Source organism: Chroicocephalus ridibundus, chromosome 9 (assembly GCF_963924245.1).
Source record: "Chroicocephalus ridibundus chromosome 9, bChrRid1.1, whole genome shotgun sequence".
In the NCBI taxonomy this organism is placed as follows: domain Eukaryota; kingdom Metazoa; phylum Chordata; class Aves; order Charadriiformes; family Laridae; genus Chroicocephalus; species Chroicocephalus ridibundus.
Window position 1 is genome coordinate 49,238,933 of NC_086292.1, and position 69,116 is coordinate 49,308,048.

At 59.5% G+C, this 69,116-nt stretch overlaps 1 protein-coding gene across 9 annotated transcripts; it reads right to left on the reverse strand.

Annotated features, from left to right (window-relative positions):
• Window positions 1–24,271: 24,271 nt before the first annotated feature.
• On the reverse strand, window positions 24,272–53,523 carry TLE3 (TLE family member 3, transcriptional corepressor). Of its 9 annotated transcripts, none has more exons than XM_063345740.1 (21): window positions 53,211–53,523; window positions 52,529–52,644; window positions 52,342–52,442; window positions 52,183–52,246; window positions 51,168–51,212; window positions 42,585–42,647; window positions 42,045–42,119; window positions 35,313–35,514; window positions 33,937–33,953; window positions 31,493–31,612; window positions 31,195–31,245; window positions 30,857–31,012; window positions 30,582–30,714; window positions 30,124–30,305; window positions 29,383–29,459; window positions 28,896–29,145; window positions 28,487–28,734; window positions 28,056–28,203; window positions 26,719–26,869; window positions 26,169–26,245; window positions 24,272–25,890 (listed from the first exon to the last, which is right to left on the reverse strand). In XM_063345740.1, the coding sequence occupies exons 2-21, from the start codon at window positions 52,550–52,552 to the stop codon at window positions 25,783–25,785; spliced, it is 2,292 nt and encodes a 763-aa protein (XP_063201810.1). In that variant the 5' UTR covers window positions 52,553–52,644; window positions 53,211–53,523; the 3' UTR covers window positions 24,272–25,782. The 9 variants fall into 9 exon arrangements, with proteins under 9 accessions (XP_063201810.1, XP_063201808.1, XP_063201809.1 ...); XM_063345738.1 differs by having other exon boundaries at window positions 24,273–25,890; window positions 30,109–30,305; XM_063345739.1 differs by having other exon boundaries at window positions 24,273–25,890; window positions 35,313–35,517.
• Window positions 53,524–69,116: the final 15,593 nt, after the last annotated feature.

Genomic DNA, 69,116 nt, shown 5'->3' on the forward strand with positions numbered 1-69,116 from the left:
TAGTGAAGTGTGGCGTTCAGCATTCGCCTGGCATTTCTCCTGAAGTTTCCATAACGTCTGCGATCTAATCATCCCAAATGTGCTTCTTGAGCAGTAAAGCCACAGGATATTAATGTTTGGGATGAGAAAACCTTCCCCCCCCCGCCCTCTGCCAAACAGTGTGTAGGTGCAAGCTGGAGCATCGTGTTGCTTTGACTCCTCTCCGCTGTCCCGGAGCAGGGTGTTTGCACCGCAGCCGAGGGTCACGGCGCGGGCTGCGGGATGGGGGGTGGCTCAGCACCCCTTAATCCCATCGGCTCCAGAGGGGGCAGCAGGAGCTGGGGGGTGCTGGGTGATGCGTGTGGCAGTGGCACCGTTGCACCATGCGTGGCGCTGGGAGAGGGGTGAGGTGCTGCCCCAAAGCACTGACCAAGGCGATGGCTTTTTGGGTGCCAGGACGGTGGCATCACCCACCGCGGCTAAGTCAGCGCCCCGGTGCCACGCTGCCCATCTCAACGGGCACGGTTCCTTTGCTTCTACAAAAGCCTGCCCCCGCCTCACCCCAATACCTTTTCTCTCTTCCCTTTTCAAAAATCAGGGCTGTGCCGTCGGGTCTGTGCCCGGGGCAGGCTGGTTTGAAGCTGGCCAGTGCTTCCAGATTTGGGTGGCTTGAAGCGATGTCCTCGGACCCGCCGTGCTCCTTCCCATGGCCAACAACCCGCTTGTCTGGGATGGGCTTTTCCAGAGTGCGGGTTTCCAAACGCACTTTATTCCGGGTGCCGGCGCGGTGCTGAGCTTGGGGTCCCGCGGGAGCTCGGGGTCCTGCCAGGGTCCGGCCCCACCGCACCCCCAGGGTCTGGCTCCCTTCGGCTCCCGCCGGTGCGAGCCCCCCGTGAAGCCCTGAGCTGCCTTGGCCGCTGCCTAATCAGCTCCAGCTTGGGTTCGCTGTTTTGTTGCTCTCTATTTTTTAATGGAAAAGACCTTTTGGTCACGTTATTCAAATATGGGATTAAAATGTAACCGCCTGAATTCAAAGGTTGCCGTAAGCCACGGGTCCCCCCGTGCACCTCTGATCTGCCCTAGCGCTCCAGCGAAGTCTCTCTCCAAACCCACTTTAAATTATTCCAGAAGATGGCTTATTGCTTCTTTTGTGTCTTGCAAATTTACGGCGGGGTGGGGGGCGGGGAGGAGGGGGCTTTTTATTTTCGCGGATTAATCATCGCAAGGGGAACATAAAGGGTAAGTCGTAATAACGTGGGTTTGAATTAAACTTCTAAACTTCAAGCCCCTAAGCCTAATAAGATTAGAGTGCGCATACCTCCGGACCACATTAAAAGGTCGCGTTTGCTGCCCGCGCCCTTCGGCAGCGTCCCGCGCCGGCCTCCCCTCGCACCGTATTAAACGGGACCTTGATGAAAACTTCCAAGGGATGTTTATATTAATTCCAGAGGAAAAACTCACAGCACAAAGGATGCACGGAGACGATGCTCCGGCTTGGGGTGAAGTTCAGCACGAGCAGGGGCTGCGTTCGTGCTCCAGACCGGGGTTTCTCCCGGCCGGCTGGAGACGGAGACGGGACTGTCGTGCCCCAGCATCTTCCTTTCGAGCCCATTCTCTCCGTGTCCTTGGGTATTCAGGTTGGCTGCTTCTACCGCAGAAAGCTGGTAGATGGACCCGGCGAGGAAGGCTTTATGTGCATCATTGAGTCACTTGGCGATGTCTGTCGCGGGGGCTCCCCATCCCGGGGGTCTCGTGCCCATCCGAGGCAGCACGTGCCTTTCGGAAAGCCCTGGAGAAGGGACTTGGCATTTTGTTTCCCTCTGGGAGGTTGGCAATAAAACGCCGTCAGCATCCCACTACCAGGAGAGGTGCAGGTCCCGCCGGTCTGCTTGATCTCCAGAATTTTCCCCTCCAACCCCTGAAAAATGTATTTCTTTTAACCCATATTCAGAGGCAGTAAAGGAGTTTATGCACTGTGGTTTTTCTTCCTGTCAAACAGACTAAGGAGATTACTGCGCTGCAAATCTGATATAAAAGATTTCTTTTAAAGTCACTGATAGAGCTCAATAAATAATGAGCTCAGTGTCTGAGACTGCTTCACAGAGATATTAGACTATAAAAAAATTTTAAATGGCTGTTACTGAAAGTGAAAAAAAAAAGAGAAAAAAACAAACCAAAGGAAAAAAACCCAACAAACCAAAAACCCGAAGTGTGGCGTATTGCATAAAAACAATACCGGTGGGAGAAAATGTGAAGTTCTGTCTACGGGGGAAAAAAGAAACATTTCAGATTGCTGTCTATTCGCATCTGAATGCGTAATGGCTTTGAGCTGCAAGTTTGCATACATTTGCAGGAGGAAGGCTGCGTTTGACAGAGAGCGCCAAGGATTCGTGTCTCATTTCCAGGAGACGCGAGGAAGGCTGCAGAAATGTTCTGATGCGTCGCCTGCGCCTCGCCGGCGGGGCCGATGGAAGGCGAGAGAACCGAGCTCTTCTTGTTCGGGACTCGTGCAAACGCAGCAGATGCCAGGGGGTATCTTAAGGGGTGCAGGGCGAGAGGGGGTTTCTCGCTTCGAAAAAATTAAAAAATGGCTTTTCCCCGCAGCTGGGGCAACGGGGAGCGAAGGCTGGAGGAGCCCTGGGCCGGGGAAACCTCCAGCGCATCCCCCCAGCTGCGGCCGAGCAGCGGGGAGGGAGCAGATGCTGCTGCTGTGCCCGGGACCCCCGAAGCCTGGGGTGTCCCTCGTGTCGCTTGGGGGACCCTTGCTGCAGGGGAGCAGCAGCTCTGGCTGCTTCACACCTCGGCAGCGGGAGGTCCCAAACCTCCTCCTGGGGCGTGCGGTGGCCCCGGGAGCCGCCGAGCAGCTCCCTCCAGCGCCGGGGCAGGCGGACACGGACCAGCTGTTCCGTCCTCTGCCGTGCAGCCTGGCGCCCAGCCCCAGAGCGCAGCCTCCGCGGAGGAAAACGCTTTATTTAGAGTCTAGCTGGAGGTCAGTGAGGAGTGGTGGTCCCCAGGGGTCAGTGCTGGGCCCAGTCCTCTTCAATGCATTCATCAACGACCTGGATGAGGGGACAGAGCGCACCCTCAGCAGGTTCAATGATGACACAAAGCTGGGGGGGGTGGCTGACACCCCAGAAGGCCGTGTCGCCATCCAGAGAGACCTGGACAGGCTGGAGAGCTGGGTGGAGAGGAATCTTATGAAATTCAACAAGGGCAAGCGTCGGGTGCTGCACCTGGGGAGAAATAACCCCCCGCACCAGGACAGGCTGGGGGTGACCTGCTGGAGAGCAGCTCTGTGGAAAGAGACCTGGGAGTCCTGGGGGACAACAGGGTGACCATGAGCCAGCGATGGGCCCTGGTGGCCAAGAAGGCCAAAGGCATCCTGGGGGGCATCAAGAAGAGCGTGGCCAGCAGGTGGAGGGAGGTCATCCTCCCCCTCTGCTCTGCCCTGGGGAGGCCACAGCTGGAGCGCTGGGTCCAGTTCTGGGCTCCCCGGTTCAAGGACAGGGAACTGCTGGAGAGGGGACAGCAAAGGGCCACCAAGATGCTGAGGGGACTGGGACACCTCTCTGATGAAGAAAGGCTGAGGGATTTGGGTCTCTTCAGTCTGGAAAAAAGAGGACTGAGGGGGGATCTTATCAACGCTTATCAACACTGAAAGGGGGGGTGTCAGGAGGATGGGGCCAGGCTCTTCTCAGTGGTGCCCAGCGACAGGACAAGGGGTAACGGGCACAAACTTGCCCATGGGAAGTTCCATCTCAACACGAGGAGGAACTTCTTTGCCGTGAGGGTGGCAGAGCCCTGGCACAGGCTGCCCAGAGAGGTGGGGGAGTCTCCGTCTCTGGAGACATCCCAACCCCGCCTGGAGGCGTTCCTGTGCCACCTGCTGTGGGTGACCCTGCTCTGGCAGGGGGTGGGACCGGGTGATCTCCAGAGGGCCCTTCCCACCCCCACCACTCTGGGATTCTGGGATTCTGTGATTTATGGCTGGGAACTGCCCTTGAAACCCTTTTCTATCCTGATATGCAGCCCCAAACAGGACCCGGGCACAGGAGCTGTGCTGAGGCAGCTGGGCAGGGTTTGTGCCTGAGCTGAAGCTCTTCCCATGCCGTGCACCCCTGCATCCCATGCGTGCCAGAGCTGTGCCAGGCATCCCTCCTTCCCGTGCACAACCGTAGCCGTGCCAGGCATCCCTCCATCCCACACGCAATGGTGACATGCCAGGCGTGCCTTGCCGTCACCCCGCGGCATCCTGAGCCACAGCACCTGGCTTGGTGGGAGCCACGTCCTCCGAAGGATGCTGCAGCAGGAGCAAAGCTTCACACGGGCTGGCTGAGCCTTTGGGTCAGGAACCGGCTGCCGAATGGCCGGGTGAGGGAGGCAAAGTGACCGCGGAATGTCCCCATATGCCAGGGATCTGGGGAATTCGGAGGGTCCACGGTGCGAGGCTGCCCGAGCGCCTCCGGCCAGCTGTGCGGGCCAGGCTGGGCAGCTGCGGGCTGTAACTCCTTATCGCCGCTGTCAATAGGATTTGCTTTGTGTCACCGGGAAGTTGATTAGTCCACCAGCATCCAGCCTTAACAGGGAAATAACTGGAAGTGTAATTAAGTGTTTAGAAGAAATGAAACAACGCAGAAGGATAAGCATCTGCAGGGGTAAAGCCTGGCCATTGCCTCGTCCCGGCGTCTTATTAAATGCCGCTTGGTGCTCGGCCAGATTTAGCCGCAGCGGCAACACGGGCCGGTCTGTCTGCGAGACCGTGGCCTGTGCCGGCGCTGGGCCTTGCTTTTGGGGCTGTTTCTCTGGGTTTTGTGCCATGTCCAGGGCTGGCACAGCCCCCAGGCACCGGCCGCAGATGCAGGGAGGGGTCCTGCCCCTCGGGCCCTGGGAGGGACACGCTGCTCCGAGGGTCCGGGTCCGCAACCCCGGTGCGGTTGGAGCCATGTCTGTTAGCCCAAAAAAGGACTTTTTGTTTTTAAAACAACAGTTCTGTTGTCAGCCACAATGACGCTAATGTTTGCAGCTAACACGAAGTTACAAAACTGCTGCTATAAAAGAGCACTACGAGCAAAAACTTATTTTTTCCTCTCTGTTTCGGGGCAGTTCCTCAGTTGTGGGTTGAGGTTTTCCCCTCCCCTTGTTTGAGGGCAAACAAATGAGCACATTTCAGGGAGCACCTTGTAGCTGATGCCAAGTGTCTGCTTGTGGGGTGCTGGGAGCCCCAGATCGGGGGTCCTGCAGCTCGGGCACCTCTGCCAGGCTGGAGAGGAGGAGGAGAAGGAGGAAGAAGAGGAGGAAGAGCAGGAGGAGGAGGAGGAGAAGGAAGAGCAGGAGGAGGAGGAGGAGGAGGAGGAGGAGAAGGAAGAGCAGGAGGAGGAGGAGGAGGAGGAGAAGGAGGAGGAAGAGGAGGAGGAGGAGGAGGAGGAGAAAGAAGAGCAGGAGGAGGAGGAGGAGTAGCAGAGGTGGGAAGCATCACTGGGCAGAGGAGGACCCGCATCTCCCGTGGGGAGGGTGGAAGGGGCAAAGGGGCCGCGGGGACACGCTGCAGGATCGGGGCCACCCAGTTTGGGGTTTGCAAACCCACGCTCATTGCCCGGATAATCAATACCCTCCTTCCTTCTAATGTACAGGAAATGTGCCTTCTTTTTTTTTTTTTTTTTTTTCCTCTTTGTTTTTGCTTTTTCTTTTAAAGGATGCATGCATTGCATATCCATTTTAACCCAGCCTGCCCCGGGGGATTTATAGCCTCTATCCAGTTTTATTGTTGATACAGATCTTTATCTGCCCTGGGCTTATAACTGACATTTAAATTACACTGCAAACAATGAATCAATATTTATGGATTACTGGTCCAATACATTCGCCAAACGAGTTGTTATGGGATTCTGTCTCCCGGCAAACAGGACAATGAGGTCAAGGTCAAGGCTTTGTCTAATGAGAAATAGGCACAGACAGGAGCTGCCAGCCCAATATTGACGGCCTAATAGGAATGCATTTATGTTAGTCATTTAGCCGAATGTATTGAGCTCTTTGTTAATTTTCTCATTCTTGTCATTTTCCCGCTGATAATTGTTCATAATTTAAAGCCCCGAGCCCGGAGTGTTTCCCCCCTGCCCGTGGCAACGCGGCAGAGCGGGGAGCGGGGCTGGATGCCAGCGCGGGAGCAACGCCCGCGTGCGCTCGCGTGCACGCTCCTGCACGCTCGTGCACGCTCCTCGCACGCACACCCAGCGCAGACTTTGCCTTCCTCTCATTTTTTTTTCCCAGCCCTTCTCGGTGGGACCGACTGCTCCCGGGGCTGGCCACCTGGGCTCCAGGAAACCGGAGGAGCCGCTGCCACAAACCCTTCCTGGGCTTCAGCTGAAATCAGGAGTCAAGCTGGCAAAAAAGAACATTTTTTTTATTATTATTATTATTATTATTATTATTATTATTATTATTATTATTATTATTATTATTATTATTATTATTATTTGGGGGGGGGTGTTTGGTTTTTTTGGCCCTGCTCTTGTGTAATTGTGGTGCATGTTGTGCTTCGGTATCTGCTCTCGTAAAGCAGCAACAGCACCGTGGCTGCTCGCTGGCCGTTTGCACTTCCGTGCCGGCCAGGGTTTTTATAAACACTGATTTATTATGCTTTGTGTGGCCCTTGGAAAACAGGGGGAGGCTGTGTTTTATTGATGAGAAGGCTAAAATTGGTTAAAATTCAGCTTCTGGTTCCCGGCTGTAAAACCAAGGTCAGCCGCCCGCTCGATGTTCCCACGCAGCTTCTCCAGGCACGTGCACGAGTGGGTGAGAGTCCAAGGGCACACGGCAGGAAAAGCCACAGCAGCTCTCCTGGCCAGGTGCTTGGTCCCTTGTCCGTCTCGACACCATGGTGCTCATCCCTCCGGCCACCGTGGTGCTCATCCCTCTGGCCACTGCAGTGCTCATCCCTCTGACCACCACGGTGCTCATCCCTCTGGCCACCATGGTGCTCATCCCTCCGGCCACCGTGATGCTCATCCCTCCGGCTACCACGGTGCTCATCCCTCTGGCCACCATAGTGCTCATCCCTCCGGCCACCATGGTGCTCATCCCTCTGGCCACCATGATGTTCATCCCTCCGGCTACCATGGTGCTCATCCCTCTGGCCACCGTAGTGCCTGCAGCCAGGCCCATGACCACGCTGCAGGGACGAAGCTGCTGCAGGAGAGGAGCTCCCCGGGGAATTAAAGCACGGCAGAGGCATGGGGCAGTGCCCCCCCCTCCCTTTTTATCCCCTCCCAGGTCAGCATTACCCCCTCCGGGGAGCTGCACCCCCAAGTGGGAGGGGGCGGCCGGCAGGGCAAAAGGGAAAGGGGGATTTGGGGTTTTTTTTTTGCAGCGTTCCTTTTGGAAGCTGTGTTTATCCCCCTTGTTAAATGCCAGATGAAAAGTTTCAGGCCTAAATTAGTTTTGTCCTCTTCCCTTCGTTTATTTACATTATAATAATCCCGCGCCTGCGAATTGTGTCAATTATTCTTTCCTCTGGGCGAGCCAAGAATTCTTTGTTCCTCGCTAGTTTACAAAAGTGAAATATAGGTGAGGTTTAGGACCTTTTAATCCTCCTATGTAATTACTGTTCCCTGCAGACACCGCAGCATTTTACAATCGCTGCGTGTAGCTGCTGGGCTCAGATTAGACACACAAAGTCCCTTCACTTCATCAAAGGTTTCCTTATCTGCCCAAGACAGCGAAACAACAAACGATCCACAAATCTCGCCGGACCCGGTGTTTATTTGACCACCGCCGAAATAAATAAAATTGCTGTAGCCAAACAGGCCGGGGCCGGCGGTTTCCCTGAGAACGGGGGCTCGGCAGGCGCCTGGGTGGGAATTTTCAAGAGCGTGAAGGGCCGGGGACTACAGTGGGGCTTTTGAAGTGCTTTTTCCACATTTTATGAGCCCAAATGAGGATGAAACTAAAATGACACGAAGAAATAATCCCCCATTCAGCCCTGAAAGGATTATTCTAATTACTTTGATTATTAAAGATCAGACAGATTTTTTTTTTCTCCTTTTTTTTTTTTTTTTTTTTTCTCTTCCAGCCTACCAGCAGAAGTAAACCAACCCCGAAATACAAATCCTCGCTGGGAATTGAGGAACGTCTTAAGTAAACAGCGGGAACAAACGGGCTGTGTGACGGATACCCAGGGTCCGGCAGCCGGGCCGGGGGGGCCCCTTTGTGCTGGCCTCAATAGGGGCTAAACGCCCCCCGAGACCCCGCTCCGGCTCCCGAGCGAGGGGCCGCGTCTCGCCCCTTTCAGATGCAAATGCGAGTGGGTTTCGCCTTTATCTCGGCGGTAAGATGGTGGTGTCAAGCTGGGCCTGGATGAATAAAACGGAGAATTTATGCTTTATTGAGATCTGGGGTGTTTTTCTCCCCCCCCGGAGCCTGGCTCCCGCCCGCTGCCTGTGCCGGGGAGGGGTGGGCAGATGGTCCCCGCGACCCCCTATTTATCACCCCGCGAAGGCTCGCTGGGCGCGATTCGTTTTAAGGACTCTGTTTGTTTCTGCTGATGAGGACTGTTAATTTGCACAGCGGTCTCATTAGGCCTAAACCACCAATTAATTTCTTTTGTTCTCATCAAACGGCTGATTCCTAAACATTTCTGCAGCCACAATGGATGGCTCAAAGCCGCAGCCCCGGCATCCTCCCTCCCTCCCTCCCCGGCAGCCCCGGCATCCTCCCTCCCTCCCCGGCCGCGGCGGGTACCGCTCCGCAGCCCCCGCCCCACGGATGCACTTGATGCTCTCGGGCCCCATCCCGGCCCGCAAATCCGGGCGATAAACCCATCCATCCCGCCGGCGGCCGCACCGCCCGGCTGGAAAATGAGCACGCAGGAGTCCTGGGAGGTGTGTGTGTGGGGGGGGGATGCATCTGCCGAGGGGGCAAGCCGAAACACGGGGCTTTTCCCGTCATTTCAACGCGTCGAGGTTTTGGGGGTATTTTTCGCTCTGTGCTCCGTTGTGGTTTTATCTGATTACGGGTGCGTTCAGGCCAAGAGGAGCATGTGGCTTGTGTTTTCCAGCTCGGCCACACAATTCGCAGCCGAATTGAAGAGTCCTTGACTGTCTCTTAGCGATTTAATGCCAGAAAGTGTCAGCTTTTGTCTGGTAGTGACGCTAGGGCAAGTACTTAAGCCTCGCTTGACATTCCTGCAGTTCAGCCTTGCTTCGGAGAATTAAATACGCAAGGTGAGGTTACAAAAGGACTCCTCCTCTACCAAAAAAATTGAAAAAGAAAAAAAAAAAAACCCCACAGGGTCGAGATAACCTTTTTGCGATGGCCTTACACCAGAACCTGCTGCAATCAAGGCACTTTCTGGAGTGCTGGGCTCGCTCTCGGAGTATTGCTGGGGTTTCTTTTCCTGCGCCGGAGCTGTGCGTTTCAGGCAGAATTGCTCCTTTAACGCCGCTGCCGGCGGGGTGGGAGCGCGGGGGGCTGCGCGTCCCCTCCCGGCAGAGGCCGCGGTGCCGTGGGTGCCGGAGGACATGGCAGGGGTGCTAAGCCCTGCGCCCGCGTGGATCCTTCCACTTCTTTCCCCTGGTAGCGGTGACTCCGTGCTTCCCTGCGTCAATATTGCCTTTCCTCTGCTGTGCGCACCTTGTTCTTTTCCCAGCAGTTCCAAGAGCTGCTGCGGGGAGATAGAAGAGAAGAGGAGGCAACGCAGCCCGTCTGTGTCAACTCGCGGCCCGACACGTCGCCCCTTGCCTCGCCTTGGGGGCAAACACTCATTTTGTCCGTCGGTCCCGCAGCCGCGGCTGCTTTCTTAGGTGATTTTTTCTGTTAGTTGCTCAGCAGTAGCCGACAAGGTCCCACCAGCAGCTCGGCTGCCATCAGGGTCGCTTGGGGTATTGCCCTCTGGAGACCCCCGTGCTGGGGACAACACGCAGCACCGGAGCCTGCGAGGTCCCTCCCAGAGCATCCTGGGCAGGTGGGCAGAAGCTGGGTATCCCTCAACGCCAACCGGGAGCTGGGGTGGCCCAGGGGTGGTCCAGGGGACCATCTCCCAAAAGGAAGAGGAGCCCGAAGCCATCCCTGCTCCCTGCCAAACCTGCCCGGCTGGCTGGAGCGCTCACCGGCATCGGTGGCGAGCTGTGGGTGACTGCTGCACCTTGGGGACACCGATGCCATCGCTCAGCAGCCAGAGGAACCTCTTTGGCGTGTACTCCGTCAGCCTGATGGAAACAGGCGTGTATTTATTTTAAAAAACAAATGTAGGGGAGGGCAAGTGGAGAAGGAACCTGCAGAATCAGAAGCTGAGCAGGGTCCTGGTGCCTCGGGTGCCGGCAGCGGTTGAGCTGGACCCTGTGCCAAGGTGCCACATTCGCCAGGCCCCCACCGGACCCCGTGCCGAGGTGCCACGCTCGCTGGGCGCTGGGTGCCTCAGAAGGGACCACCCGGCCCAAACCAATTAACCTTTTTAATATAACCGTATCCTCATGTGGCTATCCATTACAGCCAATTAAGAAGAGCTGTGGTTAGGTATAATTACTGCCAGGCCATAAACCGCGCTGCGAGCAGGCGGTCTCCCCGGAAGGGGACGGGGACGGGGACGGGGGGTGGCTGGTGGGGACACAGTGGGGGTTACAGCCCCGGCTTCCCACCGCGGAAGGTTGCATGACGGTTCAAAAGCAGTCGGCGCTGTCAAATAAACAATTGCTTATTGTGTTCGCTGGGTTGGCCTGGATTTACGGTGTCGTTGTGGCCCAACGGCGTAAGCAAACAGCTGCTGGGGACGGCAGCGGCCGCCCGGCAGCATGGGGAGAGGTTGGCAGCGCCCTGGGAGGGAGCAGAAACCCCGTCCTCCTCCCGCCGGGGACCGAGACGGAGCCAGGGGCCGCTGGCAGGGTGATGCCACGCCGGGGACGATGCTCAGCACCCATCCAAGCAAAGCACCCGCCGGCTCCGGGCACCTCCTCTCCTCCTGCTGTTGCTGGTGTCAATAAAACCCTGTTGTGGAAACAGACTCTTCCCTGAGTGGGTCCCCCCGCTGCCCCTCTGCTCCCCGGGCAGACAGCTGGCCCTGTGGCCACCATGACTTACACGCCTTCCGGGCAATTTCCATTTGTCTCTATTACCTGGAAGAAAGGCACGGTGATCCTTGAAAAGGGCCCCTCCGTGGGCCGCACCACCACCACCACCGCTCCTTCCCGCCTTTCCTGCACCTCATGGAGGAGAATGAACATCATCTTAACCTCTTCCAGCAATTCCCGGTTCCAGCCAGCACTGGGAAGATGGGCAGTAACCCTTTGCTTGCCGGTGCATCAGAAGGAAGCTGGGTGTCCCTGCGAGCGTTCCCGGAGCACTCCTGGCTGTTCGCGGCACTCGCCGCGGTTTGCACCGTGAACGGGGCTTTACTTTATTGCTGCTGAGCTGGTAGCTCTTGTTCCCATTCCCGGCTTTGCTGGGAGCCCGGAGCTCCAGCTCAGTTCCAGTCGCGGCCGCAAACGGCGCTTTGCAGCACAGAGCAGCAATTCGGTCCTCGCCAGGAGGACAGGAGCCAACGGCCATTCCACATAACGTCGGGAGAGATGGGAAAGGTACTGAACCCCAAACTGCAAATCGTTTAAAAGCAATATGAGGGAGTGGAGTGATGGGACGAGGGGGAACGGGTTTACACTGGAAGAGGGGAGACTGAGATGAGATCTGAGGAAGAAACTCTTGGCTGGGAGGGCGGTGAGCCCCTGGCCCAGGTTGCCCAGAGGAGCTGTGGCTGCCCCATCCCTGGAGGGGTTCAAGGCCAGGTTGGACGGGGCTTGGAGCCACCTGGGCTGGTGGGAGGTGTCCCTGCCCAGGGCAGGGGGTGCCACTGGGGGGGCTTTAAGGTCCCTTCCAACCTGAACCATTCTGTGATTCTATGAATAGATAAAAGTAAAAATTAACGCCAGCAGCTCTATGGCTGAGAAGAAGACTTTTCAGAGCAGGACAACTTGACAACGTATTCCTGGTCTACAGTAGGAGGATGTGGAAAGGGCAGAGGTGTTCCATAGCTGTTGGCCGGGTGGTTGGGAGGAAGCCAAGGGCTGGGATCGGTGGTTGGTGATGAAAGACTTCCCGGCCCTGCAGTCACTCGCACAAACGTTAAGCAGTTGCTAAACCCGGGCGTGTGGAAATCGGCAGGTCCGGTTAAGCTGCAGCCAAGGAACTTTAACAACAGTTGGCCAAGGGGAACGGTTGGGCCATTAATGTTGATTTTCAATAAGTCTTTGAAGACCGGGGTGGTTCCAGAGGGCTGGGAGAAAGCTAATGTTGTGCCGGTATTTTAAAAGGGCAAACAAGATGACCCAGGTAATTACAGGCCTGTCAGGCTGACATCGATCCCAGGAAAAATAATGGAACAGCTGATACGGGACTCAATTAATAGAGAGTCAGAGGAGGACAGTGCAATTAATGCCAATCAGCGTGGATTTATGGGAAGCAGCCCTTGTCAAGCTCTTATGATACCTCCTTGATGAGATTACAAGTTTGGTGAATAATCATAAACGTCGAAGCCGTGGGTTTCGTGCCGTCCCCGGGTGCTGGGAACCCGAATAACGTGAAGGCACAGAGTGCACGACGGGTGGCCGGGGGGTCCCGGGGACTGCGGGACGTGCCCAGCAGTGACCTGGAGGAAGAACGGACGCTGTTCCTGGGGGGGTGGCACAGGGGATGGAGAGGTGAGAGCTCATGGCGTGCGGCGCAGGCGGAACGTGTCTGTGTTAACCCAGCCAAAAGCGAAGCCCCTCACGGGGGAACGGGGACCGGCGGGCGCAGGAGGGACCAGTGTGGGTCACACCACCCCAGAGCAGGTGGGGCTGCTTCAGAAGCACGTCTAGGGGCACCTGAAACTTGTTGCCTGACCCAGGAGGAAACGTGGTGCTTTCAGGCTATTTAAACCTTCTGTCGACCTTTAAAAGCTCAGGCGATTTTAAATTTAAAAAATTGAAAAAGAAAACAAAACAAAACAAAAAAACAACCCACCGTTTGTAAATGCATAGGCCAAGTTCCATTTTGGAAACATCAGAAACAAAAAGTTTGAGCGTCTTCAAAAGGAAAATCCCTCTTCAGGCTTTTGTTTTTCAGGCAGAAGCTCTCAGCAGGTTTTGTACCCGATCCCTGGGGTTGGTGGTGGCCTCCCCACCCTGCGGGTGTGGGTGTGGGTGTGGATGTGGGTGTGGATGTGGATGTGGATGTGGCCGGGCTGCTCCTGGCACCCACAGCGTGGCGGGGGGGTGTTGGAAATGCAGATTGGGGGGGTCTTTAGGGCAGGGGACGCGCAGGGGGCGGCGCACTCCTGCCTCTGCTGCAGGGCTGTGGCTTGCAGGAAGGGGAGAGCCCCCGGCACGCGTGTCCCTGCCTGTGTCCCCCCGCCCCAAATCGGTCTGCCTGGGGGGGACACGGTGGCATATGGGATCCTGCCCAGCCCTAGATATTCCCCCCCCCCCGCTGCCCAGGCTGATCAGCCATGGAGATGCTGCTGTGCCCAGCTGCCCGCGCGCACTTCTGGGGAACCTTTTATTCAAAGTATTAGGCAGGTTATAAAAATGTCACCGATGATTTGCTCGTGTTTTCTAGACTGTCGTTAAAAATTTATAGTCGGGACAAAATGCAAAAGGGGGAGGGGGGGGAAAAAAAACCCAAAACCACAACCCCAAACCCGCATGTTTTAAGCTGAGCCTCTCCATAAATTAGAGAGATTTGCTTTTGAGGGTGGTCCGCAGAGCTGCGTGCCAAAATTGTGTGTGTTCAAAGAGGGAGGATCATGGGGTTAAGTGTTAGGAAAGGGGAGGGGAAAAGCAACTTATTTAAGAAAGCGGCGCGTAGAGCGGGCAGAGGTCCCTGCATCTGCCGGGGCGTCTGTGCACTTTCTGGGCCAGGGAGCTGCCGGGGGGGGACGGGGACGCCGGCTAATCCCCGCTGCCCTCCCATTAGCATGCAAAGCCGTGGGCTCGCTTTGAGGAATTTTTCGAGCTGCTTTGGGGGATTACAGGGACGTCAGGCGGCGGGGGACACCCGGCCTGGTCCTGCCGAGCAGCACGGCGGCCGTTCCCCCCCGTGTCTGCTGCCCTACGACGGGGTCCTGGGGACGCCGCAGGCAGCGCAGCCCGGGGCGGGGGACGAGGACCTTGCCAGAGAAAATGTCCCAATTCCTGCTGCAAGAAGCAAGGCGGCTGTACGGGAGCACGGATCCCGTGCGTAGGTGGGAGTCGGAGCGCTGCCGGCTCTCCAAGGATGGGTTTTTCGTGGATCGGCGGCAGCCGGGCAGGCTGAGCCCGTGCCCCGCGGAGCAGCAGGGCCGGTGTGGCGGCCCAGGAGAGCTCGCGGGCTAATGATAGCCCAGACGCTCCCTGCGCCCTTCACATGGCTCCTGTGCCTCAGCTGGTATTTACCAGAACAGAGAGAAATCTTATTTATTAAAGCTGGGCAGGGGGTGTAAGCAGCATGTCTCGGCACTGGCGGGTTTTGCAGGAGCACGGGTGCTTTCGGGGGGAGCCGTGACTTCCAGCGTGGCTGAGTTGGAGCTCACCGGGAGCCCTGGGGCCAGCGGCGCGGCCAGAGAGGTCTCCTGTTCGTTCTTGCAGCATTACTAGGAAAGAACCTAAAAATAAAAAAAGAGCCCCAAACCACCCAAGAGCCCCACGTTTGCTCCAGGGGAGAAGCGGGGGCTCCCCTGCTGTGCTGGGGGTGTCTCGGGGGGCCGGGTGGGAACTCCTTGGGGGAAGGGGGGGGGCAGCAGGGGGGAGCCTGCGAGGGAGCAGGCGGCAGGGACTGCCCCAGATGTTGGTGCCGCAGATGTGTGGGGCTCTGGGATGCTGCGCAGAGAGCAGCAGCTGTGGGGGGGGACCGAGTCAGCCCCAACCAGGGCTTTGACACCTGCGAACCCGCAGCTCTGCCGGGCCCCACAGCCCTGTCCCCCCCTCTCCCCGGGCAGGGTCCGCACTGTGTGCGCACAGCCCAGGGCGGCACCACTGCCCTCCCAGCCCCCCCCCAGCCCTCGGTGGCAGCCATGGGATGGCCTCCGTCCATGGCACGGGCCACCCCGGGAGCCAGAGCCACTGGCGGGACCCACGTGGCCATCCGGGCTGCGGTGCTGCGCTTTGACCTTGCTGGCTTTGGGCTTTATCTTTGAAACTCGGAGTTTTCAGAAATATACTGACTTTTACAATTTCGCTTCCTACGGAAGAGCAAGCTGAAGGCAGCCGGTGGCTTTGTGGTTTGTCCAGCAGTGATCAGGAGGGCGCAACCGATGCCAGTGTGCCGTGACGTATCATGCCATGCCATTCCGTGCCATGCTGTCCCATGCCATGCCATGCCCTGCTGTTCCATGTTGTACTATGCCATGCCATACTGTCCCGGGCCATGCCATGCCGTGCCATGCTGTGCCATGCCATACTGTCCCATAAAATCCTGTGCCATGCCATGCCGTGCCATGCCATACTGTCCCATGCCATCCTGTGCCGTGCCGTGCCATGCCATGTTGAGCCATGCCATGCCGTGCCATGCCGTGCCGTGCCGTGCCGTGCCATGCCTGCTCGCATGGAAGGGTGAGGCAGGGACTCCCTGACCTGCTCCCGGTGCGTCTGTTGGAGCGCCATCGCGCTCGCTCCCGTGCCCTGCCGACCTTGTGAAGAAGGTGGACCCACCCCTGCTTTGAAATTTCGCACTTTTGCATTCATTTCAAATAGCCGAACTATCAGGCAAACGTTATGTGTGAAGTGAGCAGCCTCGGTGCCCCAGCCCATCGCCTGCCCCTCCACCCCGCTTGGCAGAAGGGCTTAAAGCCGTTGTTTCACGAGGAAGAGTGGTTAAGCAAAGGGGAGAGACCCAGCGTGTGCCGGCTGCAGGAGCAGCGGCCCCCCAGGGAGGGCAGTGCCACGGGGAGCAGCTCTGGACCGTCCCCCTGTGCCCGTGCCTGGCTCCCTGTGGTACCCGAGACCAAGTGACCCTCCTCCGAGGGTGGCTGGGACACCAAGGATGTGTCCCCGGCGTGCTGGGATCAGAGTAACGAGCGTTCATAAATACCGCATCTCTCAGCGCATAGGCTGTACCAGGGGATAATATATTATCTGCAAGTAAGGTATAAGGCCACAAGTCCAAAGCTACAAATCCTCACAAGTGAGTATTAATGGATTATGCCTCCGCAATCCATTGCATGTTCTAGTTATACAACAAAAATTGGGATAATAAAACAGCTCTTAGTGTCAAAATGTAATTAAACTGCTTCAATACGCCTTGAGAACAGCACAGCTGCTTTGTGCTGCCATAAAGCATTTTAAAACGGCTGGGCCATTTGCTCGGGTGCCTAAATGAGAGCGCGGGGCTTCAGCCGTGACTCCCGCGCCGCGGCGGTGGCGGTGGCGGGGAGGTGACCTTCTCCCCCGATAAACCCCGGGCGGAGGCGGGTCCCGGCGTCCCGCTGGGGGATGCTCTGGGCCCAAAACCCCATCCACCAGCCTGAAAAAAAGAGCAAAAAGCTTTGCTTTGGTTGCTGCGGCGGGGAAGGTGGGGGCGTGCTGGAGGGGGGACCCCCGCACCCCAAAATGTGACCGGGAGGGGCTGCTGCTGTTTGTCCCTCTGCTGCCGGTGCCGGTGGGAAGGTAAATGCCGAGTGAACAAGAGCTGCCAGTAGACTCTTGTTTAGTCCTTCTGGGGGATAAAGGAACCATGAATTAACCTCCCAGCAGAAGCTATCAAACCTGCCCGCGTGAAACACCCGTTATCACTCAGTCACAGCCTTTACGCCCGTCAGCCCCGTTAGTGTCCCAGGTGTGTCCAGGGCCTGTGATGGCGGCTCCGGGGGGGGGGGTACCACGAGGTGCTGCCCGCGCCGCCGTAACATCCCGGGGGTCCCAGGGTGTCCCCGTCCCCCCACCCCATCACGGTCGCTGCCGAGCAGTCCCCCCTCGGATGGTGCCTGCGCACCCTCTCCGCGGGCGAGGGCGGTTACCCCACCACGTGCGGACGGCGTGCTTTATCGCCTGGAGACGCCGCACGGTTCCGCCCGTGGGGGCTGCAGGCCAGGAGGGAGGGCGCGTGCATCCAGCTCCCCAAAATCCCCCTGGTTCCCGGGAGAGACCTGTCCCTGGCAGGCACACGCTGACCTCGTGGCTTCCCGAGGCTGCCCCACACCAGCCGCTGATGCTGCAGGGTCCGGTCCCGCGGCCAAACCTGCTCTGAGGGTCTGCATTTGTTTTAAATCTTGACTTCTATAACACACAACACCCCCCCACCGGCCCCCCCTGCCCAAGCCACGTGCGGGATGCGCGGCCCGAGCCGCCCCGTGCTCCCGCATCCCCCTGAGACCGGGGCATCCCTGACCCGCTGCCTGGGAAAAAGGGCTTTTCCCCATGGCGTGGCCCATCCAGGGGTCAGGAACGACGGGATAAGTACAGCGGGCTGTGGGGGGGGCACCTCAGACAGCCCTGGGGGGCTCTGTGTGTGTTGTGTGTGTGTTGTGTGTGTGTGTGCGCACACATGTGCCCCCCCCCCCCACTCAGTTCCCTTTATCATCTCACCCATCTTCTCCCCAGGGGTGCTGGTGGGGGGGGGAAAGGGGCAAGGGGTGGGGGGGGGGGTTGACTTTTATGTGTAACAATAAAAACTTTCATTGTGGCAAAACATTGGCTGGTCAAAATTAGACTAGTTAATTCCAGCGAATTGTTTCATCTCGGCTCAACAGTAATAATGAATCTTTTTTACAAGATGAGTTGGTGAACAGCCAGCTTCCTCCGGGGCAATTCCTGTGTAGTGTTGATCCCACTGGAATTTACCTTGGGGAAAAAAAAAAAAAAAGAAAAGAAAAGAAAAGAAAAGAAAAGAAAAGAAAAGAAAAGAAAAGAAAAGAAAAGAAAAGAAAAGAAAAGAAAAGAAAAGAAAAGAAAAGAAAAGAAAAGAAAAGAAAAGAAAAGAAAAGAAAAGAAAAGAAAAGAAAAGAAAAGAAAAAGAAAAGGTTTAAAACTATCAAATGCTACTATTCATAACAACGTGTTATTTAGCTCAGCCATTAACTGACGGCGTACAGATGGAGCCAAGTCTTTTACAGAAAAATGCTCACACAACACTTTTCTCCGAAGCCAGGCACGGCCTAAAAAGAAATATTAGGTGCACACACGCACGTTATTATCCTCGCAGAAGCCAAGAAGCGCGATGGGCGCTCGCCGAATGCGGAGCCGCCTTGAAAAATTAATATGATCTTGGCCTCTTCCTCAAGAAGAAAAAGGGTCCCCCCCTCGAAGGCCGTTTTCGGTGGGCTCGGTGCTCCCGCGTCTCCCCGCAGAGCTCTGCCCCTCGGGCACAGCTTCAGACCCCCAGATCTGCAGGATCGGTCCCCGGGGGGTGCGGGGCTGGGCTCGTCCCAGTGGCTGAGCGCTTGGGAGCTATTTATATCAGAAACGAGATAAATCTCATTAAAGCACTGCTGCATCGCCGGCCCCCCACTTTGGGCGGGGAGGTGGTGCTGCAGCAGTGCTTTGATGAGATTTTTGAGACTTTTTGTGCTGGAATAAGACTTTTCACGCATTTTAGGGCCAGGAGAGCACACAGCAGCTGCCTCAAGGTGTTTGCAGCAGAGGTGGCACGTCGAATGGCACCATGTCCCCTTTCCTTTCCGTTCCTCCTGGCTTGCTCCTCAGGGGACAGGCAGGGTATGTGGTGGCACTTGCAGCAACCGGCGGTGACTGAGGCCGGCACTTGCCTCGGCCGGCCTTGTCCCCCACTGCCAATGGGTCAGCGGGTCTGGGGGGGGCAGTAAAAGGAGCATCTGGAGAGCGTCCTCCTCAGGTGCTGGCACCAGCACATCGCCGGCACCCATGAGCCCTCGGCAGGTCTGGGAAGGAGCAGAGCATCTCACCCCAGCCCTCTGTCCGCATCCCACCCATGGGAAACGCTGTCTGGGAAAGGCCAGAGTGCCCCGTGCGAATAATCATAGAATCACAGAGTGGTTCGGGTTGGAAGGGACCTTAAAGCCCCCCCAGTGGCACCCCCTGCCCTGGGCAGGGACACCTCCCACCAGCCCAGGTTGCTCCAAGCCCCGTCCAACCTGGCCTTGAACCCCTCCAGGGATGGGGCAGCCCCAGCTTCTCTGGGCAACCTGGGCCAGGGGCTCACCGCCCTCACAGCCAAGAATTTCTTCCGAATATTCCATCTCAATCTCCCCTCTTCCAGTTTAAACCCGTTCCCCCTCGTCCCACGGCTCCCCTCCCTGCTCCAGAGTCCCTCCCCAGCTTTCCTGGAGCCCCTTGAGGGCCTGGCAGGGGCTGGAAGGTCTCCCCGGAGCCTTCTCTTCTCCAGGCTGAACCCCCCCAGCTCTCTCAGCCTGTCCCCACAGCAGAGGGGCTCCAGCCCTCCCAGCATCTCCGTGGCCTCCCCTGGACCCGCTCCAACAGCTCCATGTCCTCCTTCTCCTGAGGGCTCCAGAGCTGGAGGCAGTGCTCCAGCTGGGCTCAATAAATTCCCTTTCCCGGAGCAGCAGAGACCTTCGGGTGCTGCGTACAGACCCGCACGGAGGAGTCCGGCTGGTTGCAGCGGGGTTCCGCCATCCCAGGGGCTCTGCAAACGTCTCCCAGGTCAGCGCTGGGATGTCACCATCAGGCGCAGCCCCGTGGGCTGGGCTCGGGCTGTCCCCAGGCTGGGGCCCTGGAGCTCTGTCGTGCGGCGTCCCCCGGCCCCGCAGCAAAGGCGAGGGTGGCTGCGGGCACCGTGGGGGGTGGGCACGGGCAGAGCAGGGCCCCAGGGCTCCAGGTGCCCGTGTCACCTGCAGAAGGGACACGCTGGCAGCCAGAGCCCGCAGCTGCCAGGGGCTGGGAGAGGCTCTCCCCGTCCCTCCTGCATGGGCCCTGTGTGGCCACCCGCGCTAATGGTTTTTTTTCAGCAGGCAAAAGAAAGCCCTGCAGGTTTTGGGGTTTTTTTTGCTGTCGTGGTGGTGTTTTGTTTTTTTGTGTTGGGTTTGTTGGTTGTTGGTTGTGTTTTTTGTTTTTTTTTTTTCCAAGAGGGATTAAGCCAAATTAGTTTTTATCTGTTTCTGCAGTTTTCCACTGGGATTCAGTGAAGCACCAGTGCCTGAGAACAGAAAAGCGATAAACATCTAAACGCAGACACTCTGAGTACTGTTTTATCTCTGCCATTTGAAGTGATGACACCCTTCAACCAGATAAACAAAGCAACGAGGAGGGGCATGTTGTTAGATGGAGTGTGTAACGAACAGAATACTCCCTGCCACATTACAGACAATGGTAATGCACAATCATTCATTATAACTCAATTACAGTAATTAAAACTGGTGGGATGCAGAGGCAGAACAGACGAAGGGAGTAGTGCCAACAGAATTTACACTCCGTGTCATCAGCTAGCGATAACAACAGCTGATGGTGTCCCAGAGCCTCCTCCCGCCATCTGTTCCCAGCGCCGGCGACGAGGGATGGCATTAGGAGCCGCAGCCTCCGAGCGGATGGTGGATGGAATGGGGGTAGGAAAGGGCTCCCGGCCTCCCCCCGGCGTGGCGCTGCCGTGGGTGCCGTGCTGCGGGGGGGTGCTGCCTTCGCACCCCGGAGGGTGAGACACCCCGCCGAAACGGGCACAGAGCCCGGGCAAACCAAGGGGGAAGGGGGCACCCCGTTATTCCTGCTCCCCGCGGTCGGAACTGCACGGCCGCCTGCCTGGGGAGCACAGCCTGCGGCGGTCGGCTCCGCTCCCGGCGTGGGCACGGCACGGCACGGCACAGCGTGGCATGGCACAGCATGGCGTGGCGTGGTGTGGCATGGCAGAGCACAGCATGGTGTGGCACAGCATGGCATGGCACAGTACGGTGTGGCATAGAATGGCATGGCATGGCGTGGCATGGCACAGAATAGCGTGGCACGGCATGGCACAGTATGGTGTGGCATAGAATGGCATGGCACAGCATGGTGAGGCACAGAATAGCGTGGCACTGCATGGCACAGCATGGCACAGCATGGCATGGCTCGGCATGACGTGGCACAGCATGATGTGGCACAGAATAGCATGGGGCAGCATGGCATGGCATGGCATGGCATGGCACAGCATGGCATAGCATAGCACAGCATGGCACAGCATGGCACAGCATGACACAGCATGGCACCACACAGTATGGCATGGCACGGAATGGCATGGCATGGCATGGAACAGCATGGCATGGCACAGCATGGCACAGCATGGCATGGCATAGCACAGCACGGCACAGCATAGAACAGCATGGCACGGCACAGCACGGCATGGCATAGCACAGCACGGCACAGCATAGGACAGCATGGCACGGCACAGCACGGCTCTCCTACACCTGCAGCGTTGCTGCCGTTTGAGGACCAGAGACGCCGTGTAGGAAAAGCTGCTTGGCCAGGCCGGCTCCCCAGGGCAGGCGTCCCCGGGGGGTCACCGTCCCCCTTCTCCGCCTGCTCGGGGCGGGGGACACACGTGCACCCACGGGCTGGGCAGGAGCCGCAGGGGCTGCGTCAGGGTGACTGTCGCAGCGGCAGCCTGGCAGCCACCCCCGACCCGGGGCAGCGGGGTTCAGTATTTATTTCACGGCGAGCTCGCGGTCCGCCTCAGCGCCAGGACCTGCACCCTGGAACTGGGTCATTACGGGCGACTCGAAGCGCAGTTTGGCCTGACGGCTGCCCCGGAGCGCCGGGCTGGGAAGGGGGAGAGGTGCCCAGCCCCGGAGCGGTGACCTGCACCCAACCGCCGCAGTCTCCCCCTGCAACCTGCCGCCATCCTCGCCCCAAGGGCTGCGGGAACCAGCCGGGAGCGTCGGCGGCGTGCACCCGAAAGGGGAAGGGCTACAGGGTGCACCCGAAAGGGGAAGGGCTACAGGGTGCACCCAGAAGGGGAAGGGCTATAGAGTCCACCCAGACGGATAATGGCTCAGTTTTGATGCTCAGCAGCTGCTGGGATCGGATCTCTTGCACATCTCCATGGGAGCCCTTCCTTGCTGGAGCGCGACGCTCATGGAAAAGGAAATGACTAATGAAAAGTGGGTAATGCAACCCAAAAGGTGCCGGGTGTGCCAGGCCTTGGAGCGCGCGAGCACCGGCACGGCGCGGGGAGGGGAATCCTGGTGCCCCACTGCAATTCCCACCCGACATGTGAGGTCTCTGCCTTCACGCCCCGGTGTGGCGCAGCATCGGCCCAGCCTGAACTAAAAGCATGTTTTAAAAAAAAAAAATAAATAAGCCCTTATGAATATATAATAAAAAAAAAATTTAGCGTGTGGGGCTCGGAATAGTTTAATTATAGAGCGCGGGCGTCGGGCGGCTGGCTGATAGCGTAAATGGGAATGGGAGAGACTGCGCACGGCTTTAACACCTCCTCCGTCAGCACTTTCAGAAAGGTTGTAGTCAAACCAAATTAATTGCAAAGGGCAACAGTTTGCCGGGAACTGTTGAAAGCAGAAGCTGCAGCGGATCAGGCGCCCGAAGGGGCAGCGCCGGGGGTTCGGGGGGGGGATGCCGGGCCCCGCCGAACCCTTCCGCTCCCCAGCGCTGGGCTCTCCGAAATCTTACAACAAAGGATTTCTTGCAATTTTTATCTTTTAATGGTCCCCTGTGTAAGGCCCTCATTCCATCCAGCTTAAAATCAGATTTAAATGCACTCATAACCATTTACCGCTGTACATTATCGGAAACCCGAGCAGTTAGAGTGCTGCTCCTGCTTTTTATTTCTCCCTCGCAGCAGGCTCTGTCATGTTCAATCCATCACGGGGAAGCCCCCGTAGGACGGTACATATGTCCTAGTTCAAGGAAAGTGCTTTGTCTCTGTCAGGGGCACCCGTGCCGGGAGCGCAGGAATGCAGGTGCTCGCGCCCCGCGGGTGGGGAGCCGCCCGACCCCGTCCCCGAGCCACGGCGAGCGCCCCGCCTGCGGCTGGCACCCCGCGGGCTGGCTGGCACCCCGCCTCGGTGGCCGCGTCCCCAGCGGGGCGCAGGGTCCCCTGCTCCCAGCCCTTCCTCCCCATCCCCACATCCTCGCTGCGGGCTGGCGGGAGCAGAAACAAAGCAGCTGGGTGATGCCTTCGGGAAGAAACAGGAGGACACGGGGGTGCCCATGGGCTGGCTCGCCCCCAGGGGAGATGGGGGGACACCTAGGGAGGAAGGGGCACGTCCCTTGGCAGCGCATCCCGGGGCGGGGAGGGCAGGGCCAGCCCCCCCAGAGGCGTGGGAAGGGGGGGAAGGCGAGGGCTGGGGGCTGCAGCGGCTGCTCCCATCGCTCCCGCGCTCCCGTCTCCTCCAGCCGACCTCCGCCGTCACCCCCAGGGGCGAGGGGGGCCCTGGGCGAGGGGTGTCTTGTGCCCCCCCCAGCCCTGCCACACGGGAACAACGGCCCCTCGCTTGCTTTGCTTGCTTTTATTAACAACTCAGCGCAGGTTTTCAGAGACCAAATGGTTTATAGACAATTTGCTTTCATTTGAGCTTCATTACATTTACTTTTTATTCTTTTTTTCTTCTTTTTTTTTTTTTTCTCCCTTTTTTACAAAAACCAGTTGTAGTTATTAACAGCTGTACATATTCTGCTACATACTTTGGTGTAAAGTTGAGAAGTCTGACTCAGTAACCCTCCACCAGCTCCAGTACATGCAGTTCCTTTATTTATTTTTTTTTCCTTTTTTTTTTGGAGGAAAACGAAGCGCCGACTTGCAAACCGGTGCCCACGCAGGACGCGAGCTGGCGGTGGCCTTACCACGGGGCGAGTTTGCCATGGGGACAGTTCAAAGCCCCCCCGGCCCTTTCCAACACCCTCCCCATCAATGGGAAGAGGGGGGGAATGCTCCAAGAACCCCGGGGTCGGAAACCAGGCCCAGGGCTGGGGGTGCAGGGGGATGGGCAAAGCCCCCCCCCCCCCCCCCCCCGCCAAGATCCACCCCAGCCCCGAGGACCAAACACAAACCCCAAAAGACGCACGGCGCATCCCTGAAGCCCTCGGCAGGGGCCGGCGCAGATCCACTGGCACCAGGGGCATTTTCAGAGACATTTTTCTGAGCCAAACCCCCCTCAGAACCACTTTCCCCTCAATGCGGTTTGAAAGAGCCTGCTTTTTCCTTGGGCGGGTAATTAGCGCACAAGATCGATCCCATCTCCCCGGCCGAGGCGACGCACGGCGAGCACTAACAAGCCGCGCAGGACGGGCGCCCTTCGCCTGGGACAATCCCCTTCTTTTTCTTTCAAGCAGAAAAGGGCAAAAAATCTCAAAACCCCCTTCTTCTGACAGGAAAAAACTCCCCCTTTCCCATGAAATCCCCCTTCCAGCCCCATCTCGTCTCTCCCCACCCCAGGGGGGGCTGGTGGGAAGGACGCGATGCCAACCCCGCGGCCCCCCGCTGCACCCACGCATGTAAACCAGGCAGTTCTCACCTGAACCCTAAGCGTTCAGTATTTCTTCTTTGTGGTTTTTTTTTTTTTTGAACCAGATTAAAATCAAAAATTAAAAAATAATCCATAAAAATGTAGTATAAAAATTCTCTTCCATATGCTACAATACAGGGTGAGCGCTTCTGCTACACAAATACTTTTATTTCCTGTTATGGTTTTTTTTTTGTTGGTTTTTTTTTTGGTTTTTTTTTTTTTTTTTTTTTTTTAACCCTTTAGTACAAAATGCTGAAACGCAGGCCTGTGCGGGGAGGGGGTTTGCTTCATCGGAACCTAGATACCAGAAGACACGAGACCGTACAGCCCACAGGACCCTACCAAAGCCAGCCCCTTCCCCCCCACCACACACAAACCCTACTTGTTAGTAAACTTTGCTTTTAAAAAACCTGTATTTTAAAGGTTATCAATTCTAATTCTTTACTTTCATTTGAATACAAAACACGTAAGTTGCTATTATCTTTCGTGGCTCCCTGAGCTGAATTTACTATGCTTTCTTTGAAATCACTCCTCATTGCTTCCGTCCGAAGACCAAGAAGGGCTTGCGCAGACGATCCCGCAGCGTGGGCTTCCCCTTTTCTTCAAACATACGAGCACAAAAAAAAAAAAAAAATTTAAAAAAAAAATCCATATATAAAAAAAAAAAAAAAAAAGGTGATTGTGTTGCTGATGTCCCGTCAGTAGCTGAGGATCCGAGCGAGTCCCCCGCGGTCCCAGCAGCGTCCCACCATCACTAACACACCGAACAACGCACGGGTACGACAGTAGGAACAACTTTCACCAGTGGACATCTTTGCTCAGCCTGGATACGCGCTGCACGGCAAAGTCACGTCCCAACGGACGCTTTTTTTTTGGGGGGGGGGAGGGGGGGTGGGTGGGGGAGGGTTAAGGAAAAAAAAAAAAAGTAAAAAAAAAATAAAATTGCCACCACCAAAACCATCAGTGGAATACAATTACAGCAGACAAAAAATACACAACTAGTGTACCGGGAGGGGTCCCCCACCCTTCCAATGCTATTTACTAGTCCGTTATTTACATTTTTCACAAGTCTTATGCAGGATGCACAAAAAAAAAAAAGTCACAATAAAAAATAAGTCCTTTATAGTGCCACCAAAGCGCAGACGGAAAGAACCAGAAAACCAAAAAAAAAAAAAAAATTCAAAATAAAACCCAAAACCCTAAAACCAAACAAAAATTCGTTTAGGGCTTCAATGTGTGCCATATTTGCAGACCTCCAAATAAATCCGTGTGTGTGGTACGCCGGGCCCTCGAGGCAGAGCCCCGCCGGAGCGTGCCAGTCCCTGGCCGAGCCCCGGGGGCTGCCCTGCTGCAGCCCCCCCGAGCCCCCGGCCGCTCGCCGCCGGCCGCCCGAGTCCTGCCACCGCCGGTGCCGGGAGCTGCCAGCCGTGCTATAAAATCCACGGTTAGTAGATGACCTCGTAGACTGTGGCTTTCTTGTCACCAGAGCCCGTGACGATGTACTTGTCATCCGCTGAAATGTCACAACTTAAGACGGACGAGGATTCCTTAGACTGGAAAAACAAGGTGCGGGGAGGGGGGGGGGGGGGCGGGTGGAAAGAGAAAAAACCATCAGTTTGGTTTCCCCCGATGAGGCTTCCGCAGCCACGTGTCACCGAGCAGCATCCACAGAGCATCCATCACGCTGGGTAGGGATCTGGCCACCCCAAAAGGATCCCCCCCCCCTCCCCAGGGCTGGCAGCCCCCCAGGATGATGCCGAGAGGGGAGGGGGGTTCCAGGTGCTGACCACCCCCCCCCCTCCATCGCCCTGCCCGAGAAAGAGCCTCCTACCTGGAAGATGCTCGCTCCGTAGGGCGTCCTCCAGGCGTTGAGCAGGTTGTCTTTTCCAGTACTCACAAACCATTTACCTGCGCCCGAGGAAACACGGCCTCAGCACCCAAAAGCTGCTGCCGCCCCCCCCCCCCCAGCCCCGGCCCCACTGAAGCCATGGGCCAGACCCCACGGCTGCCCTCGCCCCTGCCCCTGGGGGCTTCTGGCTGGTTTTGCCCTCAGAAATTGGGAGATTTTTCCAGAAACTGGAAAATCTGGAGATTTTCCCGCAGATTTTCCGGAGATGCTCTCCCCAGCCCCACTCCCGAGGGGCCGCATCCCAGCGCCGGCAAGTGGGCAGGTGGTGGTTCACCCCCCGCGATGCCAACGTGCCACCACCGCTGGGCAGAGTGGCTAAGGGCGGGTTTGTGGGGACAATCCTTATCTTCATCATCCGTGGGACGGATCCTGCTGGAAGCCGCCCTGCTCAGCCCCCCCACCACCACCGTGCCACGCTTCCAGCCACGGTCCCCACGCGTGTCCCCAAGCTGTCGCCGAAGGAGCCGCTTACCGCAGTAGGCGAACTTGAGGGAGAGGACGCAGCTCTCGTGGAGGTGCAGCTGGTACTTGTCGGGTTTCGTGTGGTGCAGCACCTCCACGTTGCTGCTCTCCATGCCCACCGCCAGCCACTCGCCCGTCGGGCAGTACCCCAGCGAGAAGATCTGCGGGAGGGACACAGGGGTGGCTCAGCACGGGGGCGGCGGGGGGGTCGCACCCGCCAGCTCTGCATCCCTGACAATTCCCTGCTGGGGACAGATGCCGATCACCGGGGCACAAGCCGCGCCGGAGGTGATCCCGTTGGCCATTTGAGTAACACAACGGCTTTGCCCGCAGCGCTGGCAGCAGGGCCAGCAATTCGGAAGAGAAACAGCCCGGCACGGGGGGGGAAGGGCACAGCCAGGTCCTCTGAAATCACCGAGTGGCCGCCGCCACCGAGACGCGGGCACAGCAAAGCCGGGAGCCGGCGGCTGGCATCTGCCTTGGCCGAGACATCCCGGCTGAAACGCAGCCTCTCGCGGGGACAGCGCTTCTGTCTTTGGACAGAAAGGACCCTCCTGGCATTCTCCAGAAGAGGAAAACTCGGCAGGGCTAAATAAGCTCTAAGCCACAGCTAGGAACTGCGGTGGCACGGCTTCTGGTCACCCAAGCTCCACGATGGCGAGTGTTCATGCAGTTAAAGTCCCGGCCGCCAGCGCCGTGGGGTCGGCAGCTGGGACGCAGCGGAGACCTCGGCCACGCAGATGCCATTCTGGACCCTGATCATACAACTCCAGTCTGACCAGCCGTACGGCATTGCTGGAGGCGGCTGGCCAGCCCTGAAGAGGCGCAGCAGGGCTCGGAGGGGCCATTCCACCGGTTCGGAGCAGTCGCACAAGACCCACAAATGCCAGGGCAGCTCCGGCCCCACGGAGATGGCTGCACGTGCCAGGAGGACACAAGGTCCCAGCTTTGTCCTTCTGGGACAAGGGCTCTGGGAGGGTCTGCAGGAGCCCGAGCCCTGCTGCCATCCCACCTGCGGGGCACCCAGAGCCAGCCGGTAACAGCCACGGGCACCCCAAGGCAGGCGCTGCTTCCTTAACGGCAGCCTGGTCTTGCAGAGGATGAAAAAAAAAAACAAGGAAAGAGATGCCGAAACAAGAGCCAGGGGAACCCCCCCGGCAGTTCTTACTGCCTTGAACACTCCTCGGTCACACCTAAAGCACTGGGGACAGCCACGCACACGGCTAACAGGCCTGTGCGGGTCGTTTTCCCTCCCACGGCCAGGCACCACCTGGGGGGCATGAACTCCTACAGGGGGTGTCCAGGAGGAGCCGGACGAGGCGGCCGCCCAGGGCCCCCCCTGCTTACCTGGGAGGTGAAGTCGTGCTGCTGGAGCTGCCTGCCTTCCCGCAGGTCCCAGGAGCGCACGGTGTTGTCCAGACCCCCCGTCCACAACTTCGTACCATCGTGCGAGATATCTATGCAGCTGGCACCATCCGTGTGGCCTTGGAATTGCCTTTGAACGACAGAAAATAACGTAAACCTTCAAGGGGAGCGCTGGGAAAAAGGTCGCTTCAAGGGAGCTGGTGCTCAGGCCACATTTAGGAGGCTTCCCTGCACCAAGTGCACCGGGAAATCCAGGGAGCATCCTCTGCCGAGGCGCACCGAGCCTGCTGTGCTCGCTCAGAGATCATGAGATGGTGTTCTTCTCATCACCCCCAAAGGTCCTCACGCCAAAATATGGCCGAAAGACCCCAATTACGGGCTCTCGTCCCTGCTGGGTGCCGAGGCGGGCTCACCTGACGAGGGTCTGGTTGTGCAGGTCCCAGACGGCGATGTTGCCGTCGCTGCAGCAGGAGAAGCAGACTTTGGCGTCGGGGCTGATGGCCAGGGCGTAGCAGGCGGGGGCGGAGGAGGTCAGCTCGGCCTTGATGCGGGGCGTGGGGGAGGCCAGGTCCCAGATGGTGAGCGTGCTGGCCTCCCCTCCCACAATCAGCGTGCGGCCGTCGGGGAGCAGTTTGCAGGAGCGGATGTAGTTATCTCTGTTCTGGAGGGGGCAGAGACGTTAGCGGAGGGGACGGAGAATGAGTCACCACATTAGAGGGAGGGGAAAGCGGCAGGGGGGACACGCGCTTGGGGACCAGGAGCAACCCGCGGTGGCGTGAGGGATGCTCCGGCTCCCGTGCGAGGCAGCCCCCAGCCCCTTACCAGGCAATCCAGCTGGGAGATGGGGCTCTTGCTGCCCGGCTGGCTGATATCCCAGATCTTCACGCAGCCCTTGCCCCCGGTGTAGACGTGCCTGGTGGGGTTGCTGATGGTGACGGCGCACACCACCTCCCCGTGGCTCAGGGTGTTGATCTGCCGAGCGTGCCGCGGGATGCCGGGACCCGCCAGGGCGTCGTGGGGAAAGGGGACGGGCTGCATCTGCCCGTCGGCACTGACGTGGAAGGAGTAGGCTCTGCCGGGGAAGGGCAAACGGGGTGGGAATCAGCCCGGGAGAAAGAGGTTTGCTGCAAACCCAGCGTAAGGGGGTGGGTGGCATTGCAACCCGGCTGCCAGGTCGTGCCTCGTTGGGGGCCGGGGGCCACCGCTGCTCTCGGGGGCTCGGCCGGACCCAGCCCTGGGTGCAGCCCCCATCTCCCTCCCGCGCACACGCATCCCCCCCCAGAGCGCAAAAAGACCAAGAAGGGCTTACGGCTTCCCTCCGGGGATGGACGCCAGGCTGGAGGGCAGGCCGGGGGCTCTCATGGGTGGGTGCGGGTCGAAACCAACCTGCGGAGAGACACACAGACGCGGGTGAGGCCGGGCAGGAGCCGGGCACACCAGCAAACAGCTCCCCATCCGCGAGCCCGGGCAGGTGTGGGGACACTCGGCAGCTCCCTCTTTTCCCTTGCTGCTCAACAGCCAATCGCTCCTTTTTCCCTGGCAGAAAGGGGAAGGACTGGGGGATTAGCCAAAGGTTTCTGGTCTGCAAGGACCAGCGCGGGACGTGCTCACCCTCCCCAATGCTGCTCCCAAGCCCCCAGGGACAGGAGGAGCCGAGCCATGCCCAGCACCCCGGCTGCAGGAACCCCCATCTCCGCATTAACGGCAGCGTTTTGCTTCTTGTTTTTGCCTGTATTTTGCCTTAAAGCGTACGATTGAGTGTTTAGCAGGAGTAAAGGAAAGGGGGCTGCACAGTGGGTACTTCCCACACACAGCGGGGAAGGACAAACCCCAGTGTCGTGGCACATGCGCCTCACCCCAAGGGGAGGCATCTCTACACCCAGCACCTTTCGACGGCGGCCGAGTCGAAACGCAGCCGGTGAGGAGCCCCAGTTTTACAGCCGACACAGGGAAGCCTCCCCCTGCACCCCTCCGGACCCTCCCCACTCCCACCACCCCACCGGGAGCCAGAAAAGGAGCTAAAAGTGCTACGTACAGCTCCAAAGCTCACCATTGGCGACCGGCCATAGGCGGCGGCGGCGGCGGCAGCGGCGCTCATCTGCGGGGGGATGTTGTGGAGCCCCGCGTAGGCGCCGGGGCTGGTGAGCGAGCCGTTCATCTCGTGGTGCCCCATCATGGCGAAGGGAGCCGCGTAGGAGCCCGCGATGGAGATGGGCGTCCGCAGGGCCGAGGCTGCGGGAGGGATGGGGACGCGGTCAGGGGATGGAGCCCACCCGCATCCAGCCCCGCTCACCCCAGAGGAGAAGGTGCAAGGGCTGGACCTCCCTCCTCACCCCATCTCTGGCACGGGGAGCACCTGAGCTGCTGGCACCCTTGCCCTGAGCTGGATTGGGTCCCTGATAAACCTGAACCCCCCGCCGCCAAAGCTGCTGTGCCCCTGGAGGGCACGGGCTGAAGCCATGCTGGAGACAGCAGCAGAGAGGTGGCACTGGGGGACCCGGTACCCACCCAGGGGGTCCATGCCCGTTGGCTTGCCGGGCATCGGCCGCAGCCCCGGGGTGCTGCTCGTCCCCGGGGTCGGAGCGTCATTCCTGGGCGTTGGAGTGTTCGACTTGAGCCCGGGCGTCGACGATTTGTCATTCTGGATGGAGAAGGGATGAAAAACAGAAAAGGATGAGGTTCAGCCACTGGCATCTGCAGCCCCTGCTCGGCAAGCCCCCAGACTGGGCCAGCATTCCCGGCCCGGGGGGCCTGACCCCCCCCCGGCAGAGCGAAGGACGTACGTGGCCCAGGTCTTTAGTCTTGGAGGAGGGAGTGCTGCTGGAGGAGGCGACCGAGGCCGGGCTGTTCGGCGCATCCCCCTTCTTCAGCCCACGGGCTTTGTCTATGCCATTCTCCGGGGGGGAGTGGGCTGGGCTGACCCGGGGGGTGGCGGGGTCCTGCGAGACAGGAGAAAGCATTGGCACCCCCAGCAGCGGGGAGGGCTCCCTCCGGCTCCTCTTTCAGGCAAGAACCGGGCTGGTGTCGGGGGACCCCTAAGACATCGCCCCCCCGACCCCCCCAAAGCCCCACTGTGCCGCGGGGAGAGGAGCGGACCTGCCAAAACACCCCCACGGCTCACCTCGTTGGAGACGTCGACCACCAGGTCGTCGCTCTTGTCACCATCGCTGTCCTGAAACACAAAGCGAGTTACATCCCGCAGAGAGCCACCAAACCCTGGGGCGACGGGCAGCCCCCCAGCAAGCCGAACCCCCCCTCCAGCAGCACAGCGGCAGGACGCGGGTCACCTTTGGAAAGTATTACCCAAATCCCGGTTTCTCCCACCCAAAGTCCTGCCCGAACGCCCTGTGCCTCGTGCCACCGCATGCCCCTGCAGCTCTCAGCCCCCCGGCCGCAGCGTCACCGTCCCTGTCACTCACATATCGGCTCATGCTGTCCTTCTCCTCTGCTTTCCGCTTCTTGGAGTCGATGCTGTAGTCCGTGGAACTCCGGTGCTTTTCGCTGGCTCTCAGGCTTTCCGAGGGCGAAACAGAATTATTCTGCAGCAACAGAAGAAACTTTTGAAGGTGGAAACAGAAGGAAAACAGGCAGGACTCGACGAGCAGCAGCTTACAAGGTGCCTCTGACCCCTTCGGGGAGCACCAGCCCCATCATCCTCTGACTCCCTCAGGGAGCACCAGCCCTGTCACCACCATCCTCTGGCCCTCACAGGGATCATCATCCCCATCACCATTGTCCTCTGGCCCCCACAGGGAGCACCAGCCCCATCACCATCACCCTCTGCCCCCCATGTGGAGCACCAGCCCTGTCACCATCATCTTCTGTTCCCCATAGGGATCATCATCCCCATCACCATCATCCTCTGTGCCCCCCAGGAAGCACCAGCTCCATAATTATCATCCTCTGCCCCCCATATGGAGCATCATCCCCATCACCATTATCCTCTGTGCCCCCCAGGGAGCACCAGCCCTGTCACCATCATCCTCTGCCCGCCTCGGGGAACACCAGCCCCGTCACCATCATCCTCTGGCCTCAGCTTCTCCCCAGCCCAGGGCAGGGGAAGGGACTGGCACAAGGGCTGGCACCCATGAGAGCCCACGGGTGCTTCCTCCGGCATCAGGAGAGCCAGGGCTTCACCCCCGCCATGTTCATTAGGGGAGCAAAGGCACCGCTTCATCCCAGCCCCGGCCAAGCTGCACCGGCAGCTGAGCTCTGCTCAGACAAAGGGCATCCAAAAAAACACTTGGAAAAACCCACGTCGCCGGGAGCAGCAGAGCCCAGCGCCCCACGGCGCAGCTCCGCTCGGGGGGTGGGGGTTTCTGCGCTCCCTTCAAGCGGCAAAGCCCAGGAGACGTTGGCATTCCCAGGAAAGCCGCCAGCATTCCCTGGAAAACCCCTCAACAAGCCGGGATCGGGCTGGGAGCAAAAATGGCAGCGCAAAACCCCCTCCAGAGCGGTGGCGAGAGCCTGGCCCCGCACGGCCCTGCGGCACAGCCCCGGCCCCGCGCAGATGCCCTTCAATTAGTTTCTCGGAGCAGCAGGAGAAATTACCATCATTTCATGTCTCGGAGCAGAGCCTGCCACCCCTGCTAAGCAGAAATGTTCCTAAGCTCCTCTGCCTGCCTTTCTTTCCCCGCTGAAAGGGAGAACTAAAGCAGTTCATGTTTCTCCTCGGTACCCAATAAGCGGCTTTGGATAACACCGGGGTCTTTCTTCTCAGGCAGTCATGCTGAAAAACCTCGCAGCTACCAGAGAATCATGTCAAGCATTTAGAGGCATCGATCCATTCAGCCCGCCGCTGGCCCGCCGCCAAGAAACTAAATATTTTTTATTGCGCAGGCAAGGCTAGGAAAATATGAATGACTAACTCTGATTATCGTGCGCATTAAACCTCCGTGGGGAATACCCCGTATTTTATTTTATAGATCGGGAACCTTCCCATCTCTGACGGCCCCCTCCCTGCCAAAGGAGCGGGTTAATGATGCCCAATTCCCCTCTCCCCCCTTAAATAGCATTTTTCTTCCCATCCGCCCCCAGCTCTCAAAAGGCCCATTTGTGGGCTCGGGGATGGCAGGAAATCGCTGCAAAGCCGCGGCTCAGCCGGGCTTTGTCCTGCCAGCTTTTCCCCGAGACGGCGGCATTGTGCGCCCCAGGGGCGGGGGGCACGGGCTGAGCACCCCCCCCCGCCACGGGGAGGGCAGCCCCCCACACGGCTCCTACCAGCCTCTGCCCACCGAAAAAAATGCATTCGCCGCCCTCTCCATCCACGCCGAGGGGCTGCGCCCAGGCAAAACGAGCAGCAAACCGCTGCCATTGCCATCGAGATGTCAGGGACGCAAATAAAAAGCGGCCGCGCTGGAGGTGACGGTTGCCCTCCACCACGGTTATTTAGCTGGTTAGTTAACTGCTTGACCTTCCAAGTCCTACTTAACACGGCGTAATAGCCAAAACCCATCCCGACAGATTAGATGACCCAAGATAATAGAAGAGTGATCAGGAATAAAATAGCTTTCCTAATCGCCAAAGGATTTTTAGCCGCGCAGACTTGACTGCGCTCATTCACAGGGCTTAGTCAATTGAAACTGAATCGCGAAGCTCCGCGGCAATCAAAAAAAGATTTAAACCAAATCTCATAACCGGCCCGGAGGAAGGAGGCGGCTCCGCTCACCCCTGGCACAGCCCAGCAGCTCTTCCAGCCAGGGTGGGGGTGGCTTTGGGGTTTTTTTTAATGCTTGCCTTTTTTTTTTTTTTTAATTTTATTAAATAGGACCTGGGCAAAAGGCATCCCAACAGCGAAAACAAAAACCACACAGCCACCAGAAACTGAGAAAAAAAAAAAAAAAAAGGAGGTAACGGGACTTACTGCACTTGAGTCGCGCTCTTTTAGAAGAAGCCGGTGTCAGAGGTGAGGTCACAGCCAAAATAAAGAGAAGACAGATAAATAAAGCAAGTTAGAATAAGTGTTAAAACAGGAAAATGAACCTAGAAGCTCCTCCTTGCACGGTCTCCTGCCTTAACTCAAAACCTATCTGGGCTCTCTTTGGCTTCGCTTTAAAATTCCCGTCCCCCACCCATCCAGCTCCCGCTGCCTCCTGCCTCTTTCTTTTTGTCGACGTGATTTATTTGGCAAAACACACAGAGGAAAGGGGAAATGTCCTGAAACACAAAGGGAATGGCAGCAGCCCAAGGCGCTCGTACCCAAAGTCACAAACCCGGGAGAAGGGCCCGGCCGCCCATCTCCGCAGCCACATCAGCGGGATGCGGTTTCGGCATTAATCTGCAGACAAACAGCCCCGTTTTCCCCTGGGATCTCCTGGTAATTTGAATCCACGCAGAAAAATGAGTGTAACTGAATAATAGCTACCAATAGTTTTTCTTCACGGGGAGGAAAAACACCCCAAAAGCAGCAGCAGCCGGGCCCCGCAGCCCCGGTGAGGCTGCTGGATAACCGCCCCGCAAAGGGCACGTTACGGGGAAGATCCCAGATCTTCCCGTGTTAATGGGCTGCAGGATTTGCAAGGAAGATCTTCAACGCTGGTGGTTTGCAACCAAACCCAGGCATCATTTTTTCCCTTCTAAAAAACTGACTTATTGCTATTAATAACAGAAAACAGCAAGTTTATCAGCGAATATTGAGGGTTTCCAGACCGTTTAAAGTCTCTGAGAGTGATGGAGAGGAGGAGGAGGAGGAGGAGGAAGGCTGCTGCACCGTTAAGGCACGGCTGACTGGGGATGCAGGATCTGCAGCAAGGCTCCACGGCAGCCTGCGAGGACTCAAACCTGCGCGCGAGCAAATCACCCCGGCAGAGGTCAACCAGCCGGAGCCATTTCTTGAGACAATTTGCATTCCCTGCCCTAAAGGAGCAAAGCAAGGAGCGGTCCGGAGGCAGCTTCCTCCTCCCCCGCCGCCTCCCGGAGACCCCACCATCCCCGAGCATCCTCACCTCAGCCAGCGAGAGCGCAGGGAAAGCTTTAGGATCGCCTCGAAGCTGCTGCTGGGAATAGCCCGCAACAGCGGCAGCACCTCCCGTGGCTGCCCGGGCTGATTTAAGGAGCTCGAGCATCATTTAGGGAAAGCTGCACCCCTAAAAGAGCACAAGCCCATCCCCTGCAGCCCGTTCCCCCGCAGGACGAGGCGGTGGGAGCAGAGCCATGCCCGGCCCAGGCCGTTTCTAGCACCAGGGGATGCAGCGACGAGCAGCCCCCGGGGACCACGTCCTCCCGCCCCCTCACTCTCACCTCTGTGGTCCAGGTCGTGGTGGTTTTTCTCGTCCTTGACGGCGAGGTGTGCCTGGCTCCCCAGGGCGCCGAGAGCCAGCAGCCCCGAGCTGCTGCCGGTGACCGGCGGGATGCCCGGCGGCTGGAGACCCGAGGGATGCGGCGGCAGCTGGACCGGGGGCCCGTGGGCGGCGTGGGAGAGGTGCTGGGCCTGGAGCTGCTGCTGCTGCAATGAAACCACCAGTGAGGCGGGGAGGGGGCAGCGGGACCGGGGGCAGGGGGGCGTCGAGGCATCGAGCAGTGCCAGGAAAGGGGATGCCCGGCATCACGGAGACGCCCCGGGGAGCTGGCCCGCTCGGCTGCCTGCAAGGAGAAGCCCCGTTAGCAGGGGGGATGGAGGGTGCCCGTGCGCGGCCCCGGGGACAACCCCCGCCGCAGCCACCCACGACACGGCTGGGCGGCACGAGCACCCGCACGGCACCCGCAGCCCCGGCCAGGCTGCAGGAGTCACCCTCAATTCAAGGTAATTCACTTCAAAGCCGCAGACTTGGCTGGTTTTGCTTTTCAGTAGATAATAAGCAAAAAAAAAAAAAAAAAGAAAAGAAAAAGAAAAAATAAAGAAATAGTACCCAGGACACAGCAAGCGGCTCTGGCTGGAGTGCCAGTGCTAAACCAGATCAGAGAAAGAAAACTCAAGCAGCCACGATCCTCCCAGGCCACCTGAGACAGGAAAAGTTCCGCTTATTTGTTCAGGACCAACTTTAAGGCGCCTGATGGTGGGAAGAAATCTGCCCACAGGGTGCCTGTGCCCCATCCTGCTCCCGTCCCCCTCCCAGGGCGGCTGGATGTCCCCTGCACTGGATGGGGACGGCCGAGCCGCGGGGGCAGCCTCTCCCCCGGCTGCAGGGCCGGGCATCGGAGGAAGGAAAAAACCAAAACCAAACGCATCCCTTGCGTTTCTATTTCAGATACAAACTTGAAAACAAGCTGAAATCCGAGTCGCTGGCTATCGGTCAACAGTCTGCCCTCGGTGGTGTCACTTCCAAGAACCCCAGGCTTCCACGAGCCCCACTCCTGCAGCTTCTCCACCCCAAGGCCACCAGCCGTCCAGCCGGGCGGCTCTCGGAGCTGGCACCGTGTTTCTGACCCTCCTTGCCTGCACCCACGGCCACCCCGAGCAGCACCCAATTAGCCACCGGTGAAAGGTGCATTTGGGCAACTGACTTCCAGCGTGAATCACGGGCTGGGGGGGGACACCCGAGCTGCAGCAGAGCCCCCCCACGCCTCCCCTGGGTCCCCGGGACCAGCTCGGGTCAGGTTTTCTCCTTCCCTGGTGCCACCAGAGCGGGCAGCTCTGTCGCAGGGAGGATCCCACAGCACGGCGAGCGAACGCACCCCCAGCCCGCTCCCCTGCGCGGAGGGAGAGCAGGAGAGGACCCTTCCTGCAAGGGGCAGCAGGGCTCAGCCCCAGCCCCACAACAGCCGGGGAGCGAGAGGGGGCTGCCAGCACGGCTCAGCTCAAAGCTCGTCAGGAATACCCCAAAAATACCTCCCGGGTACAGGGACCCTACATTTCCAACATTTCCATCAAGGAAATTTCCAGCACATCTTCCCCAGCGCTGCAAGGGGACGCACCCCGGTGCCCCCCAACAGTGGCCAGGGGGGGTGACCCCAGCACAGCCTGAGGGGGCAGCACCAGTCACTGCGACACAACCCACAAAACGCACCGGGAAAGTGCCGAGAGCGGGTTTGACCCGAGGGGTGCACTCCCAGCTCGGCCCCGCCGCGCACGGAAGGTGCACTGAAGTCTTCCTCCTGCCCTGGAGCAAGGCTGGTGCCCCCCAGGCTGCAGCCCCCGCCACGTCCTGGCAGCCCCCCGTGTGCCCCCAGTGCAGCAAGCGGTTCTGCTGCACACACAGACCCCCGGCAAGGCCGAGGGCACCCTGCGAACGCCCCCCCCAGCCCGGCTGCAGGAGCCGGGGTGCAGCTTCTCGGAAAAACCCCCGCCCCGAGGCCACGTCTCCAGGGGAAGCAGAGCTTCCACCCACCTCCCGGCCAACGGACCTATTTTAGGGGGTAGCAGAAGGAGGGGGTGACTTGCTGTCACACGCCGACGAGCGCCACGGGACCGAGCAGCCTGTTGCAGGGAAAAGCGGGCGGGGGGGTGGGTGACCCACACCTGCCAGGCGCCGGTTTCTAAGCCTGGTGTGAGGGCAGAGGGAAATCCCCGCGCAGCAACGCGGGCCGGGGGTCACATCCCAAAGGCGGCGGCGGCAGTTCCAGGCAGGGGAGACGCATTATCTTAAAACGCAGCTTCTTCTGGGCAGCGCAGAGGTCCCAGCTGGGGCAGAAGCCAAATCGAGAAGGCAATTAGGCCTCCGCAGCGCTGTTATAGGAAAAGCATAAATCACCGTGTCCTCAAAAGCCGGAGCTTTTGGCTTCTGCTGGGCTGCTCCATCCCCAGGGCAGAGGAGGAGAGGCATCCTCAGGACCCCCACCTGAGGGGGGGTCCTCAAAGGAGGACCTTCGTGCAAGGAGAGCTCGCTGGCGGGGCGAGGGGAGCACCACGGCCCACGGGGGGGGTTCCCCAGCCCCAGGGGCTCTGCCGGATGGTGCCAGCGCCGTGCCGGTGTGTCCCTTGACAGCACGGAGCGCAGTCCCTGCTGCCTCATCACGCACACACACACACGCCGAGATCAATCCCTCCGACACCAAAGCGAGAGGAACAGAGCCTCGGCTCTTGCTGAAATCAATGAGGCTCTTCACAGCCCCAGTCTCACATGATTTCCGCCCATTTAAGGGAGAGGCAGGGCTGGCTGCTGTATCAGAGCACCACCCTGGAGAACGGCCCCTGATGGTTTTTTCCCGCAGGGCACGATCCCCTCCTGCAAGATTTCCAGTGGTGCCCATCCCACAGGGCTGGGATGCGCAGAGATCCGATGCTTTATCCTCAGCAATCTCCAACTTCCACGGTGGGCATCCCATAACGCTCCTCCCGGGAACTCCCCACCCTGGGGTGACGACCCCCCGCAGCAGCAGGAGCCCCAGGGAAGGGGGGACAGGGTCTCGTGGGCACTCTAGGTCCAGGCGGCATCACTCCAGCCCGGCGACAGGGCTCACAGCCTTGGCACGGCCCCAGGAGACAACGGAGCTCCCACCACAAGCAACTGCAGCAGCACCCAGCTGGGGCAGAGCGGGGAAGGCAGGAAGAATCGCCACCCCAAGCCTGGCCCTCCACCGAAGCAGAAAACCACTGGTTTCTTCCCTTTTTTTTAAGCTGCCAGCAAATACATCCATCCAAGGGCTCGCTGAGCTGAGGAGGACCGGCCCCATGGGCTCGGAGCCCCCCTGCAGCAGCCCCGCTCCAGCGCAGGGGGGTGAAAACAAACGTCAAGACAACATCCCACTTTAACGATGGTTTTTCTCCCCTCTGGCAGGCAGGAACCGGTGAGCAGAATCCATTTGGAAAGCCTTCCTTGCCGGGAAGCTCTGGCTCGAAGCCTCGTCCCTCCATCCGTCATCGGGGCCGAGCCGCCCGCAGCTCCGCCGGGCAGCGGAGATCACATCTCGGGGCTGCAGACCCCCATCCCGGCTCCGCTGGAAGGAGCCGTGCCCCGGCTACGTCGCCCCCGTGGCAAGGAGACGATGATGAGCCGAGGAGCCCAGTGCACGTCCCCGCCGGTACCGAGGGTGCCCGCATGGATGCTGGAGAATCCCCAGGCTCCGCTCGCAGCTCCCCGCAGATGCCTCTTGCCATCCTTCCTGGCTCCATCGCTCGGCTGTCCGTGCCCGTTAGCCCAGGGAGGGGTCGATGCACGTCCCTCCTGCGCAGCGCTCCGGAATCACGGCCTGGAGACTCCACGGAGGGGGATAAAACCCGCCTGGAACTCCACGGCACAGAGGGATGCAGCGGAGCTCAGCAATGCTGCACGCTTGGCGTCTTCTCTGCTGGAAAACCCACCTTCCCTCCCCTGCCCCTTGTTCCCCTCCCTGAAAAAGGTTGGTTTTTTAAAAAAAAAAAAAAAAAAGAAAAAAAAAACAAAACAAACCAAAACCACACACATCACGTGGAGGCTTGTGGCAAACAACCTTGGGGAGGGCAGGCTGCAGAGCTCTCCAGCCACCTTCGCCACCCGAAAAACACCCCTGCAGCCGGCTGCCCCACACCTCAGCTGGCGGCAGGGACAAGACGGGGTGCTCCCCTCCGAGCGGGATGGGGGTCCTGCCCCACAAAGCCGTGCACACAGCGCGGTCGGTGCGTGCCAGGGTTTGGGGCAGCTTTCCAGGGCCAGGGACCTCCCCCGCACCTCCCCAGCTCGGGGGCCCGAGCTCAGACCCGCTCAGGAGGCTGCACTGGGGCAGGACCCCGAACCGGGCCGGTTTCCCTGGAAAGCCCAGGACACGATTCCCCACAGCAAGAGGGTGCAGGCAAAGGCGCCGCAAAGCCATCCGCGGGTGACAGCGGGGACATCAGCATCGCCCAGCCCCCAGGCCCGGGCCAGGCGAGAGGAGCTGCTCGGGGATGCGAAGACGCGGAGATGTTTTCCTTCCGCAGTCCCTCGGCATGTGCCAGACAAATATGGTTAAGATATGAAGGAGGTTACAATTTACGAGAAAGGCTGGCAAGGAATATCTCGTATGTAGAGTGTTTTTAATTGGATTATGTACATCATGCTTCATGCCTTTGTTAACCGATTTAATGGTTCACCACTTAAGTTCACCACTTGCGTTAAATTTAGTAAAGTAGTCTAATCATTTCCAGAGCTATAACCAAATCAAGGGCTCAATTTCACAGAAGCCTGAAGCAGAGGAACTGTGAGACAATGGCCTAGATGCATAAAATTAACAGTTCTTGACCTCAAAAGGGGCAAAAAAGAAGGTTTTAATGATTTGGTGTGGTTTTTTTAGCGTGTCGATTTCGTTTGCGGCACCTGCACCAAGACGCTGGTGGAGTTTATAAATAGAGTCGCCTTCTCTCACTCCAAGGCATGGCAGGGGACAGCAGAGCCACCTGCCCCCCCGCTACTTGGTGGCCCGTCCCCGCGGGACACAGGGGGTGCGGGTCCCCGCACGCCCCAGCGCGCTGCCCTCTTCCCCGCGAGAACAAACGAACTCAAGCCATCTGCCCCACATGAGCAACCCTACAACAACAAACCCCTCCGCGCGCAGGAAGGGGAGAAATTCTGTTTGCTGGGGAAAAAAAAAACAAAACAAAACAAAAACCAAACCAACCCAACAAACCCAAACCCCTCTCGGTTTCACACCTCGGGGGGCACCGGGGCCGGTGCAGCAGCCACCGAGCAGCAGGAACCCGCAACCCAAAGCGGCTCCGCGTCTGCCCGAAGCACACCTCGGGGACGGGCTCTGCCCTCCTCTGCTGCCGTCAGCGCGCAGGGCATCGCTCCCCGCCCCGCGCCCTCCCGGGAGGAAGGATGGAGGATGATGATGCTCTCCCCGCTGCCGTCCCAGCCCAGCGCTCCCCCCCCAGCTGCCCATAACTCCTGCCTCCTTAAAGTTCGTCAGGCAAAGCGATTAAATGCCTGGCTGCTTAATGACAGGACAGACACTCTCTCTGATCCGAGGAAGCAATTACCTTGAAAATGGGGGTCACAGGCCCCGCTCATTTACCTTAATTGAATTCCAATATCTGCCTCTAGCTGCCTGGGCTCCTGGCTGCGACTTACAGCAGCTCATCAAAGCCAAGCGCCTCCCTCGCCTGCCGCCTCTGCCAGGGATGCTCCCGTCACCTCCCGGCCTGCCGGGAAGGTGCGAGGGGCGGCAGGAGGCCAGGCAGCAGCTCCCCCAGCACGGACCCAGGGAGACACGCTCCCGCGTCCCAGTCGCTTCCCAAGTGTCCCCATCACACCCGACCCACCAGGAGGGATCCGGCTGCGGCCGAGACTTTCCTCGGCCCCAAGGGCTGCAGGAGCCCAGGGCGCATTTCTACGCTTAGCGCTACCCAGGAAACCAGAGGAATGTACGGAAAAGCAAGTTAAACGCAGAGAATCCCAAAGATCCTTGTAGCTTAAGAAAGAAGTGCAAATAGTTACTCCAAAAGAAAAAAAAAAAAAACAACAAAAAAAAACAACAAACCCAAACAACTGAAAATCAGTGGGTTTTTTGGAAAACAGACACCCAAACCCAGAGGAGCTCTGGAACCACCTCCCCAGGACGCTGCATGGGGACGCCGATGTCCCAGGGTTAAGGGAGCTCCAACAGGGAGCAGGTTTGCTGCAGGGCTGAGACTGTTACATCAATTAAAGAGACAATAAAAATCGTTAGTTTTATAAACCGCCTGAGATCTGCCAGAGAGAGCCCGGTAAGACGGGAGCGGGTAAGTCAATGCATGGAACAACAACTCTGTCAAGTTTACAGCACATTTCACATCAACAGCACACGCAGAGACATGCCTGGGCTCAGGGGGCTCCGGGAGGGCTGCCGGGCACCCGGCCCCGCTCCGCTCCCCAAACGCTCCCCGGACAACATCAAATTTGGCTGGCGGAGGCTCTCGGTGCTGCATTAACACCCGGGAAGGGGGACTGGGGCTGCCCAAGCAGTGGCTGCCACCCCCCATCTCACTCGATGCCAGATTGGGGGAGTTTTGGCGGTTTGGGGGGGCCGCGGGACAGCCAGGGTGCTGCGAGACGCCCTTCTTTAACCCCGCCTGAGCGCAGGATTGCCTCTGGTTATGGTAAATGATAGGAATAAAAGGGGTATACACACGGTGAGAGGCAGATTGGGAAGTCCACGTACCCCGATGATAGCATTCAACTCCGTCATTGTCACTTGCTTGGCACGCTCAACAGCCTGTGCCACTTGCTGTTGGTGCTGCGGGGACAGAGGTGCACCGCCAGGTCAGAGCCGGGCACGGGGGCACCGAGCTGAGGCATGAACCCCCCCCCTCTCCCCGGAGACGGTCACCCCTTTTTTTGGCCTCTATTTTGCTCACGAGAGCAGCAGCGCAGGCTCCCGTCCCTGCGCCCGGGGTGCAGGGGCAGCCGGAGCAGCCCCTCGCCACCTTTTTTGCTCCACAAGCTCGGCACAGACCGTCCTCCCCAGGGTCCAGCTCTCCTCCACCCCAAGGGTTTTGCAAACACACACATGGGATCTGAGCCCCATTGCTCACGGGGCACCCCAGAGCAGCCCCACACCCCCAAAATCTGGGTTTGGTTGGAGCAGGTCCATGCCCCCTCGTGGGACACCCCGAGGGGCACAGCGCTGCCTTCCCAGGGAACCCCCCCTGCCCCGCAGCAGAAGCGGCATCCCTCATCTGGGGTGTGAAAGAGTCCTTACCTCTTGTGACAGAAAAGGCATGATCTGAGCTAAAATCGTATTCAGCCTTTTAGCAATTTCTGTCTGGAAAAAAAAAAAAAAAAGGGAAGAAGAAAAAAACCAACAGTTAGTACCCAGCAACCTCCTGCCTGCATGAGGCTTCCCAGCAGCAGCGCCGTGCATCCCCTTCCTGGTCTGCCCATCCCCGTCCTCTCCTGTGCATCCCCTCCTGGTCCCCCCCCCGGCCCCGTGCATCCCCTTCCCCATCCCTCTGTCCCCGTGCATCCCCCTCCCGGTCCCCTCCCGTGGCCGTGCATCCCCCTCCCGGTCCCTCTGTCCCCGTGCATCCCCCTCCCGGTCCCCTCCCGTGGCCATGCAAGAGGAAGCGGGGATTCCCAAAAGAGGCAACGAAAGCACCTTCGTGCACACTCTGTGCTCGCCAGCGCAGGGACACGGTCCCACTCCCCGTGCCCCTGGGACGCTCTGGTCCCCTTCCCATCATGGGACCGAGTATCACGAACCAGCTTCACGCCAGCCTGGGCTTCCCTGGCCTCAAGAAAACGTGGCCAGGCACCAGCACGGCTCCCCACCCTTGGAGCAGCCCCTGCCCTCCAAAGAGGCCGGGTCATGTAAAATCAATCTGTGCTTCCAGCCGGGATGACACACAAAGGACAGCCCCTCGCCATCGCTTCCCGCTCCCGGCGCTTATTTGCGGGCATCGAGTTTCTTCAGAAGAAACCTCGGCAGACACACACCGCCCCGCGCAGCGAGTGTTTAGTCAACAGCGAGGGCTGCCGGGTGCTTGCTCTGATCTCAGCACCATCGAGGTCTTTCCCCACCACAAGCCGGAGCCGTTCGGGCTCCTTTCGCCGTCCTCGCCTCACACCCCGCAAATCTAACCCATAACCATTTACGCCCGTCGGCTCCACCACATTATTTAGGAGTTTAACAACAAACCTGCGCTGTCAAACTGTGGTTTCTACACCACCTCCATTAACCAGGAATGGCGTTTTCCTCAAGTGACAACCCCAGCACGTGTGTGGGGTGAGCCGGGAGGTGCCATCCTGCCCCACACCGCACACCCCAGGGATGCTCGTGCTCGGCACGCAGAGCTGCCCGGATCCTCGCCGCCCGGCTCCCAAGAGTTAACGCCGGCTACTCCGCCGGCCCCGGCAGCTGTTAAAACAGCTTTTGGTCCAACTCAAACACCGCCCGAGCAGCCGCGAGGATTCAGCGCCGCAACAATGGCCGGAGCCGAGCCCTGGCGCGGAATCAAACGCCCAGAAATTCCTTCCGACAGCCCCGAGCAGCTCGTTATCAATAACACAAGTGATTAACCGGGTCTCGCTCCAGCCTTCCTATTGGCAAGGTGCCTCCTCCCCGCGATGGCCAGCAGCCTCCCCCCCCGCCCCGGCTCAGGGAGCACCCCCCATGTGCTCCCCAAATCACTGCCCCCCAAGGCTTCACCCTCCCGGGTCCCCGCTGCGTCCCCGGGATGCACCCTACAGCAGCTTGGATTTTTAATCCCAGACCCAGCGGGGTGCCAACCCAGAGAGGGGCTCTCAGAACTGCAAGAAAAGAAATAATCCAAATATCATAGTTTGGAGGAAAAAAAAATCCAAACCCAACAGACACACGACTCTTGCCTTGAGGAGCTGGGCAGCGGCTGGCGTCACTACGAGACTAACCTAACAAGCACGACCACCAGGACGGCCGTAAGCAAGGCGATGCCAGGAGAGCCCCCCTCTCCCCCCGCCTCGCCTCACCCCCCCCACACACAGAGGGAACCACCCTGCGGAGACCCCCCGGCCGTGGCAGCTTGGGGACCTGCTGCGAGGGCTCCCCACGACCCGCCGGCCGCTCCCGCAGCGCCTTCCCGCGGGCATCGCCGCTCCCGGCTTCAAAGCGACGGGGATATTTCTGGCCCTCGTCTTTTCCGAAAGCGCCCCGGTGATCGCGTTACACCTGATGCTTTTATTAGCCCTTCCAGAGGTCAGGGCAACACGCCGGGGCCGGGCAGAGGCAGCTGGAAGCGAATGCGGTTTGGATCTAAACACCTTGGCTACAGCCAGGCCAGCGCTGGAGCTGCCGGGGTGGCCACGGACCCGAAAGCGAGGATGCAGGGGTCATCGCGCGGCCGGTGACCACCGTGCTCCCTGCCCAGGGGAAAGGGCTCTGGCCAGCGGGAGGTTTTTTTTTAAACACCCAACGTGCACGTGCCATCGCCCAGCGCCCACAAAAATCGGGCTGCAAGTTAAAGCTGCAGAACTGGGGTGGCGCGCGGGGAGGAGCGCGGGCCGGCGCCCGGCGTGCCACCGGCCACCCCGGCAAAGCTCTGCCACTTCAAAGCGGCAGCAGTGCCACCGATAACCAGCCCGGCGCTCGCATCGCGCCCTGCTCAGCGATAGGTAAACCTCTTTAAAGGCCTTTTTGGCACCGACGCATCGATTAGATTATATATAAACTGCAGCTCCATTAAATATTTATTCCTTCAGATGAAGTCTATTGGATTCCGGGCGCAACAAGCACTCGGCGCATTGCTCCTCCAGCACGGCTGCTTCTCCTGCAAAAGCTCGCTCTTGCCAGCCCCCAACAAGTTCTAGAACAAATTTAATCCTTATTTGAGGCGAAAACAGCGGTGCCAGCAGGAGCGGTCCCTCCGGCTGCCTCTCGCAAAGGGCGTTAAGGCGTAAAAGGAAGAAACGCAACATCCAAACAGGGCGCCTCCGCGGAGGAGGGAGGGAAGGTGCTGGGTTTTCCCCGGGCACCATCGGGCACTAACACGGTCCAGACACCCAAGACGCACGACGACCCATCGCCTCCACCTTTAAATCCAATCCTGCCCAAACTTCCAACAAAGATTTGAAGAAAAACGTCGCGCTCTGCAAAGAGAGAGACTTCCCACGTGGGACTCGGCGAGCAAGAAGATATTGGATGTCCAAAATGTTATGTTTACAACCGTGAGGTTTCCTGTTAACACGAGATTCAATGATCTTTAAATATTTGTTCACTTTAACTTTTCCCATTCCCCAGCTTATTAAACTCTAGTTGTCCCCATTAAAAGTTTAATCGGGAGCGAAAGGGGATCCTCTGGCGCGCCGGGAACAGGGGAGGGTTTCATGCCCGACACCTTCCCCATAACAGAGCCCATTCATCACCTCGCCCCAGAGCGGCGGAGCCCCCGACCCCCCCCGCCAAGCTGCTCCTGCCAAGAAAAACCTCCATTTCCCCCCTCTCCGCTGTGGGTTGCCATGGCAATCCCAGCCTCCGCATCCCCTCCCATCGCCCTGCATCGCCGCTGGACCACGGCGTACACCAGCGGGATGCGAAGGAGCACTTGGTAAGAGACCGGGGGCTGCATAGGGCACCCGGGGAAAGGCGCGCAGCCCAGCACCGGCACCCATGGGACGCTCCCCCCCGGGGGCAGCAGGATGCCGACAGCAGCTCCATGCCACTCGTTAAAAAAGGGCAAGGAGTCAGGAGAACCTGAAATCCCGGCTAATCCCCCCCCACCCCCAGCCTTGCCCCCCACTCCTGCTGGGAATCTGACCTGCTGCTAGACATGAAACACTCCGCGTGCTGTTTCGCGAGCAGGGAGGGATCGGAGAAAACATTTGCGCCGGTTATAAATCAAGAGCCAGACGGCTTGGCCACAGGCTGCGAGTCCTGTCACCCGCTCTTAAAATGGCCAGAGCTCTCCCAGCACCCAAAGCACTTCGGGGCACGGAGCCGCTGCTGGAGCCCCGTCAAGAGCCTGGCAGGGGCTCCGGCTGCAGCGGCACGGTGAGAAATAGCTGCAGGGCTGGCTGCCCCCGGCAGCCCCGGCTCCCCGGCCTCTCGTCTTTACACCTGGACCTGGCAGAGGGAAGTTTAAAAATAACGCTGCCGGCTGCCAGTGACGGAACACACAGAGCGGACTTGAAAGGAGCAACCTTAAAAATGGCCCGAATCGCAGCAAAGCCCCAGCCCTGAGCCCGCACCCCGGTGTGCTGCGCCGTCCTGACGCCCTGCAGACATTGCGCTGGGCAACGGAGATGCTCTCTCTGCCGAAATACATCGGCCCTGGCCACAGCCGAGCAGCAAAGGGGAGCCACAGGGCTGGCCCAGCCCCATCGCTGCCCTGGGGGTCGCCGCCCGGGCTCATCCCACCACCCTGGGGCAGGACCCCGGGGCACAGGACACCAAACCCAAACCCCCTCGTGGGCTCCCAGAGCTCGGGAGCGCTCAGGAGCCCTCGGGGCCAGGGCTCAGCCGCGCTCTGGGCATGGAGGAGCTTGCAGAAGCCACCCCTGCAGCCACCGCTCCGCGGGGAGCACCCCAGCCCTCCCAAACGCCCCACACAAAGCACCCGCACCCCGAGCGGGACGCATCCTCCGTCAGCCTACGCGGTTTTGAAGCGAGTCCCACCAGCGCACCGGACCAGGCCGTCTGGGACGTGGCCTCAGAACAGATTTTGGGCCACACGAGACCAAACTCCAACCTGCCCTAGCTGATTGATTTAAATGGCGGGCCGAAGGCTGGAGACAAGGGGCTGAACACCGAGCATCGCTCATTCAGCCCTTCCTCCTCTTGAAACACCAAAACATCACAAAGACTTTGCACCCCAAGCCTAAACCCCGGAGCAATGGGGCTGGCAGGGCTGCGGAAAGTCCACGGGATGCAGGAACGGGGGCATCAGCATCATCCCACGCTCCGCACAAGACTCCTGGGGAGAAGCACCCACCGGCGAGCCCCCAGCTTTCTCCTTGGCTCCAAAACCACAGCTCCCTCCACAAACACCCCAGCGACGTTTCCCAGATAGGTCTGGACCACCACAACCCTCCTTCAGCCACCCCGGGTCTCCCCCCGTGCTGCACACCCCCCCCAAAGCTCAGCCCTGGAAGAGGGTGGCAGGGCGGTGGGAGAAAGGCGAGGAGTAAATCACACCACCGGTGAAGCACCAGAAGCATCTGTTGAAACCAGGATATTGTCTCTTTAAGCACATGAAAATAAGGCCCTTGAGCAGTGTGGTTCTCACTCCGGCGCACAATTACGGGTACTTTCAGCTGTCTACCACTATTTCAAGTGCTCTCTCCAACCAGGCTGTCAATGGCATGTTGAAAGCTATTTGTGGCTGCTATCGTTATTAGCAAAGTGGAGAGCTTCACTGATGAGAATTAAATTCAGGGAGGAGGGGGTGTGGAGGGGCGGGCCACAACCCCTCATTACGGAATTACTGCCGGCCCCGGGGCTGCGGGGGGACGGAGCTCACCCGGGACCCCCCAAAACCCAGCCGGGACCCCCAGCGCCTCCCGCAAAGCCGAGGGGAAGGAGAGGTTAAGCTGGTTGACAGCCATTCCCTTCCACCTTAGGAGACCTGAGAGTATCACGCTAACAAATTACTTGGCTTCTGAAGTATTTAGCAAATTATTACCTGGCACTCCTTGCTAACAAGCATGACAGAAAGTATATTGTGTTCTTAGAATATTCTAGAGAGAAGAAAAAAAAAAAAAAGAGAGAAAAAAGAGAAAAGCCTGCCTCTCTTCCCCTGGAAGCGTCAGGAGGGTTTAGGTTTGTTCCAAGCATTAAGTGTTTAAGCACAAAAACAAGAAGTGCTTATGTGGAGAGTTCTCAGCCATAAAAAAAAAAAAAAATCAGCACAAAGGTTCTCCCCTCCGAGGTGTCCCGTTTCCCCACGCAAAATTAGTTTTTCTTTTGGAATCGTTATTCCCTCCCATTGCATTCGGCGATTATCTACAGAGATCTGAACAAAAACAATGCAAGAACAACAGGGGAACGAAAGTTGCTTTTGTAAAAATCAATTACCCTTAAAAAAAAAAAAAAAAAAGAGAGAGAGTTTCGCTCAGGTTTGAAAAGAAAACTCCCGACCGACCTCAGGTTTAAGAAAGCCGAAGCCGGGATAAGAGCTTCCTTCATTCGGCAGGAAGACTGATGTAAGGAGCAATTTGCTGCGTTATATGCAACAAAGTGGGTAGTCACTTCCTAAATATTTCCTTGCATATGGAGTTGTTTATGAAACTACATTTTTTTTTTCCTTTTCTTTTCCCTTAACGAGAAACAAAACGAGAAGAAGGGGGGGGGGGGACACCAAACCCCACCGCACAGCAGCCACATATGCACACACTTAATATTCAGCGTAGAAGAGATAATCTGTTATATAAGCCCACAGACAGACAATCCCCTTTTGCTTAAAGATGAAGTATCCATCAATGTTTGTCTCAAGCAGATGTAATCACAAGCAGTCAAGTCTGGAGGGCAGGACACTGCATGAATAATTCAAGCACTTCAGTCTACTTGATTGTGTGCAGATAAACACAAGTCAACCGCTAAACAGGTCAGCTGATAAACTTGTTTGTTCAGGACTAGCCACCCTCAACCAGATGCAGGCAGGACCGCGCTGCAATTAGCGGCGGGACGATGCCTTTCGGGGGGATGCTGCAGCCCAAAAGAAGGGGTGAAGCCACCCACCGGGCCCAGCTCTCCCAGCCCTCCGGCTCCCGCTCGCCCCATTTTCGCCTGGGAGCAGCTCGGGCCGCTTTGTTTCCCTCCAGCGCCGCGCACATCGCTGTCAATTAAAGAAGAAGACAAGCTTCACCTCCCCAAACTTCCCCCCTCGTCAGCCCAGCACCAGGCACGCAGCATATGTCAGCGGGAACAAGGCGAGGAGGTGACGCTCGGAGCAGGCTGGAATCGTCCAGCAAAGATTTATCCGCTCCCGGCGAGGCACCCCGACCACGCAGGGGCTCCCTCGGGCGGCACGGGAGCTGCCACCCCGCAAAAGCCGGGTCGGGGAGGGCAGCGGCGGCTCGTCCTGCCCCCAAGTCCCACATGGAAAAGCGCCCCAGGGCATTTTGAGGCTCCTCAAGTTACCCCTTCCCAAACCACCCCGGGACACTTCGCCTCGCCAAGCGCCGCGGGGAAGACACGCTCCGTGGTCACACCGCGGGATGGAGCGGACGACGGAACGCTCCATCCGAAGCCAGAGCCTGCGCCGGGGTCTCAGCCCCGGCCCCCAGGCTCATCCCGGGGCGCAGACCCTCCCCCATAACCCTCTTCCATCAGTTTTTCCTCGCAAGCACGCACTGGTGGAAAACACACCGCACATCTCGGGGAAACAACCAAAAATGCTTCCAAAGCTTCGGTGGAGAGGAAAAGCTCAATATCTTGCCGTATTATTTCAGCATCTCCCAGCGCTTGCACAGAGCGAAGCTGTTCCATCACCGAGCGACCATCCCCTCTCCCCAACGCCTGCGTTACTCCGGTCCCTCGAGCTTTTCTGAAGAGGCCGCAGGGTCCGTGTCCCTCCGGACGCACACGCAAAACGGGGACAGGGTCCTCGCAGGAGGCCACCGCCGGCCTAAGCGGAAATCCCGCATTCAGGAGCATTCCCGGCTGCACCACGGCAGAACCGTGCCCGAGCTCTCCCCAGGCCGCACACCGGCCCCGTGTGCCCCCGCTCGCCCTGGGCACGGGGGGACCCCGGCTCTGGCACAGCCCCCCCAGGGCTCCCCACAAACAGCGCCGCTGGGCCAGGACGCCTTCGCCCAGGCAGGAGCGGTGTAAGTCGGGATTATCTGCATGGAAGAAGATATTTTTAAAAAACTGAAGACTAAGCAGTAATTATTTTCGTTACCCGGCGAGTACGTAGCAGAAAGCTAAAGGGAAGCGTGTGCGAAGAAGAAGAGAGGCAGATTCACAGACAGGCTGCTTTGAATTTCATCAGTCGGCTAACGACACTTTCTTACTCAGGGCTGCGATGCTGCTATTAAGCAAAACCACTCTGGAGCTGAATGGGGCTGATTTGCGAATTGCAAAGTTGATGTCAACTTCTATCTGCCTTAAGTTCTTAATTAGAACTACTTCTAAAACCAGTAAGCAGCAGCAGCACAAATAATCAGGTCTAATCTCAATAATAACTTTATTCCTTTAAGTTTTACCATCATGTGCCCAGCCTTTAGGCTCTTTAACTATAATCTTATCAAGGTAGCACACCACATTCTGCTATGGCCTTCTATATTTTTCCTTCGGGCAAGTTACATATTAGAGGAGACTGGAGAAAAAAAAAAAAAAAAGAAACCCGGTACCAAACATTGCTTCATTTTCCAGATGCAAAGACAAATCCGTGACATTGAGCAACACACCAGAAGATATCGGTATCCCTGAAGATAATTCCCTTCTAAGTCTCACGCTACAGCACGGCGAGTATCAGGGCTATGACCTTAGAAACAGTCGCGTTGTACCAACAACAAAACCAGAGGAAAACGCAGGAGATAACAGTATTTTCCGAGTGCTGGGAACGCGCTATTCCAGGTACCGACCTCCCAGCGTGGAAGGCAAGGCTATTTTCACCTCTTCTCATAAACACTCTTTTCCAAACCTACGTTTCTCCCGAATATAAGCAAAAAACCCCACCCCACCGGCCCGCCATCAACCTGCATTTCCCAAGAGAACTGCCAGGCCACCAGATCCCACCTGGAATCACATCCCAGACTTCAGCACTTACTCCCCATTTAGTGCAATCAGGGCCTATTTTATCTCAGGTTGAGAAAAGGGCAACAGGAGAGATCAATCAATCACAATTTCCCCCCTTTTTAAATTACTCACCTGTTTGTGCATTTCAATATTCAAACCGTACGACATCTCATAGTACTGGGGAATAAAAAAAAAAAAAAAAAGGAAAAATAGAGCCAAGAAGAATTTGAATTAATTTAACATAAGGCATTTGCATAAGATCATTACCAGAAAGCATCCCGGTCAAAACTGCGCTTAAAGCATTCGTAGCCAAGGAAATTATACCTTATAATAAGCAGATGTTTATGGGGTTTAACTGGCATGCATTTAACAAGAGGACACTCCTTTTTACTCCTGTTTTCTCCTCCTAAGCTACTTAGAAAAACAAAGAGGCGCAGAGCTGTGTGACAGGCGTCTGCACAGCCCTGGCAGAACAGGTACAGCCCGGAGTCTGGCCAAAAACCCAGTTTCTCACTGGGGGGGTGTGTGTGTGTGTGGATTTATTCCCTTCCCCCCCCACCCCGGCCGGGAAAGGGGGTGCTGGGTCCCGCTAAACCCACCAGACCCAGGCACGGTCCCACCGGGGGGCCCCGCGATGCTAATTTCGGCCAAAAAAAAAAAAAAAAAAAAAAAGAAAAAAGAAGGGTTTCTGCGACAACAAAAGAGCCCGTTTTCCCCCGGGGGATGGCGGGGGGGGGTGTGTGTGTGTGGAGGGAAGATGCCCCGGGGTGGCCTCACCCCGCTCCGGAGCAGCGAGGGGGGCAACCCCCAGGGGCATCCCCCGGGGCTGCTGCTCCTGCCCCCTCCCTCCCTTCCCCCCCCCCTCCCCCCCCCGGCAGAAAGGGGTTAACAGGAAACTTGGTTATTTCCCTTCCAGCCTTCCCGGTCGGTGCTGCGCCCTGGCACCGGGCGGGCGGCCCCCTCCCCGGGCACGGCGGCGGGGTCCCCGGGCTGGCCGGGGGTTCCGGGGGGGGGGGGGGGCGGGGGGTGTGTCCCGCCTTGTGTGCCCCCCCCCCCCCCCCCCCGCCTCCCCTTCCCCAGCGCACCGCTGGGTCTCCCAGCTAATGACATTTACAGCCTGATCCGAAATCTGATTAAAGTCTCTTACCATAACGTAATGGCGCTGCATTTCGGTCTTCTCGTTCGCCAGCTTATCATACTCCACTTTCAGGCTGGGGAGGGGGGGGGAGCAGAGGGGTGAGACCCCGCGGGCAGGGGGAGGCAGGGCAGGGCAGGGGAGGGGGCGGCGCGGCCCCCCCGGGCTCACCTGTGGTACTGGGCTTGCAGGAACTGGAACTCGTCCTTGATCCGGTCGCAGGATTCGGCCACGGTAAATTTGAAGCCCGGCTGGCCCGGCTGGTGCGGAGCCTGCGGGGGGCAGAGGGGGCTCAGCACCGCGGGGTTGGGGGGGGGGGGGGGGGGGGAGAGGGGGGTCGGGGGGGAGCGGGACTCACCGGGTGCCGGCCCTGGGGGTACATGGCCGGGCTGGGGCGCGGTCACTGGAGCCGTGCCTCGCTACGGCGATCGCGACGTGCGCTGCTGCCCGGAGCGCTCCCGGAGAGGCCGAGAACTGGAACAAAGAGAGGAGAGGAAAGTCCGTGCGGGGGGCGGAGGAGAGAAAGGGGGGGGGGTGGCGGGGGAGGAAGGGGGGTACCCGGCCGGCCCGGCTCTCTCCGTGCCCCCAACCCCCCCCCCCCCCCATCCCACCAGCCCCAGCGCAAAGCTCCGCACCGGCGGGGAGGCGCTGCGCACCCGCGGAGCCCGGCCCAGCCCCGGCCGAGCCGCCCGCAACCGCCGGGACCAGGTGCCGAACCCCCCCCCCCCCCAGCCCCGCACCGGGGCCGCTCCGCGGTGCTCCGCTTCCTCACCCGGCCCCCCTCCCCGCTCCTTCCGGCACGGAAAAAAAAAAAAAAAAAAAAAGAAAAAGAAAAATCACCCCTGGAAAAAATTTAAAAAAAAAAACCAAAAAAACAAACAACAAGAAGAAGCAGCAGCACCGCCCGACCGCCAGCCCGGCGGCGCGGGGGGAGGCGGACCCCCGTATTCCTCTGCGCGGAGAAGGGGGAAGCAAAGCCAGGAACTAACGCCGGAGCACGACGGCCATGGAGGAGAGGAGGAGGGGGGAGAAGGCCGTACACATCCGACTGCCCGGGCGCCGCGGACATGCGAAGTGCGAGCGGTGCCTCCGCCGCGGCTCCCCCGCCCGGGGGGGGGGGCGGCCGTTCAGCTCCGTCCAGCCGGCATCGCCGTAACTCCTCCACGAGCCATGCTGCTGCCGCCGCTCCGGGAGGGCCGGGGGGGGTGAGGCAGGCGGCCCTGCGGAACCCGGTGCCGCCGGTGGGACCCGCGGAGGGGGGGTTTCTGGGTGGTGGGAAGGCCCCGGAGCACGCGGTCCGGTCCGGTCCGCGCCGCCGCCGCCGGAGCGCTGGGGCCGAAAGCGGGGCGGGCGGGGAGGGGGAACAAAACCCGGGCGGCCCCTCCGCCGCCGGCCAATGGGGAGGCGGCGACCCCACGTGGGGGCGGGCGCCGGCGCGCGCTGATTGGCCGCCGGCGGCGGCGACGTCACAATGCCAGCTTGTGTCTGAAGCGACGGAGCCGAGCGCGGCGGCGGGGCTGCCCCCAAGCCACGCCCCCCAGTGCAAAGCCCCGCCCACTCCCCCGCAAGCCCCGCCCGCCACCGCCGCCGCCCGGGCCGCGCCGCGACCGCCCGGTTCCCCCCGGCGGCGGCAGCGCTCGGCCCCGCCGCTCCCCGGTGCGGGCCAACACCCCGCCAGGCCCCCAAGCCGAACAGCTTTGTCACGTTAACGTTGTCAGTCCGCCCTCCTCCGCCCATCCCCGCTGCCTTTGATGTTACGGGTGCGGCGGAGGCCGCAGCCCGGCGCGGAGGGGAGGGGGGTACCGGGGAGGGGTGGGGGGTACCGGGGAAGGGGGGAGCCGCGACCCAACGGGTGGGCCCGGCCGAACGCTTCGCGGTGGCACAAAATGGCTGCCCTCCCTGACGTCACGCGGGAGCCTCCCCGGCCCCCACGTGGGCCCGCAAACCCCGCCTCCCCCCCTTCCTCGCTCCGGCCAATAGCAAACAGCCGCCGGCCGCCGTCCTGCCACCCCATTGGCCGAGACGCGCCGGGCGGCCGCGCGCGGGGAGGGCGCTGTCAATCAAAGCCACGCGGGGCCGGCGCGGTGACAAGCGGCGGTGCCGCCCGCCATGGCGGCTTAATTAGCTCGGAACGGCTTTTCCTCCCAGCTCAAACAATCTGTCACCGCCGCGCGGCGGGGGCGGCCGCGCACGGAGCCGTACGCAGGGGCTAAATATCAATTTGATTTTTCGCGTATCAAAGGGGTATTTTCGCTCGTCCCTCCCCTCGCCGTGAAACGCGCCCGTTGGATTAATAAAAAAAAACCAAAACAACAACAACAACAAAAAAAAAACAAAAACAAAAAAACCCAAAACAACCCCACAACGTCCCCAAAAAGCCACCCCCCGCGTCGCCGGGGGGGTCCCCATCCCGTGGCGGGGGGGCGTTGTGTTTCCCCCCACCCCCCCCCTCACCCCGCCGCTAATTGGGTACGTCCCGGCCGCTGACGTGCCGAGCGGTGTCAGGGCCCGGCGCTGCCCATTGGACGCCGCGCCCGGCCACGCCCCGCCCCCACGTGGGGACCGGCCGGGCCGGCGGCGACACGCGAAACCCGGCGCGGAACCGGCCGCCGGAGCCGGAGCCACCGCGCTCCCCACCGCCGCCTCCCCGCCCTCCCGGCCCCCTCCTCCGTCTCCCCCCTCTCCTGATAGTGCTTTAACGTCGCCTCCCTTTTGCTTTGTTTTTCCTCTGTGGAGGCATCGGCAGCGCCACGCAAAGCCCCCAGGGTTTGCCACAGGGGTGCCGTCGGGGTGCCTTCAGGGGCTACATTGGGGTGCACATTGGGGGGCCGTCGAGGTGCCACTGGGGTGCCATTGGGGTGCCAGCAGGGTGCATATCGGGGTGCATATCGGGGTGCCACCACGGTGCCGTTGGCAGGTACGCCGGGGTGCACGTTGGGGTGCCATTGGGGTGCCATCAGGGTGCCATCGGGGTGCACACTGGGGTGCAAGTCCGGGTGCCACCACGGTGCCATTGGCAGGTACACCGGGGTGCGCACTGTGGTGCTGTCAGGATGCCACCACGGTGCCATTAGGCTGCACAACGGGGTGCCATCGGGGTGCCTTCAGGGTGCCATTGGGGTGCCACTGGGATGTACACTGGGGTGCACACTGTGGTGCCGTCAGGATGCCGTCACGGAGCCATTGGGGTGCACACCGGGGTGCCATTAGAGTGCCATTGGGGTGCACAGTGGGGTACACACTGGGGTGCAAAGCGTCCCTGGGAGGGCGTCCCCAGGAGCCCCGGTGTTGCCGTGTCAGACAAGCGGCCTGGGAGTGCGCCGGTGCAAGCCAGCGCGGGAGAAGCCCACGGTGCTTCGAGCCGCACCAGGGGGGCTCCCGGGACCGCCGGTGCCCGCGGAAACAGCAAAAAACTAATGGCAACTGGTAACCCTGGAAATATCAGTGGTGAAACCGGTACTTATTTCTCCGGTGAAGTGCTCGCTCTGGCAGTTCGTTCTGCCAAGTACATCCAGGGCGACATCCATTTAGCGGAGGAACGTGACGGGTGCTCCCGGTGTCACACGCTCGCCTCGGTCCCGGGAGGACGGCAAAGCAAAGGCGGCAGCGCCCGAAAAATCCTGCCCTCCGCCAGGCCCTCGGGGACGGGACACGCCGCCCTTCCTCACCACCCTGCTCCTCCTCGCCGCCCGGCATGGCCGCGGGCTGCCGGAGCCGCCCTGGGGGGACGGGGCGCTCTGTGATAATTCTCCAAACCGCTGCACTTTGGCCCTCAGCCCTCGCTCTCGGGTCCGCAGCTATTTCTTAATTTTTCATGGCTGGGGAAGGTTAATTGATCTTCCCCCTGGCAGGTTGGGGCTAACCCCGCGGCTGCGGGTGCGGGTTGGGTGCCGCTGGGTGCTGAGCCCCCGCGTTCCCCATCCGTCCTCGCTCTGCGCCGAGCTGAGCCGGGAAAGAAAAGCGCAAAAACCGGGGTGATCCCGGCGGCGGGGCTGAGCCAGAGCCTCTGCCCCAGGGGCTTTCTGGGGCCTAATTCGGTGGACACGGGGACGTGGGGACAGGAACGGAAAGCAGCGGGTTTGCGCTGAAAATTCATTTCATTGCTCAAAATAGAACACATTAGATGAGCCGCTTCCCTCCCCCAGTGGTACTTATGGACAAATTCTGATTTTTATTTAATGGTTTCCCCGAAAAGGTTGTAATTTTCTTCACATTCCCATCTAGCCGTAGCTCCAGTGCTGTTGTGGTGAACTTAAACGACCGAGAATGCCTCTCGTTAATTGATATTCCTCACGCTAGGACTGTACTGAAATAGCAGATGTTTTATTTTAGCTTATTAAAACTCACCTGGTTGGAAGGAAAGAAAAAAAAAAAAAAAGAACTATTAGGGGTGAAAGGAAACGTTCTAGTTCATATTGATTTAAAATCTACTTAAATTGATATTTGCACATCCCAATTATAAACGGTGATCTTTTCCCATAAGTTATTTTTCTTTTTCTGAGTTTTTTTTTTTTCCTTAATGGTATTAGAAAAAGCCTCAGTGGGAGAAGCCACCGTCTCCTCTCCCAGCCAGCTGCCGCCAAGATGCCTTTGTCACCGGGGGCTGGGGACGTCGCATCCCTCCTCCCTGGGCGACGCGGGGCAGGAGGGAGGCACCTCCTCTTCCCCCAGCGTGGGGCGGCCAGCACCGCCAGGTGAGGGTGAGGATGAGGACGAGGACGAGGGCTCTGGGGATGCTCAGCCCCTTGCACGTGGCCCGGCTGCCTGCAAAGGGCAGGTCCCCACGGGGACGCGGCAGTGGGGCACCGCAGGGTGAGGAGCCGGGGTCCTTCGGGGCGATGCGGTGACATCCCCCTCGGGAGGTCACTTGTCCCAAGAGCGGTTTTGGCCATGACGTGCCCCACGCGGCGGTGCCGGGGTGCCCAGCAGGCTTGCAGCCGGGTCACCCTGCGAGGTCTCACGGCCGGGGGAGAGGGGAGAGATGTCCTCACCCGCCCTGTCTGGGGAGAAACCGCGGGCTCGGCTTCTGGGCACAGGGTGTTGTGACACCGTCCCCTCCCCACCGCGATGCCGCCCTTCGGGGAAACCCTCCGAGCTGCCCTTCCTCTTCCCAAACGGCCTCTGCGGGGGAAGCGCCGCTGCGCCCCGTCCTCCCACGGCCACCGGTCCCACAGGGCCACCCCTGGCCGGCCCCAGTGGCCCCAGCGCTCGCAGCCCCCCTCGGCGGGTGTACACAGGCCCCCCACAGCCCCATTCCCGGGGCTGGGCCGTCCTGGGGGCCCTGGTACGGCTGGAGGAAACAGGGGAGAAAGAAACCCGCGGGATGAGGTTTATTGCAGTTGGCCGGGTCCGAACGCCCGCACAGCCACGGGCACCCTGCGCACCCCCGGCTCCCTGCAGGGAAACGGGGCCAAAACACCCGTGATAGGAAACGTATTTTTTCCCCCATCCATCCTTTTTTTCTCCCCTTCATATGCTGGGTGTTCTGGGAAGGGGCTGCGACGGCTTTTTAGCACGGCTTCCTCAGGCCCCCCCGGGTTGGCTGTTGGGGGGCGGAGTGGGCGGCGAGGGAAAGAGGGGAAACCTGGGCACGCACACGCACGTGCACACACACACCCGTGCGCACACACCCGTGCACACACACACACACACCCGTGCACACAGACACACACACCCGTGCGCGCGCACACACACCCGCACACACACCCGCACACACACCCACACACGTGCACGCAGACCCCGGTGGTCACCGAGCCGCCCCTGTCCCCCCTTCGCTCCCTGCCACCGCCAGCCGCGCTGGCCCGCCGCGGAGCTCCCTGCCTGACGGCAGCCGCCCCGAGAGGTGGCTTTATCGCTGACAAGCCGGTCCCGGCCCCAGTCAATAGTGTGTGTTTACATTTCAGGTGACACTATCTGCCCTCCGCGCAGGGCAGGACCCTGCCTGCCAAATTTCCTTTAGCTTTCAAGTTTATCTAAACAAGGATTTCAGAGCCGGGAAGGCAGTGAAACGCATACTAATGACCGAGCACGGAGAGCCGGGAGAGCTATCAGCCAGTTTATTTTGCTTTGTGGGGAAGCTCGGGTTTATCTGCTCTTGGCAGTAAGGTTTTATGGCCCCCCCGGCAAGAGAGGGTTCAATCCTGCAGCCGCTTCTCCCACCAGCATCCCCCGGGGGCTGGGGACAGCAAACGCCTCTCCTAGTTTTGGGTGCTCCCACGAGGGATGCTCTGAGCACCCAACGCCAGCCCGAGCCAACGCCTGCACAACAGAGCGGGCTCTGCCTTCCAGCTTTTCCAGTTTCTCTTTTTTTTCCCCTCTTCAGAGCAAATCTGGAGGCTCCGCGTGGAAAAAAGCACCCGCGCACACCTGTGAAACGGCGGAGACGCGGGTCCCTCCTGCAGGAAGGGGCCCGAATTGTTCCACAGGGCAGACACCACCTCCTCGCACGCAGCAGAACTCGGCTGCGACTTTTCTCTCTGCTCCACAGCCATTAAAGACAAATTAAAGCACCGTGAGGGGTCCTTGGGGCCGGCGGCAGGAGCAGGCAGTGGTGGGCATCGCCACTGTCCTCCGTGGCCACATGTGCCTGCTCCGCAGGGCCGCAGCCCGCACCACCGAGGAGCCGCCGGAGGTTCCTGATCCCCGGCCACCCTGCACGCAGGCGGACGGATGGGGAAGAGCGTCATCGGTTGCCAGTGTTGCCACAACAGGCCCCGATTACCCCGTCCTTTCACAAGCAAAACTCCCACTGACCTCACCCTCATCCGCGGGATTTGCTTGAGCAATCCCTGCCCTCGCCCAGCCCAGCACCCCGGGGCTGCCCGGGCAGGGGGGGCCGGGGGGTGGCGAACCTGCTTGGGACCTGCCGCAAGCTCCAAACACGGGCCTGAGCCTCATGAGCAACATTTTTTCTCCCCCATCCCCCTGCAGTGGGGACGGGAGGTGTGAGGAGATGGGTAAGGGCTACAGATGGGTACCATCCGCACATCTGCAGAGTCTTGGCCAAGAGGTTGGGACCAACACGAGGAGCCGGTGATGGCACCAGACTCACTAGCAGGACTCGGCCACCGCTCGGGTCCAAACCCAGCAGGTCCGGCACTGCCGGCTCCATCAAACAACTTGCTGGTGTCCAACCCAAATGGGGAAAACAGGGCATGGGAGAGCCCTCTGCATCCCTCCGGGATGGAGGAGGGAGAGAGAGAGCGGGTTCGGCTGTGCCCATGGAGCCTCCCTGGATGCCGGAGCCGGGGCCAGCCCCTCGCCAGCCTCACTAGTCCCCATGGCTGGAGCAAGGTTGCTCGTGGACGCTCGCGGATGCTCGCCGGTGCTCGCCAGCGCTCGTCGCCTCCGGAGCCGGGTCCGCGGGCACTCTGCTCCCCACACTCACCTGCCCGCCCTTCCCGGGGCGCGCGGCTCAGCCCAGGCTTTCGCTGTATACTGTCTAATTATAGATATTATATTGCAAATGGCTTTTGGGCCTGCTAATGGTATTACTGGTGTTATTCTTCTACTTGTTAATTATAACCAATTTGTTTGGGATGCCTTCCCAGTTTTCGTCTGTAATTGCTCTCCCCATTCCCTGATGACTGTGACTCAGCAGAAACTCTGCAGTTTCGCTCAGGGATGATATTACTCTTTGTCTCTCCTGCCAAGCGTGGCTACAGACGGCTGCCTGCGCCGCGCGGCTACCGCTCCCACCCCGCCGGTGGCCGCCCTCCAGCCCGGAGCGAGCGGCTGGGGGACCGGGAGGGATGCGGGACGGTGGTGGCGCGGTGGCATCTGCGCGGGGTTGGAAGCGGGGGCGATGGCAGCCGTCCCGCGACGCTCCGTGTCCTCGGACGCGGCATCGCCTGGGATGAGCTGTTGGGCTCAGGCCTGGGGATGCTCATAAGCAACTTGCTGAATCAGGGCCGCGGCCCACAAACCTTTACAGGATTCTGCCTGCGAAAGCCCAGCGAGGCTCGGTATGACCAAAGGCTTAGCCAAGGAGAGAGGGAAATATTAAACGGATTGTTTTCTTTTTATTATTGCTAAATTCGAAAGAAGTTTGCGCTTCTCCTCTCTCCAGCATTAACTGCAGATAAGTTATTTGGAAAGCGAGTATTTCACCAGAACAGCCATTCAAGTAGCCTAATACACACATTAGAGTCTATTTGCACTTAAAAGAAGTGGGAGGTATTAAATCAGCCTCTGGCCAGATAGTCATTGTATAAACAAGAGCTGTTAACTCCTACTTGATAGCAGCGATAGCGAGGGAAAGGAAAACAGCCCTGCAGTGTCATGACCAACCTGACACAACACGTTTTAGGTCCGGGGGAAAAAAAAACCCAACAACAACAAACCCCTGCGAGGTCACGACTGCCCGGGCTGCGGGAGGGCGGCTGCCGGGGCCGGGCTGTGCGGGCAGGGATGCTCCTGCTGCCTCTCCGGGATGTGCGGGCAGGGATGCTCCTGCTGCCCATGGGGGCTGTGCGGGCAGGGATGCTCCTGCTGCCCCTCCGGGCTGTGCGGGCAGGGATGCTCCTGCTGCCCCTCCGGGCTGTGCGGGCAGGGATGCTCCTGCTGCCCATGGGGGCTGTGCGGGCAGGGATGCTCCTGCTGCCCCTCCGGGCTGTGCGGGCAGGGATGTTCCTGCTGCCCATGGGGGCTGTGCAGGCAGGGATGCTCCTGCTGCCCCTCCGGGCTGTGCGGGCAGGGATGCTCCTGCTGCCCATGGGGGCTGTGCAGGCAGGGATGCTCCTGCTGCCCATGGGGGCTGTGCAGGCAGGGATGCTCCCTCTGGCCGCCGCAGCCCCTGCCTTGCCCTGCACACCCTGCCCCGGGACCAGCCCTCACACCCAAGGCTCCGACAGCAGGAGCAGGATGGCATCGGCAAGCGTGGCACCTTGTCCTGTTCACGGACCTGCTCAGGCCATGGGCAGCAAAGGACAGGGGGGTTCTCCGCAGCCGAAGCACTCGCCGACGGTGGGTCTCCAGCCCCCTGGGTCCTGCGCAGCGGCTGGGCTCCACTGGGGAGACGGAGGTCTGCACCGCTCCGCTCGCTCCCAAGCAAACCCGGGGATTAATGAAATTTATGAGTCAGAGCAAGCAAAAAAAAAAACCAAACCACCCCGTTTTCAGCTGACTTCACTCACCACTTCCTCTCCTCGGGTTCGTCTCTCCCAGCAGCCCACTTATCTTCCCCCTGGAGCGGTGCCCACCCTCCCCTGCCCGATACGCCTCTATCGCTAACAGGCCGGAGCATTCAGTACCAGGATTGCTTCTGAGTTTGCTCACTCACTCACTCAAGCACTCTCAAGTTGTTCTCTGTGGCTAATCAAATGTCAAAACAAGCTACCCCTGTGATTTTGAGAGCTTTTAAACAGGAAGACATTTACCACTGATACATGAGAGCCGCGCACATTTGTCTGGGGCTCAGCCTAGAACGGGTTTCAGCGATAGCTCAGGACTGGTTTCGGTTGCAGCAAGTATCTGCTGGGCAGGAGCTATTTTGTGGTCTCTCTTTGGGGGAATAATGACTGTACGAGCCCGTGGCAGCGGTCCCACCGCTCGCCCAAAGCCAGCACTGCCGTCTCCCGCGGGGACGGGGCTCTTTCCCCCCCGCCGGTGGGCAGGAGGCGGCTGCCAGCGCGGGCGGGCAGTACCCCCACGTCCCAGCGCACCCCGCTCCTCTGCTAATTAAACCGTGGTTTATAGCCCGACTCTAAATCGTGTGCTTTGGGGCTAAAGCAGTGAGCTTTCAGCATTTGAGAAGTGATAACTCCCGAGCCCTCCAGAAGCCCAGGAGTCCCCAGGAACGGCGCCGGGGACCTTCGGGTCCCCATGCAGCCCGCAGCGAGGTGCAGCATCCGCAGAGACACCCGCGGACCCCCACAGGCCGGGCTGAGCCGAGGGCTGCAGAAGAGCCGGACCCTGCGTAAAGTTCAGAGCCGCTCGGCCGGTCTCTGTGCAGCTCTGAAATCAAAGCTGTCCTTCATGCAGGGTCCCGCTCTTCCACAGCCGACGCTGGCCAAGACCCGGCGTGTGACCCTCCGGCGGGCCCTGCACAGCCCGGGTACCCCCGTGTCCCACCCTGAGCATCCCCTGCCCAGGGAAAAGGGTGAGAGCCCCCAACCCCGGGTGAGGGGGGGGATGTCAGTAGGGCCCCCCCAGCCCCAGCGCGCCCCTGCCGGGTGTGGGATCCCGTCTCCCCGTACCACCCACGCGGGATGACAGGCGCAGCGTGGGGTTTGGGATGCCCCGTCGCGCTGGCGGGGCTCCAGCATCGTGCAGCCGGGCTGCCTTGTGCTCTCCAGCCCCAGGAAGGAGCCGGCGGTCCCACAAAGGGCTTCTGTCGCCCTGGCAAAGGGGTCAACAGTTACGTGATGCCTGCGAGGGCGCGTGAGAAATTTCATCAAAGCAAGAAGAAAATGGAAGAGGTGGAAGAAGAAGATGCCCCCCCCCCGCCCTGATCACCCCCGATAAAACATGGGTTTATCTGCAGAGGGCTTGTCCCAAAAGCTGCCTGGGCTGAGGGATGCTCCTTTCCCTGGGAGGCTGCCGGCGATTTCCCTCTTGCAGGATTAGCCCTCGCTTAGAGGCCTCCGTGGGTGCCAGGGCAGCAGCACTGACCCCGGGGGCTCTGCCCTGGCCCGGGCACCCATCTCTCAGCAGCTCCGGGAGCAGCGGCACCCATACCGGCCTTCAAATCCGTCACTTATTCCCACTGAATGCCCAGCACAAGCTGCTCACAGGAACTGCCAGGTCCGCACGACGCTCGCCCTGTGTTTTCCGCTTTCCTCCCAGCACATCTCTAACGTCAGAAAAAAAAAAAAAAAAAAAAAAAAATACCCACAGCTTCCTGAAGGCTCCACAACAGAGAGAGATGCTTCTGGTGCTCAATCTGTTGCTGGTCTGGAAATGAAGCATCTCCCCCCTCGGAAGCATTTAATCAGACACGGAGAGCGCACGCACGCGCGTCAATCCGAGCGGCGAGCCCTGCTGCTGCCGTCAGCCAGAAACGCAGTGGTCCAGGCAGGGTCGGCCAAGCCCCTCATTGCCATGTGCCGTGGCCAGGGACAACAAAACCTCCCGGGGGTCCGTGGGGGCAGAGACAGGTCCTTGGGGACAGGGACATCAAGACGGGGCTGCACCGCCGGAGGATGGAGGGGACCAAGCCTCGTGCTCGCAGCCGAGCCCAGCTGGAGCACCATCCCCGCCGCCTCCCTCCCTCCCTGCCTCCAATAACTCCCAAGTTTCAGCTTTCCTGCTTTGCTGGGGGGCTTGCGTAAGCCTCCCCCACCCAGCGCCGGCTGGGGGGCCGGGGCTGTGGCCGTGGCACCCCGCAGAGCCCGTCCTCGCGAGGGCTGCGGGGTTAGGAGGGGGCGATGCCCGCTGCCACCATCGGAAGGGCGTTGGGAGCTGACAGGCACAGACTTTGTCCCAGCCCAACACAGGGAGAATGCTGTGGGTTTGCTTTTAGGCAAATGAATGGATTTTACTGTTTGACCAACACTCATGAGAATGCCAGTCAGTGCGAATTTGGCAGGAGGTCTGACACTTGTCAGCTTTGGTTTATAACCGGGGAAAAGCAGCCAGCTCTCCGGAGGAGAATGACGTGCGCGCGTCGCTGTGCGGGTTTGTTCTCGGAAGAATGTGTGGCAACAGAAGATCAAGCAAATACTTGGGACCGCTACATCATGGAGGACTTTGTCAGCTAGCCGGAAAGTTTTAGAAGGGCTTCGCGCTCTTTCAGAGACAGCCAGGCCACTGCCTGGAGCCGGGTCGAAAATACAACGGCGCGGGTTTTGTGAGTAACAGCGGCTTTGCTGTGGCATGGCCAGCTCGCCCCCCGAGAGGTGCTTGGGTGGGGGGGACAGTAAGTGGCCGTGGTGACGTCCCCGGTGGCGTTTTCCCTGGGGGGGGGCTTTGCCGGAGCCATGGGAGGGGGCAGTCCCCATGCCCAGCGCGGGGCATGGCCTGGCCCATCTCCTCCCATCAGCCCGGGGAGGGGGCGGGGGGGCCGTTCAGTTCCCAGGGGAAAACCACGGGACTCACCGCTGGGGCACGGCCCTGCACCAGCACCTGCACCCCAGGAAGATCTCGGCCTCAGCCGCACGGGTCGGGGTGCGCAGGAGCTGATCTCCCCCGGCCCTTGCCCAGGCTGGAGCGACTCAGCCGCCACCTGGGGATGGAGAGACCAGGAGAGACACCGGTGTCCTCCCAGCCCGGCTCTGGGCTGAGCTCCGGCAGGATTCCCAGCCCGGCCAGCGTTGGCGCGGCGTTCCAAGCCAGCCGGCCGGCAGCCGGGGCAGAATGCCCTCCCGCAGCCAGGGACAGCATCTCTTTTTATTTAAAGCCATCGTCTCAGCCACATTTCCTGTACAAAAGCCAGAAGCTGGTGCAAAAGACACAAGTGTAATTTACTTTGTTTTGTTTTTTCAAGGCTCTCCAGCCTGCAAAAGGGAAAGAGGGTTTCTCTGCCTCCAACAGCGGGCTGGAACAGCTTATTCTGCAACATCTATTCCAGGCAGTTTCTCTGTGTTGACAAAGCCTTTGGACAGTGAAGGTCAAATGTCTGTTGGGATCGTTCCCTCTTCCTCGTCTCTCTCGCTTGCCCAGGGACACGGGGACGCTCGGGGGTCTCCGATGTGGGAGATGGGCAGTCCCTCCGGCACCCACCGCGCACCCGTGTCAGAAGAAACCCAGAGCTGCCGCGTCCAGGGCTGCCGGGGTGATGCTGCAGCAGGAACCCAGAGCCCCACCTGGAAAACGGCCCTGACCAAACAGACCAGACCAACTCCGCATGAATCATTCCAGAGCAAACCATCCACCTTTCGGAAAGGGCAGCAGTTGCCGTTCCCTGGGTTGCTTTGGAGCAGGTCTTTAGGAGACAGGACTCTCTAGTGAGCGGCAGGGAGCATTATGGCTTGCCGCGGTGGGAAGGGTGTGTTGCAGGCACGGCCGCGGGGCAGGCGCTCGCTTTTCTCCCGGCAAAAGATTTTCTCCAGGGCCCAGCAAAGCTCTGACTCGGACCTGTGGTAACGCAGCTCCTTCTGCTTGGTGCTGACAGCTCAGGCTGCTGCTGCAGCCCGGCTTTGCTGTGGTCTAGGTGGCCCTTGAGTAGGGGTTTGGAAGGCTCCACCCGGCTCCTAATGAGTGTTTGCCTGCTGCGCTCTGCAATTTGGCACCATGGGCAGCCTTTGCTCAGGAGCTGCCCCAGTCTGGGAAAGATAAGGGTGTTGCAGGCCAGCTCGGAGGCGGGATGACAGAGCTGTTTGCAGGCAGCTCCTCTGATCTGCCCAGCTCTGCTATTACTCCCCGAGCAACCATTAATAACCCAAGTCATTACGGGGTGCTTTTCCATTCAGAGACTTAACAGCTCTCTAAAGTCAAACGAGCGAGGCAGGAGGTTATGTGCTTCACCCCAGTTGCGCAATGAGCCAAGCCAGGAGCCAAACCCACACCTAATGACCGGGCCACGGCTCGCCCGGCGCTGGGAGCCAGGCTGGGACTCTCTGCGGGACCACAGCGGCACGGTGCTGGCGGGCGCAGGCTGCGGCACGCTCGGCTCCAAGCTGGGGGGGTGTTTCCCTGCACGGGGACTGTGCCCTCACAGGTCTCGCTCTCCTTTGGACATCTTTGATCTGGGCATTGTAGTCTGCCTGGCTTCGTGGAGGACGAGGAGGAGGAGGGCCAAGCTCTGTCTGCCCCGTCCTGATCCAAACTCCCGGCTCATCCTGCTCCAAATGCTTGTTTGTCCCTAAGTATTGCAGCATCCCCAGGCATGTGCTCAGGCTCTGATGGGAAAGAAGGTGCCCGGTTGCTCACACATGCCTCCCTGCCCCCTTCCCCATCCCAGCCTCCTCCACCTGCAGCCCCCATCCTGTTGTTGCGGACCCCCAGGACAAAGCTGGACCCCACAGCTGCACGCCTCAGCCCTGTAGCCGCGAGGCAGAGGCGGTCCAGGACGCTCCCACGATGTCTGCACGACAAATAAGGCTCCGAAGTGAAGGCATCACGGTGACGAGGAATGTCAGCCTGGCACCTACGAGCTGATTGTTGGGTAGGAGGGAAACGTGGTTCTTGGGTACCGAGCAAACTTCTCCCGGGTTTGCCACCACGAGCCCACTGACCATCTGGGATGAAGGAGAAAGGGGGGAACTCACGGCCTCTGGGGGGGTTTCATGATTTCCTGAGCATGGGGCAAGGCCCTTGCGCCACTCAAGGTTGCAGCCTCGTGTCCCGGCAGCCCTCGCTGGGGACACCGGTGGTGGCTTGTCCCCCTGCTCCTAACCAGTGTCAGAGGTGGCCACGGCAACCTCCTGCTACAAGGGATCATCCGGCCTTAAAATAGCTCTATATCATTAGTTACATCTAATTGAAGGTGTTTTGAATGCAACCTCCACAACACACAAACCAAATGGGAAATGACATACCATCAAATTAATGCCCCCAAACCATGATAAATGACTGGTTAGATGATTAATGTTTCTATTTCTTGGTTTAAGAGAGAACAATGCCGCCTGGCCCAGCATTTATCTGCCTTGCCTGCAAAAGGTCACCAGGCATCCTCAAAATAAATAGGACTATTTTCAGGTGCCCCGTGGCTCACTCGTCTCTGCGCACGCTGCAGCCCGTACTCGGGGACAAGCTGCCCCGGCCGGAGCTGGCGAGCACCAACAACCCTTCTCTATTGACCCTTGTAGCGATAGGACGAGGGGTGATGGCTTCAAACTGGAAGAGGGGAGATTGAGATGAGATCTGAGGAAGAAATTCTTGTCTGTGAGGGTGGTGAGCCCCTGGCCCAGGTTGCCCAGAGAAGCTGTGGCTGCCCCATCCCTGGAGGGGTTCAAGGCCAGGTTGGACGGGGCTTGGAGCAACCTGGGCTGGTGGGAGGTGTCCCTGCCCAGGGCAGGGGTGGGATTTGATGGCCTTTAAGGTTCCTTCCAGCCCAAACCGTTCTAGGATTCTCCAGTCCCTCTCAGCTCCATCATTACGGACATCCCAGGCTGCCTCGGAAAATCGCTCCCTGACGCTGCATCGGAGGAAGCCGGTCGTCAGAGTGCTGGTTTATTGGATTGGGGTTTTGACTTCTGAGAGGACTCGTTGGTACGCTGGCCATTTTATTAAATCATTAAAAGACACTTCTTTAATAGTTCCAGAAATATCAACTTTTCATGTGGCTGGGGCGGCTTGCTGCTCTGCACCTGGAAACGGCACAAATTCTCTTGCAGGTTCAAAGCCGTCTGGCTTCTGATACACCGCGTGTAATTAGAGGTAATTGAAGCGAGCGCGTTCAAAGCAGCCCGAGCCCCGGCGGAGCGTTGGAGCCGGCTGCGCTGTCGCGCAGCACCGGTTGCTCCCCGCCGTCCCACCCCCGGCACCGGGGCCCTGCCGAGCCCCCCGCCAGCCCCTCGGCACCGGCTGAACCCCAGCGTGCGGGGCTGACGCCGCAGGTCTCGGCAACGTCGCAGGAATTTACGGCAAAACCCTGCGGAGGGACAGCAAGCCGGGGCGAGGACGGCCGCGCCGCAGCCCCGAGATCCCGCAGCTTGTCCTGACAAGACGCTGTTTGTGCGCGGAGATTAAAGTCTCCTCTTCAGTAGCAGGAAAATGCAAATACTGTTTAAACAAGCTGTTAATTGTTAAACCGCATTATTTAGGGGTAATAATCACTGGAACACCTTGTACTGCTAAAATGAGGCCCAGAGCTCCCCGGTCATGGGCTCCACAAGAGGAGGACGCATCTTGTTTACGGGCTCTGCCTGATGAACACTAGCGCAGAGATGTGGGAATGGGGGCAAAGAAAGGAAATTACTGAAGTGTGAAAGGAGAGGGTCCAGGGGAACAGCTCTGGTGGCCGTGGCTCAGGCCCCAGCGGGATCCCACGGAAAGGGAGACCCCTGGATGGAGAGGGAGATGGTGGGGTTGGAGAGGATAACGCTGCAGGTGAAAAGGCTGACGGGAAGGGCTGATCCCACTGATGGAAAGGGCTGATCCCACTGATCGAAAAGGTTGATCCCACTGATGGAAAGGGCTGGTCCCGCTGGCTCGGCCACATGCTGGGAGTTGCCCTGGCTGGCGGCATCAAGGCTATGGCGGGCGCTGGCACCTCTTCATGAGGCCAGGGGTGTTCTCAGCCGGTTGTCAGCACAGGAGCAAGCACCTCGCCCTTGCTTTGCACCCAGACCCCTCTGCTCCTGCCATGTTTTGCGTTTGTTTGCCAGGAACCCATGCCCGGAGGCCGTCATCGCCAGGAGGGTTGGCTTGCAGGATGGGTGCTGTTGGGAGCCCGGGCGATGTCCAAGGTCTCCTTCCGAGCCCTGGTGATGGCATCAAGGCTGTCACAATCCCCCCCAGCTCGAAGCCCTGTGAAATCCCAGTGCGGAGGCTGGGGAGCAAAGCCGGCTCTCCGCAGCACAAGGAGGGGAGATGCTGGGAGACTCCCAGCAGAACGGCTTGCAATTCCTCCCAGCGGGTCCATGGGTTCAGCTGCAAGCAGAGGCTTCGGGCAACCCCCTGCATTTGCTGCCGGTCCCACTTCACCCTGCCAGGACATCACTGAGGGGTGTCCGGCCACGCGCAGACCCCACCTGAGCTCGGTGACGGAGGGACGACGGCAGGGGACTGACCCGGCGCCCACCCTCTTGGCTGCAGCCGGAGAGCGGAGCAGGTTTTGGCAGGAGCCGCTCTCTCCCCATCCCGCCCCCCCAGGGACCGAGCCGCTGAAGGTGCTTCCTCCCTGGCCGTGGTGGGAGCGAAGGGGAGGGAGCAGTTGCCTGACCCATAAGTAAAGGGACCCCCATCTCCTTCTCACCGGCACAGAAACAGTGAAAAACACCCCAAAGGCGCAACCCTCACCCCCCACGCCATGGGGCAGCCCCGGCACCGCAGCCCCCGTCGGTACCGGGGGGTCCCGGCGTGGGGAACCCCCTGCAGCGCCCCCGGGATTTTGATCCCCTGGG

What these genes read in the sequence shown, in the direction of transcription:
- TLE3 (XM_063345732.1), bottom strand. Translation starts at nt 52,552, where the DNA reads ATGTACCCCCAGGGCCGGCACCCG. An exon ending in CACAACCAGACCCTCGTCAG is followed by an intron (nt 28,204 to 28,486) that starts GTGAGCCCGCCT and finishes TGTCGTTCAAAG; the next exon opens with GCAATTCCAAGGCCACACGG. An exon ending in AGCACGACTTCACCTCCCAG is followed by an intron (nt 26,870 to 28,055) that starts GTAAGCAGGGGG and finishes TCCCTCCCGCAG; the next exon opens with ATCTTCTCGCTGGGGTACTG.